This window comes from Nipponia nippon, unplaced genomic scaffold (assembly GCF_047370975.1).
Source record: "Nipponia nippon isolate SJK-2023a ecotype South Korea unplaced genomic scaffold, ASM4737097v1 scaffold_5, whole genome shotgun sequence".
Lineage (NCBI taxonomy): Eukaryota > Metazoa > Chordata > Aves > Pelecaniformes > Threskiornithidae > Nipponia > Nipponia nippon.
This window is the reverse complement of record NW_028262369.1, coordinates 15,154,566-15,218,249: the sequence shown is the minus strand read 5'-3', so window position 1 is coordinate 15,218,249 and position 63,684 is coordinate 15,154,566. Positions and strand designations below refer to the sequence as shown.

General features: G+C 48.7%; 3 protein-coding genes across 14 annotated transcripts; 1 reads left to right on the top strand and 2 right to left on the bottom strand.

Annotated features, from left to right (window-relative positions):
• The first annotated feature begins 17,351 nt into the window (after positions 1-17,351).
• Positions 17,352-31,783, top strand: DHRS7B (dehydrogenase/reductase 7B). 7 transcript variants are annotated; one of them, XM_087731112.1, is made up of 8 exons: positions 17,398-17,837; positions 20,610-20,861; positions 24,666-24,841; positions 26,488-26,603; positions 27,311-27,521; positions 28,217-28,309; positions 29,788-29,940; positions 30,278-31,783. In XM_087731112.1, the coding sequence occupies exons 3-8, from the start codon at positions 24,691-24,693 to the stop codon at positions 30,481-30,483; spliced, it is 930 nt and encodes a 309-aa protein (XP_087587238.1). In that variant the 5' UTR covers positions 17,398-17,837; positions 20,610-20,861; positions 24,666-24,690; the 3' UTR covers positions 30,484-31,783. The 7 variants fall into 7 exon arrangements, with proteins under 7 accessions (XP_087587243.1, XP_087587241.1, XP_087587238.1 ...); XM_087731113.1 differs by having other exon boundaries at positions 17,415-17,431; XM_087731117.1 differs by lacking the exon at positions 20,610-20,861 and having other exon boundaries at positions 17,352-17,431.
• On the bottom strand, positions 30,312-44,205 carry TMEM11 (transmembrane protein 11). Its single transcript, XM_087731118.1, has 3 exons — positions 43,854-44,205; positions 32,273-35,783; positions 30,312-30,445 (listed from the first exon to the last, which is right to left on the bottom strand). The coding sequence occupies exons 1-2, from the start codon at positions 43,916-43,918 to the stop codon at positions 35,267-35,269; spliced, it is 582 nt and encodes a 193-aa protein (XP_087587244.1). The 5' UTR covers positions 43,919-44,205; the 3' UTR covers positions 30,312-30,445; positions 32,273-35,266.
• A 2,386-nt stretch (positions 44,206-46,591) lies between these two features.
• Positions 46,592-59,205, bottom strand: NATD1 (N-acetyltransferase domain containing 1). 6 transcript variants are annotated; one of them, XR_015699146.1, is made up of 4 exons: positions 58,940-59,205; positions 50,895-51,013; positions 47,832-50,088; positions 46,592-47,675 (listed from the first exon to the last, which is right to left on the bottom strand). XR_015699146.1 is itself a non-coding variant. In XM_087733973.1 (4 exons), the coding sequence occupies exons 1-3, from the start codon at positions 59,034-59,036 to the stop codon at positions 49,972-49,974; spliced, it is 333 nt and encodes a 110-aa protein (XP_087590099.1). In that variant the 5' UTR covers positions 59,037-59,205; the 3' UTR covers positions 46,592-49,032; position 49,971. The 6 variants fall into 6 exon arrangements, 2 of the variants coding, with proteins under 2 accessions (XP_087590099.1, XP_087590097.1); XR_015699144.1 differs by having other exon boundaries at positions 46,592-48,354; positions 48,619-50,088; XR_015699147.1 differs by having other exon boundaries at positions 48,619-50,088.
• Between the last annotated feature and the right edge of the window lie 4,479 nt (positions 59,206-63,684).

Genomic DNA, 63,684 nt, shown 5'->3' with positions numbered 1-63,684 from the left:
GTTAGCCTCCCTCTGAAATCCTACTTCCATGCAGTTTAGGGATTATGGCTCCAGCAATAAAACTAGAATTGCCCCACAGGAGAAAAAAAAAGATGCCAAGAGATAGGAAAGGGCCCAGTTATCCCACTGTGTACACAACTGGTAGAGGTTGCTAGTTGCACTGCTAGAGAAGCAGTTTCAGAAGATTATGTGCAAAATCTGGAGTGATGCTATGCCCCCTCTTTGACCCTACATAATCATTAGACCTATTAAGTCATCATAGCGAGCGTGCAACCTACGCCTCTTCTTGAAAAGGTAACAAGAACTGGTGCTGCATATACTTCCCACATGTTAACCCGTCGCCCTCAGTGACATCTTTACCCACGACTGTGCAGCACAACGCTTCCAACCGCAGTCACTTCAGCGTTGCAGCTCTGACACCACCTACTCACCCTAACGCATCTGAGAGACTATGAGCCATAATGGGGCTTGTAAGCCCTCGTCCTTTCTGTGTGAGAAGACCCCTGCACACGCGTGACGCCTTCCTGATGCTAATGAATACAGCTTAATGACCCCAGTGTTGAGCATTTCCCACATTAAGGAACGGCTGGATGTCTTGCTAAGACAGTCATTCCCTGCAGTCCGAATGGCTCTTTTATAAACATAAGAAACAGTATGAACCAATTAAGCTATGCCGTCTCCCATGCTTGGGACAAGCTCCCTGATGACACCTACGTAGCTTCCTCTTTCCTTCCTTTGAACCCCTGATTAGAACTCTTTGCTTGCAGTGCGCACAAAGAAGCTGAGGCTCACTAAACTACTTACATATCAATACCAATGTCTACCTGATGATTAGTAGGTTGTTTCCCTGAACTCTGCTGCTCTCAAAGTCTCCCTCTTATCTTGTCCTAGCTCCTAAGCTGTTTGGAGCAGGGACTCAGTTTTTTGTTTGGTTGTTTGGTTTTTTGCATTTGTCCAGTGAAGATTAGTGGGGGTTACTAGGTGTTATAATAAATGGTAATAACTGAGCTAAAGTGAAACCTTCATAGATCTGAGAACGCTCTCCCAATGTTAAAAAACAGCCTCATGGGTTTGGCAATGATCCTTTTCTACTTCCATTAAGTCAATGTTAATATTCCTTATTGACTTCAGGTGTAACAGAACTGTACTCTAAATGCTGCACACTTGTCCTGTCTTCACAAAGACAATACCAAAGAAACTTCTTACATGCCATGATCGGCCACACTCTTTCATATCACTCCAATTTTAACACCAAATCTACAGCAGACACATTCAAGAGTGTCTCACCTAAGAAATGTCATAAACTGTTTTTAATAACCTTGATCTTAACATCTACCAGATCTTTAGCAATGAAAAACCATCAGGAAAATATAGATCTTTTACATTTACTTATCAAACAACTCTTATCTTCTCAAAAGAAATGTACATAAGTCATGATGGCGTTCTGACATCATCCACTAAAATTAAGAAGTAATAAAAATGATTTCTCATATATCTTTCTCATCCAGGTACAAAAGGGCCATCAAAGGAAGCTACCGATTAGTTTTAATTCAGAAGCCAGTCTTCAAGCAGACCCTGGTCTCCCTGACAATCTGCCTTTTCTCTGTAGCCTTAAAATCAGCTAGTCATCCACGCCTAGTTTCCATCCCCATGAATCAAAACAGGACATTAGCTGTGATCATTTGGAAACAAGATATATGTTGTAAAAGCACATTGACTGGTGCTTAACAACATGTGATATTATCTCTATGTGTCACTGTGTGTCTCTGTCATCCTTCAATGTCATCCCAGCAAAAGCAGTGTAAATTCCTTTCTTCCTAAATATGCTGCAAGAGCTCTGGTTTGTATGGTCCTATAAAATGCAAAATACTTTTCTAAAGAAAAGTTGCAAAACATGCATGAGGCTACGTGCTGAGATGCTGAGGTGAGGCAAATCAAGTAATATACCAGACAGCAGGGATATCACCTATATTTGGGAAACTAAAACTTTATGGCCAAGCATTCACTAATCCTACCCATAGCCTGCTTTGCCAATAGCAAACCAGAGTGAGGTGTGGTGTCTTTGTTCTACCACTGTCGCGCTTTCTTAGCCCATGTCACCGCCAAAGGCATTCAGTCTTTTCCTAGGTTCTCTGAGAGAAGATTCACCACCTCCTTCCTTTCTCTAAAGTTTCTCAGTACGGGCTTCCAGAGGGAATCTGGAAACTCATTGCTAGACACTGCTGTTAAAGTAGTATTTTTGAATTTGGCTTTCTTGTGGCACTCGAGGCATCTCAGCTTCAGAATATGGCCCATTTCATTCATTATTAGCCAGAGTCAAGTTCCAAGGGTCCAGGTGCCCTGGTGTCTGTAGCAGGGCAAAAGTATAAACACATTGACCTTCAGGAGAACTAACCGTTGTTTCCAAAAGCAGTAGGCATAGAGAACCACCCTCTACCCTGTGAAAGCCACCTAAACATCCCTCAGAACAGATGGAAGTTAAAGATGACCAGCGTTGAGTTCAAGGTGGATAGAACTCAATGGGATGGGTGATTAATGCCCTAACAGCATTTAGTATTTATTCTGTGCAATCTGAGTATCTTCCAGTTAGACAAAACCCCCGATATTACTAGAGTCTAAATACAAGTAGAGAGTTATTCTTATTCTACAACAACCTGCTGTTACTAATCTTGGGCTTTTCTCCATGGCTACCACATCAAAACAGGAGATAAAGATAAAAGAGAGAATTTCTGCCGGTGAAATTTAAGTCCATCTCCCTGAAAAAATAGGATACCAAAAAGACAATACATATGTTCAGTGCCCTGCGGATTCTGAAATTTTCACAGAGATTTCTGTGCCACTCTTTCTTGCAGAGTCCTCATGTTTACTCGATGTAGGGTGTGGTGGTGTTTGTCTTATGCAGAAATAACAAGAATTGTGAGTTTATAAACACAATTGTTTTCTTTTAAGAAACACCTGTGTTTGTTACTCTTTCCCTCTCAAAGAAGTATTTCCTTTGGAAAAATACTAATTTTTCTCTCTGGCCATTTCAAGAACAATTACAACATTTAACTATTCCTGCTCCCTGAGGTTTCATGGCCCACCACTTGAAGACCTGCTGAGGACGTGAGAAGCATTCTTTGAGATACAACGAACCCACATGCAGGACACCCGTCCTTGACCACACCTGCTATCAATGGGGGCTGAGGCCTGCTGTCATCTCCCAAAGGCAGGAACGCAGAAATTTAAAGATTGACTCTTAGGGGACATTTCCAAGGTTTGGACATTACCTTTCAAACTTAAAGTTCCTCCAAGGTTTTCCTGGCATTTATTCTCCATAAAGAAGTCTCTTTAAGCCAGAAATCCAATCTGAGGTTCTTGTTGTCAATGAATAATTTTGGAACCAGAGTAAAAATCCACTCTAAAATAGTCTAGAAAAGAATGGCTTTTGAGATTTTTTGAGGCCAGCTCCTGAGTTGGGGAGCTTGAGGCAAGCTCTAGAAGGGGGCACTGTCATTAAACCTTTTGCTTTCCATCTTGTGAAGACACCAGAATCTTTCCTGTGAAATATAAAAACTTCATACTCTACAAACACTTCTTGATTGTTCCAGCCCACACAGTAAAGGTGACACAGCAGCACAGAGCAGCAGTCAAAACAAAATAGTGGGAAATAGTGACAACGTTTTGCCACGTAGTAATTGTCAAATCAGGGCCTGCTTGCTAGACACACACACATACACACACACGCACACACGAGAGTTCACAAGTTTGCTGTAGTTTAATTTACTCTTGGGCATAGCTTGGGAATATTTCTAGAATAAAACCTCTTGGTGCAGCGGATAGCTTGGGAAAGGATTTGCCTCTGGGAACAGGAAAGAGTTTCAATCCCTCCTGCGTCTCTTGGAGGAATTTTTAATTTTAAAGCATTGATGATTATGCTAATTAGTGCTTACCCCCAAATGACAATGGAATATAAATGTTGATAGTAGCTAAAACATACTGCAAATGTGCAGCAAACGCTTCCTCCAGAGAGTCATTTACGTTACATGATAGCTCAGCTGGGAAGAAGCAGCGTTCTTCACTTGGAAAAGCAAAGTAAATGTATCCTTGATCCATGTCATCCCAAGGTGGCGCCTCTAGACTTCGCTGGATAGCCACGAATCAACTGTTACTTTATCACTTGGGCATGCATTAAAATGTCCAATTTAGTTCTCAGGTAAACGTGAACCTTTCCCTTAGCTCAGATGTATGAGCAACATCAAGGATTTAGCTAGGATACCTCACACAAACTTGGATTACAAGTGAAGCTGTCTTATGTTTGAACCTACAAGAAGCTGAAGACCCTGGCTCCAAAAGTGGATTTGAAGGGGGTTATTCAGGAGCTTGCATTGCTTGCTGGTTTGAAACTCAAGGACTGAATAGCTTGCAAAGTTCTTCATTCTGCACATGCTTGGTAGAACTGAGAAAAGAACTCAGGAATATGTTGCCATAAAGTAGTACTCCTTAAGTGTCATCCTGCTTCTGGCAGAGCAATCAAAGCAGACTCCCAAGTAGGCAGTCCTTCATATAAAGACAAGAGAAGCATGGCTTGGGTATTCGGTGGTAGATGCTGGACTTTAGCACTCACTCCTTTTTGGCTTCCCCTGGACCCAGGTCTCCAGTTATGAATGCCATTTCATCTTCTAGTAAGAGACACAGAGAAGTTAGCCTGTGTGCATGTGGCTAAAATGTTAGATCCAGTTATGGCATATTGTTCTTGTCACAAAGAGTCTATTTGCTCCTGCAAGCACAAGGACTCTCCATGCTAATAACCAATACATAATACATGAAGATTCCTCAGTACCTCTCCTGCATTTTTTCAGGCACTCTAAAAAAGACAAGTTCTTCCACAGTCTAACAGGAGAGAACTTACAGGACAACTCCGCTTACCGAAACCCACATGGAAAAATTTTTGAAACCCTAAACAGAACACTTTTAACATTTTAAAATTACTCTATTTTTAGATCTTTAGTGGTTTTTTTTTTTTTTCCCTAGCTCAAGCCTTTTTTCATTGAAGCATTATGAACTTCCATCCAATAGTACTACCATTACTTAATCCAAAGCCTTTAAAGCACTTCAGGTTGTATGTCTGACCGCAGGGCTTAAACCTCTGGAGGTATCATAGGTAGAATCTGTTGCATGATTCTGCCTGAAGCTGATTGCCTTTAGTTCCCAATAAAGTTCATCCGAGATACTTCAGCCACCTCACAGTCTAGGGAGAACACTGTGGACCTGCTCATTTATGTCAGGGACAAAGTACTGACCTTGCTACAAAAATGAATTGGTTGTACAGTCCCAGCTACAGCAGCTTCTCTAAAACAAAGGTTTTGTTTTCAGCCTAATCCATTGGTAATGGCACCTCATAGGTGCCAGATTAGAGGTTTCCACATGGCTCAGTCCTAGTGTAGGGGACAGAGCGGCTTCTTGATTCCACAATATTCAGTGACAAAGGGTTAGTTCAGCTGCACAGGTCCTGCCAGAAGGATGCTTGTTAGTCTAAGGAGTACAAAGATAAGTGGATTTCAATGGATCGAGCTGACTTAGAACTTTGTAATTGCCTCCTGAAGTTTTCCCTTGGCATCATGGACCCCTGTATAGCGAATTTAAATCTACTGACAATAAGCTTCCTTGTTTTTCTGATCTTTTGCAGACCTCTTCAAAGTAGTGCACAGAATTCCAAGGATTCATGGCCCATAGGTTGAAAAGAGTCCTAGAAAAACAGAATGCCTGTGCTTATTTTTCTGAAGATCATTTGTTGGATTTCCCATCAGCACTGTCATAGGATGAAATCTTAGCCCCAGTTGAACTCAACAGGAATTTTGCCACTGACTTAAATGGAGCTAAAATGTCACTCCTGCTATTTGTCAAGTCAATTACATCCAGACAATACTTTAACATCTGGCTTCAACTGAACACACAGGAAAGTTCACTCCCTTAGTCTCTGAAGACAACACAAGACATTGGCTATCTCAATAAAAATGAGAAATTTGTTCTTTGCAAGCTGCTTGTAATAAAGAGTGTATCCGTCCAGTGACACTGTCGGAACCAAATCCACGTTCTTTAGCATATAGTTATTGGCAATAGCATCAACAGATTCTCTGTCATTTTCTGGGAAGAATGTCAAAGGCACCCATCGACTGTTGAAAGTCATTCTGTTGTAAAAACTTTGTTTAGAACAACAGATCTGTCCTCATCTGTGGTTTCCCACAGACGAGGGGGGTTTTCACCCAAGCAATCTTCTGTTTCCCAAGCCACTGGAAGGTCCCTTGTTAGGTTAGGTAGTAGCTGTTCTATCTAAACCCCTCTCTGAGTATGGTGATCAAAGGTAAGGCTGAAGGATAACTGATGTGAGCTTGTTTCCCTCTCTAAAAACCCAGCTGAGACAAGGCATTATTTTATTGCAAAATATTCAGGCTAGGTCAACCACAAGTGGGGTACATCTTTTCATGTCAGAAAAAAATAAAGCTATAGAGTTATTTGATCAGTGGTGACTTAAAAAATCTATTCAAATGGGAAGAATCATCGGATGATGTCTGTCTGGAAGAAAAGGGACATACAAAGAGAGGGGCTTTTATGCTTAAGGTAGACAAGGGTGTGCACACTGTTGTTCCCTGCTCCAAGTACTGGTGAGTTACCATCCTGCACACCTGTGCAAAACCAGCTTCCTTCCATCTTGCTCCATCCCCTGGGAAGCAAAACCAAAATCAGTCTCCAGTATCTGATGAGCCTTAATTCCCAGCACTTAAATAATTAGCTTCTCAAATGTACGAAAACAACTCTCATTTTCTGGATTAATGAAGGAAGCTGGGTTCCAGTGAGCAAAGCTATTATGGAGCTGCTAATGCACGGTTTGATTTCATCGCCTGCCACTAAACACAGAGCGATGTGGGCTCCTGGGAGAGCAAGAATACAAGGAGACCAGTGCTGGAGGGTTAAAGTGGAAGGCAGGGCAGTGGGGAAACCCTAGCAATACTTCATGGTTTTATGCAGAGGGAGAGCTGGTTTTATTTGTGTGTCTGCTGAGCGGCATCTGGGTTTGTGAAGATGCCATAAAACCCCAAAGAAGGCTAAAGCTCAGGGAGGTCCCAAGGGGTGGAAAGTTTGCTTTAATCACAGACCAGGCAAAGGCAGTTTCTGAAGCAGGGTAACAGAAATGTAACACACAAAGAAGCCTAAACCTCCGGAAGCCATGCAGCAGCTTCTGCCCAGGTTCTGTAGCTCGAGCAGTAGAGGATGGCAAAGAGCTGTAGTGCGATGTCTTTCACGGTTGGAAGGCTACAATGGTACTGGAGCATACTTGTCCTCCCTGCTCATTCGGCTATCAGTTGATGGGAAACTGGTTGCAAAGAGTCAATCTTTTTCTTGCCTCATCTTGGCAGGTACAGGCATATAAACTCTTCAAAACAAACTTCCTTCTTTTATATCTAGGCACAGGACTGGTGATTTCATTTTTCCTAACTGGATGGAGAAGGGACTGAGAAAATGTCAGAAAAGACTGCAAAGGCTGCTTTGCTCTGTCCTGGGAGATTTCAACCTAGGCCATATTACATGAACAACTCAACAGTATTAGGACTGTTCCCTTCCCCTCTCTGCCTCACTATTTTGCTGCCTTGCCCCAGACTCTGCTGTTTCACATAGGCAGAACCAAAAGCCCACGCTGAACCTCTCTATGTGGTACATGGAATGGGGAACAGAGAACAACTAGGAAATCAGGGCCTTTGAGATGGAACTACAGCTATTCAACGAATGCAAAGTCATGCAACTTTTCAAACACCGGGAGATGGCAAGGCCTAGAGTGTTGATTTCCTTAGATTTTTCAGCCATCAGAAAACCCTTCAGTATGTGTCATTCTCCACCACCCATTAGTACATCCAAATTAGTGGACTTGCAGTTCTGGATGTGGATTTGGGACTAAATAGCTTCTTACAGTGAAATTAGAAAACTCCAGTACTGTCAATATGCCCTCAAGCACGTAACATCTGTCACACCCTGCAAAACAAAAGAAAAGAAAACAAAACAAAACTTTTGACCTCTGTAAGAAAAGCCTGAAATTGTAATGGAAGCCCTGGGTTAATAGAGAAACCTTGGTGCAGACATGCCGCAGAAGTTGTGAGATTAACGAGGAAATCAATGGAACTGGGATGGTTTATGCAGCAAAGTTTCTGCTTCATAGCCCGACTTTCAGAGACAGGGATCAAGGACACTAGGGACCTGCAGATGCTTAAGAACCTCAGCACCTTCCCAAGTCAGGGACAGTTTTCTAGAGGTGGCCATTCAAAATTAAGCCTCTTTGAAAACGCAGAGATGCTGCTTCTTGTGCCAGGGCTTGTTGGACCACTGACTTCAGAGGAGTTACACCTCGTGTAATTTAGCTGAAGCAATCAGGAAACAATTACGTACAGTGGAGAGTTAAAAGACGATAATTAAACTGTACAAATAAATAACTAAAGTGATTAAAAAAGTCCACCGAAAGCCTACTTTTGGAGCACTATTTAATGTAAATGTATCACTTAGTGGACAATGCAACAATCATCTGTTCAGCTTCTATTCATTATCAAAAACAATACAAAAAGATTGGCAGGGAATAGCCATGTGCCACAGGGAGCCCTTTAGGAAATACCATGGAATCTGGATTGGCTTTTGTCTGTTCTTCTATTGTGTTCTGACAATGCTTCCCTAATGAATGTCGGTTGTCCTTTTCTTTTTCCCCCAAAACAAATCAGTAGTAATCTTGGCCTTTCAAAATGAACATGAATGCTTCATGTTATGAAGACTTCCACACATTATGTATATCAGTTTCACCAAGGTCTAAGAGGCTGAAGATGTGTGGTCGCAGGCTCCCTGGGAAATCCCACTGTAGGTGATGAGGCAAAATCCTTTAATTTGGACAAAAATCCATTAAGTTTTAAAGAAATCATCACCTATCTTTGAAACTTCAAATGCTTACTGAATTCAGTACTTCAGTGAGTTGTATACTCAGTAAATTCATCTTTTGTTCCTCAATTTGAAACGACACTAACCTCATTCTAAGAAATAAGCTACTTTTCAATAGGGAGTATTTGTACTGATCATGCCCAGCATTATCTTGGGAGTTATCTGCAGGAAACTGCAAGCTGAAGGGAATCCCCATTAGGGATCTGGGGAGGTAAACATACCAAGCAGACACCTATGCTAGAAGAGGCTAAGACAATATCAAGCACTAAAATACTGTCATTATGCTTCAGACCTGACGATCCACTGGCATTCACATCTCTTAGAGTTACTGGTTTGGAATATCTGAAAGTTCAAACTTGACGGCGTAGCAGGTACCCATAGGGGTACCCTTTTCTTACCTGGGTCCTTGGCTCACTCCTACATTGCTGCTGCAACTTACAGCTCCTGCAGCGTTGCTGGTTCAACTCTTTGCAGACCCGCAGTGTAAGCCAAATCACTGAAACAGTCTGAGTTAAGAAAAAAGGGCAACAATGATAGACAAAAGAGAAAAGAGGGGGGTGGATAAGTAGGCTTTGCTGCTGAGAAAAAGGCATGTGGAATGTCATACAGATTTGACTTCTCAAGGTTGTCTCTGAGGTTGTTTTATTTTGTATTAAACAAAATCTTAGGCTCTGCAGCAAATTTCTGCAGCCAGAGATTATTTTTATCAAATCTAGTGACGATAGAGTATGTGGGTTTCTGGTTAACACTATCTAAATTTGAGATAGAAATGCACACTTCATAAAATCTCGCCACTAGCTCAGTCTTCCAAATAAAATAGACAGAGATGGCATCAACCCCCCTAGGGCTTATGCTTGCAAAATCCCCACCAAGTTAGCTGCATAGCTTGGCTTGCAATTTGGGAGTTTTACTCACAGCATGTATTCAGAATGCCACTGAAGGTGGGACTCGAGGGGAGGGCTGCCAGCCCATACTGGGACTATTTATGATATTACTATTTCCAGCTTCTTCCTGTCTTTCAGCTGGAGATCATTACTGTTGAAGCAGAGGCTGCAAAATGGGTGGCATCTTCTCCGTGGCCACCACAGTTCAGTGCTTGGAATAGTAATGCAGCCTGAAATAGTTGGCCGTTTAGATTAATACGCTGGGCTGTGAATGGCGATGCACAGTGGAGCCTGCCACCTCGGGTACTGGACAGAGACGTCTGACAGCGGGTGGGGGCAGCGACATCGAAAATCAGTCTGCCTGGAACTGCTAGAGCTCTTTGGGAGACACCATTAGTATTGCAGCTACCGCGGTACTTTAGTTCAAGATAGACGACTCCTAGTACCTACTAGGCAGAGCTGCCATGCGGAGTCGTGAAAATGGGTGGTTATAATACCCTAGAGCATGAATCCTGAATGCTGCCCTTTGACTAAATATTTTCACCACTGGGCAGAGGTTGGGCAGGGAGGGACAACTACTCAGCTGCTGGTAAACAGCTGTTCATTTTCCAAGACCATTGCCATCATTTGCACTAATTGACACTTTTCTAATAGCAATCTCTGTTAAAAGACAAAAGATCTCAAGTATCATTTTAGAAGGAAAAAAAAACTGATTATATTAACACACAGTATATTAAAGGCATCATCCTAATATTGGGATACACTGAGAAGAAACCAGCATAATTAATCCCCTTTGTTTAATAAACTCCCCCTAAAATATCCCCCAAAATGTATTCAGTAAAATTCTCTTCCTCCCTGCTCTGGTAAAGAATTTTTTTTTGTTAGTCCCTTGAGGGGTTGCTTAAGTCAGGTCTCACTGTAATTACATACCTCACAGCAGTGCGGGGAGACTTAATTAAGAGAGTCACTGTAGGTGTGTTGCCAGACAGATACAACCTAGTCCTGTTGGAGGAGGCACTAGGATCCAGCTCCAGTGGGCATGTTAAGGAAGGCAACTAAAGTTTGCAGAGGGTTTCGAGATCCTCCTGCAAAACGCAGTGTGGACACACCTAGCAGCCTTTATTCAAAGCCCCTCAACTCCATCATCAGTGAGCCTGTGGTTTTAGAAATCTCTCTGTACTCACCAGGAGACGCTCTGCCACACTGCAAGATTTCATATTCTCCCTCCCCCCCCCCCCCTTCAAAAAGTGTGACTCACCAGTTTCAAACGGTGACATTTCATTCCCAAACTATTCCGGGAGCAGCTGGCTCCATAACACATGAAGATGTGGGGAAAAGAGAGGAGGGAGGGAAGAGCCAGACTGCAAAGCAAAACCACTCATGCTGTCCCCCTCACAGGTATGTTGCTTTTCAATTTCAGAACCACATAATTTGGGACAGGCTGGCAAATTCCACCGAAGGAAAACAATAAAACAAGCAGATTTCAGGAAAAATATCTGCACGCACCAGTGATGCAATTCCCTCTCAGCCAGGAGGGACGGGGAGAGTGGTTTGCTCTCCAGATCTAATAGATGTGAGGAAATGCACTGTCCCCACTTCTCACTCTTCTTACGAGTCTGAACCCTGCAGTTCTGGGCTGCTCCTTCAAACGGTTTCTCTGTGATGCAGACCCAGGGTTTAGTCATCAGCAATATCTTACTAATGATGAACAAATGTATGTGCAGTGGGAAGATGACAACAGTGGAATGACAAAGAAATCACTGTCAGCTCCCGGTCCCGAGACGAGTTTTGTGTCACACTGCAGTTTAGCATAGCTCGTGTCCCTGCTGTGGGGACGTCACTGCCATAAGCATAACATCCAGCATGTGAGGACAGGGCTGCTGCGGGCACTGGCCTTGTGGGCTTGTCAGCACACACATGAAATTGCTGTCATTGGAACAGTGCCAGAGGCAGAAGCACAATCTCCCCTGGCCTCAGACTATAAATCTGTGCATGGCTGATTGGCGTCATAGCAGCAATCCAGCCCCATTCATTAATGTTGGTAAAATTCCACGGGGAGGGAGCTGTAAGTGATGTAACCTCGCAGCCTCCCGGATGGGAGTGTCTGGATGCACGTTTGCAGTGTGCGAGGTCAGCCTGGCACGAAGGCATGGGCACCGCAGGCTGCAGGGAGCCCTGCGAGCACGCAAATGTGAACAAACGTCATCGCTGCAGGCGAGTGCCAGAGGGGCGAGAGCCTCGGGGCGGACTCAGAGGGGGCCAGCACAGGATGGTTATCGTCTGCGTGCGCCAGGTTGGGTTGCTGGGGGCAGGCAGCCCGATTTGCCCTGCACGCGCCGTCACGGATGATGACAGCACACCACCACACACCCTGCTGTGCCTCACACTGTACGAGCTCATAACCGATCCCCGTGCATGTCTGCACAGGAAATGTTTGATTACAATTTCATTCATCTCTTCTGCTGCCTTTGTAACAGGGAAGGCTGTTCTGGCAGCTTTCTCTACCCAGCAGCAGCTTGGGACCTTGCACTGGCAGATTCAAGCCCGTTCCCATTCCTTACCTGGGGAAGCCTTACCGAAATCAGTGCTCATTCAAGGAAGAGGAGGCTGGCTCGCTGCTTGATACTGGCATGCAGCAGCAATGACCTTGGCTAGGTAACCGTCTCCTGAATACAAAGATGGATATAAACGCAGCAATTCTCTTTTTCAAAAAAAAAAAAAAAACAACCAATCTTCTGCTAAGGTAGGGAAAGGCAGTGGTTTGTTAAATAAATGCGTCTGTCAGAGCTGGATTTCTTTTCCCAGCTTCCCTAAATGCCCTTCACCAGCAGAGAGGGGGAGGGGACCTGGTCTTTGAAGCCTTTTCCTTATGGGAATAGAAAACACGGAAAGAATTCAATTCTCTGCCACAGCCCAGCAGCACTGATACACGCTTCAAAAACCAAAGCCCAGAAGACAAGCTGGCTGGTGGGCGCGGGTGGCTCGGAGCATGTATTACCACCAGATTAGCCTTGCTCAATATCCAGCATCTTTAAGTGTCCCCCGTAGTGTTAAAGCACAGAAAGAAGAGGGGAAGGAATGGAGACTGGGGAAGAGAAATTGGGAAATTCTGGGCAGAACAGAACTGCCGTTATTCCAATCTTTGATCAAAAGCACCATCTAGTGAAGAAAAGGATCACTGCAGCTGGCATTGCTCTCGGGCAGCTGCATCGACGACAAATGGAATTTGACTTTCTAAAAAAAACAAATATCACCATATGCACAGCCCGCGCTGTATCTGAGTGAACAAGAACACGTCCAAAAATTGCTACCCTCTGTGTAAATATTTCTCCGTTGGAAATGTGTTGTCCTCCTCCCATCACCTCCCACCAGAGAAACTCAGCCACCCTGAAACCCGCAGGGAAGGAGGCACCACAGGAAGAGAATGATTTCCATGTTATAATTTGGGAGTTAAGGAAAAGAAAAGGTAAGTGACCGGTCCAAGGTCATGCAGGAAGCCAGAGGCAGATCCGGGAATAGAGATCAGCCACCCTGGACCCAGGGATGCCTGAACAATAGCACAGCCTCTCCCTCTGGTGTCATTTAACTCTTTCCTAACCCACCAAAAAGCAGAAAAGGGGGAAGCTATACAGTTCTCTGCATACGTGCCTGCTGCCTTACAGCTCTTGGGGGCCCAGCCCTTAGACCTTAGCTGCTTTTACTACTCTAAAACAAAGAGGGAAGGCAGCAGGGAAAGATGGGGCTGGATAGCCTGCGATCTGCAAAGCTGCAGGTAGGAGATATTTCTGTACACCGGGCCTGAGCTGTCTGCTCAGCAATTAAAGCAATGGAAATGGTACCTCAGCTTTGCCATGTCTCTATTTCTGTGTGTGACAAAACATCACTCTCTCCCCTGGAGGCGTTCAACTCAGTTAAAACGGTTGTGGTGTATGTTTGAGGATCTTTAGCTGCAGGAGGAGAGGATATTGCTCCCTCTTCCCCGGCTTTTGGGTTAGCTGCAAAGATCAGGGATTTGCAGCACGGTAATACATCAGAAATGCAGTCTCGCTAAGTCTACACTGTTTTCATACTGAGCCTGGAAATGCTGCAGTGCAGGGTCTGGAGAAGACAGTAATTATAAATAACTGGAACCAAACCTCATAGAAACTAACTTTGAAAAAAGACTCGGGCAGTGCAAAAACCTGTGAGTGCAGTGAACTGAACCTAGGGCAAAATTGTCCCAGAGAGAAGAGCTGAGAGACTAGTGACCAGGTGTCCAGCAAGAGTTCTCCGAAAGGTGTTTGATGTCCTTGGGTCAGAGCCCAGTTCCAAACCAGAACTCTCACTGGCACAAAAATCAAGACCATCTTCTTGGGTCCGCTGCCTGGAAGGGACACAGGTGACTGATCTGCACAGAGCTGCAGGGGCAAAGAATGGAAAAGCCCCAAGAAGCCCTTCTTTCTCTGTTTTCTACCTTAGGTCTCTGTTTCTTCCCCTAATGCCCTAGTCTGTTTTCATTCATGCTGGTAAACCCAAACTATGCATGGGTAAACCCAATCTATGCAAGGAGGGAGGGGAGGAGGAGAGTCTGCACTCTTGCATCAGAGGCTGAGACAAGAAAATCTTTAATCATGCCACAGCCCTTTGAACATTTACATTTTCTAGCCAAAGGCACTGTGAAATTGGGAGCTTTCAGTTCAAACTAGTTCAAGGATGTTTTCCCCGGGGAAGGTTTTTGTTACCCTGTAGGGATTTCTGCACAGATCTTTGCTCTTAGGGTAAGCAACTAAAGCTTTTCTTAAGAGAGAAACTACATCTTATACTCCTTGAAAAAAGGTGACAAATAAGAGCCTGAAAGAACTAGAGCACAAAATTGTTGCCCTAGAGAATAGGGTTAAAAGGCTGTAGATCTGCATTCAGTGATGCTTGCAGTAAAGCAGATGTCACCAAGCACAAGTGCAAATAGTTCCTTGAGTTTGGAGGTATTTTTCCCCTCAAAAAAGAGCTCCTACACTTCAGGAGGGCAGCAATAGAACAGCAGGATGTTTGTCAAGGAAGTGTAAAAATGCTAAAAGGATTCCAGCCCTTTGCAGTTCTGGCCTGACACAGTGAGAAAGAAAAGAGGAGACTGAGTGCTAATGAAAACAATAGGCGTAGTTTTAGAAGACTGTATCAACATTTACCAGTCAGGCCTGTATGGTCTCCAAAACAAAAGTCCTAGATTCAGGATAGACTCCCCTCTAACGTTTCTGCGAACAAAGGCACGTCAACATAAGTCAGTCACTTAACTGCCATCCAATGTGCAATGTGTGAATCAGCAGGTTTAAATCAATGGTGAATTTGTTCCTAATTACAGCAGGTTAACCTAAGAAAATAGAATCCCAATCAGATTCAGCCTTAGTTCAATGAATTTCCTTCTCTAATTGCAGCTCCAGTCTAGCCCTTTCCTATATGACTCACTACTCATACAATCACTGCAGGGCACTTGGTTTCAATCAACTTTGCCAGCACCTGCCAGTCTGGTGACAGACTATTCCCTGCTAAAATAAATAAGCTGGCAGATACCAGGTAAATGACCACGGGAGCTTGGACAGGGCTCTCGGGCAACTACTGTCCTGTAAGAAAGAGAATGCATTAGCCTGCAGCTCATCCTGCCCCGATTTGGTGGGAAAGAGGGCCTGAAATGGCTTCTTCCAGCTCTGATTTTCAGAAGACTGAACTGACTACAGCTTCCAGTAAGGTTGCCATGACACAAATTACCTTCTTCTGGTTTTTGTTTTTCAGTATCATTTGCATAAATAAAGTTATTGATTCTTTCCTTTCATTTTGCATTGGTCCTGAAGCCAGAAAAGTGCATTACCATCAGACCTTTCAGAATGTAATTTTTTAGGAAGATCTTGAATTCTTTTCTCCTTTTTCCTGAAATATTGATCCCTTACTAGTGGCAAACTTACTGAAATGAATTCACAGCTTCAGTGTATTTTCCTTATTAGAAGAGAGGAGCAGAACACTGTTATCATAAAAACCTCTGACAAAACTGTCTTTCAAATAGCTGTGATAAAAAGCTATCTTTTATCTTGCTGCTGTTCACAAGGAACGACATCTGGGATTAACTGCCTTTGTCTCTGGGTAACACTACAGTATTTCTGACTGCCTCTGTAAATGTATCTTCTGCTCACACATACCGTAACAAATAGGTGGAAAAGCTCTCGGTGCTGGGATGAAGCCATGCACCCTTTCCTTCCTCAGGGCAAAAGCTCCTTACACCACTGAATCCATTTGGGCTTTTGGTATCACTGGGGCCTTGGGTTTCCAAAGGCCTGGTCAGATTTGTGCTACAGCAGCCCGGCAAGGCTCTGTTGCCCCTTACCAGTGCCATTACCTCAACGAGGAAATTTAAAGCTATAGAACCTGTAGCACATTAGAATCATAGAATCATTTAGGTTGGAAAAGACCCTTAAGACCATCGAGTCCAACCGTTAACCTGGCACTGCCAAGTCCACCACTAAACCATGTCCTCAAGCACCACGGCTACCCGTCCTTTAAATACCTCCAGGGATGGGGACTCAACCACTTCCCTGGGCAGCCTGTTCCAATGCCTGACTACCCTATCGGTGAAGAAGTTTTTCCTAGTATGCCTAACATTCAGGGCCCATTTCATCACAGGCAAACTGAAATGTTTCCATACAACTGCTGCAGTCTGTGAGCAGCACCGCACAGAGCTCATTTAAAAATGGAGAAATCAGACTTCCTCTGATCATGGAAGGGACTCTGCAGAAACACCTCTTTTTCTCCTTCTACAGGAATTCACCATCCATTGCTCCTCATAGTCACATATTGCACACAGTCCCGTCACATGCAGCTGCCCCATCTTCACCTTTCATGCAGAGATATCAAAGAAGAGAAGAGAATTTAGGTCAGTGTCATCAGCAACGTGCACATAAAATAACGACCGTTGGAAATGGGAAGTCTTCCAAGCTCGTCAGGGATCCTCTTTGGAAGTCAAATTGGTAATTATGGAAGACTCTCCTGAAACGAGCCACAGACACAGCCCGCCCAGCTTAGGAACAGCCACACTTCTGTGTCTGGGACCTGATGGTAAAAATCAGCCCCAACTGCAGGCGTTTGGTGACGCCAAACTGCGCCCACTGCCACCTTCCCCGCTCTGCCCCCGCCGGGCCTCCCCTGGCCGCGGGGACAGCAGCCTGGGCGCTCCCGCCCCATCCGCCCAGCCCCACCGCGCAGCTCGGCCGGAGGCGACCCTGGCAGGAGACACGGGGTAAGGAGTGCCCATACGAAGGGCGGGAGCCCGGCGCTCACGGTGACAAGCCCCGGCCTTAGCGCTGCGGGCCGGCAAGGCACGACCCTCCTCGGCCGGGCGGGAAGGCCGGGGGAACTCCGGGCCCAGGGCGCCGCTCCCCGGCCGGGCGACACCTGCGGGAGGACCGGCGAGGGCAGGCAGGCCGCCCTCCGGCGGCGGCTTCCGCTTCGCGTTGCGGAGGACCTGCCTCTCATTGGGCGCTCTGGCGGAAGGCCCGCCTCTCCCTCGGCGGCGCCTCAGGCGCATGCGCGCTGCCGGCACTTCCGGCGGTGGCCATGGTGACGGCGGTAGCCAGGTAGGGCCCGGCCGCCCCCGCCGCTCTTCCCCCGGGCCTCCCGCTCCCCTCAGCCCCGGCCCCGGCCGCCTCCGTCCCTGTCCGGCGGGGAGGCGGCTCCCTTCTGCCGGCGGCCCCCTCAGGGGCTGCTGGCACCCCGCCGTGGCCCTGCCCACCGCCGCCCGCCCGCGATCTCCCCGGGGGAACCCACGGGGAGATGCCGGGGGGCTGCGAGTGCGGGCCCGAGAGATGAAAGTCTGGCGAGTGTGAGAGGCTGGGGGAAAGTGCCCCGGGTCTGGGTGCGGGGAAGCCCTGGGCTCCCGAGTACATAGTTCATCGCTGTGACAGCCATTAAACACATAGTTATATATAAACCAGGGCGGGGAGAGACATTAAGCCAACTCTTCATTTTCTCGCTATGTTTTAGGTGAGTCTTGATTTGGTAAATGTCTGCAAAATACTTTCTCTGGCACAGCAAATATTTTAATTTTCTAATCGTGCCCCTTTGATTTACCTTTTTTGTGTCCCAAACACCAACAGAGGATTTTCGAGTGGGAGGGTTGGAAATGAAGCTTGGAAATGAAGCTTGTAACTGAATAAAAGTGGCAGGAAGATTTATGAGAAGATGATTTCTCAAGTCCAGTCTGATTTTTGGGTGCTGGAAACATATTTTTTCCCTCTTCCTGTACCATGGGGTGAGGTGGTTTTTTTGCATAACAATTATGTAAAAACATAAGCAGGATGCCATTGAATGTACTACTGAAATACAACAGATGGTTTTCCTGGGTGTTGCTTCAAGCAATGCTTGTGAGATGGTAGCTTGTTCAAATTGCACTAGAAAAAGTGAATTCAAAATATTACAACTGATACTTACCCACCCCCCAGCGAAGCTCAAACATTTGTTCATTGTTGCCAGCTACTTAGAATGAGACCTACCAGCTACCAGTGCGTCGCGCTTCTGTGGCGCTCCTGATAACACCAGTTGCCATCCTTTCTTTAGAGAATTCCAGTTGGGTTATTGTATTCCTTCTCCTGAACCCCTTCTCTGCTTTCTGTTTGAAATGGCTGTGTTGTAGTGAGGAGCTCTGGCCAGTTCCTGCATCCTTTCTTAGGAGTTTTACCGGTTTCTGATGACTTCTGTGTACTTTTTACATTATTTTCTGCTCGTAAAGTTTGGAATGAAAGCTGATTACGTAAGCACGTAAGTGCAGACTGGCATTTCAGTAATTCATTTGTTTGAATTAATTTAATCACTGTTTTTTCTCATTGGGTTTTGAATGAGTTTTCTTAAGTTTAACTTACAGTTTATGGGGATCTTGTGCATCAGAGAAATTGTCAGCAAATTTCCCATAGGCTTATATTAAACCACTGATTTAACAGACAATGCTATATGACTTTTTTTTTTTCCTGGCTTAGATGTCTATAAGTCTGATTTCAGTTTCTTTCCAAAGCAGTTAGGTCAGTAAAACTGCTTAGCTGATATAAAATGCAAGTAATGCTCACTTTTCTCCCTGTCATACGTGGCTTATAAGGGATTTAGTGAATTTGCTCCGCTGGAGGGAATGCCCATTTCCCCAGTACATATCAGGTTTTGATACGGAGTGTGATGAGAAACTTATCTGTCCATTCAGTTGTCCTCAAAGTTCTCAAGAATCCTAAGTAAAGACAGAAAAAAGTCCTTTTTGTTTTAATTAGCGTGGTACCCATTTTAGAGTGTGCACTGTAAAATCAGTGTATGCCCCAAAACTAATTACAGTAATAGAGAACTGTATAGAGAACTGTAATAGAGAACCATTGCAACCGATTCACAAGTTGCCTTTTTTTTTTTTTTTTAAGTATTGATCTTTATGGATGCTGTGGATTCAATACTAGAAATTACTTATTTAGTACTAGAAATAATCAGAGGGTCATCATAAGTTTTGAATTCACCTCTATCTTTTTAATCTGGGGGTTAAATTACCCCCACATTTCAAAGGTCACAGACTGTATTCCTGAGGTTTGTTTTTAGAGGCAGTTCTTGGCTGTGCTAGCATTGGACAGAGCGCGTTTGCCTGGACTGCTGCCACTTCCAAATTTAAGTCAGGTCTCTCCTGTTAAAAGACCAGAGGGAGACACCATCTCACAGAGTCACTGGCAAGTGAGTTCTTTTCAAAGGTAGGATATTGTGCTTTCTTCAGACTAAAGTCAGTAGCTAATCAAGCTTAGAGCTGCTGTGCTCCTGGACGAGGGCTTCCATAGGAAAAAAATTATTTTTTTCCTTCCTTTTATCCCCCCACCTTTTAAATGACACCTTTTGATTTCTGAAAATAGCCTCCCAGTTGCTGCCATTTGTCATGTAAAGGACAATGTGATTCTAGGTGGCTGAAGCTAAAGGAGAATAGGTGTTGTTTAGGAAAACTATCATGGTTTTCGTTTCTTTTAGGACTTGATCTCATCTTTGCTGCCTTTAGTGCACTCTTGACCTTATTAACTAAGATCCTTGTTCCTTTGGAAATCGTAGTCCTGGCTTTTATAGGATAACGTCCAATTCTTGTTTTAAGGGGAAAGTTTTTTTTTAACTGGATATATGTGATTTATTTTATGGTAAGCCTTTAAAAAAGTTTCCAATCACTTGTATTTGCTTACATTATCGGTGTTCTTATTTCTGCTCTCTAATAACTTGCATGTTCCAGCCCTGCTTTTTGGGATGGAGAACGGAGAATGACAGGACTTCATTTGAACCAATTATGAGCAGTGGTTTCTCTCCTGCCGATAACCTGGTGATAATAAACAGATAATAAACATAATCTGTTAAGAATTAATAACAGATTTTTTCAACGTGAATACCCAAATTTTTGAACAAAGGTGATAGTGGGGTCTCAGACCTCTGAGCAGGAGGTCTGAGGATATCCAGCTCATCTCGAATTAGGTGTGGAAACCCATGTGTTCCCCACCCTCCCCCACGTTTTTAATGTGACATGGCGTTATCTGCCCTGGGATACCTTTAGCTACTTCAAAGTGTTATCTATCTTAAGTTGGGTTTTATGCTTTTTATCTTCTTCTCCCAACCTTTGTCTTGCAACTTAGCATTTTTGTTGATATGAATCAAGTCTTTTTTATCTATGATCTCTTTCATTCTCCTTCAGATTGCAGCAGTTCTTTCCTCTGGCTTTTGCAGCAAATAACCCTAATACTGAACAGAATATAACTTCTCCTTCAGGTTGCAGCGATTCTTTCCTTTGGTCTTTCCACCAAATAACCCTGAAAACTGAAGAGAACGTAACTGCCACCCTGTTGTGTCAGTAGCCTGGCACTGGGCTCCAGAAGATGGATACTGTTGAACATACTGCAGTGTGGCTCTATGGCTTGAGCCGATTTCCACGTTCGCTTGTTCCACTGATATTTATTTTATCAATGATTTTTTTCAGCATGTTCAATACGACAAGCTACAATAAGGACTCACGCGTTTGTGGTATGAGCTAGCCTATGAAATCAAAGCAAAACTTGTTGCTGTAGGTCTACAGTGCTACAGAAATTCTTTCTTCCTTCCAAAATAATTTAGTTCGGCTAGGTTGTCCTCCTTCTCAAGTCTGACTGAACGGAGATTTTCTTTGTTCTGGGGCTTGGGGAGGAGTGGCTGCAGAGCTGCCTGGCAGAAAAGGACCTGGGGGTGTTGGTTGACAGCCACCTGAACATGAGCCAGCAGTGTGCTCAGGTGGCCAAGAGGGCCAATGGCCTCCTGGCTTGTATCAGGAATAGTGTGGCCAGCAGGACCAGGGAGGTGACAGTGCCCCTGTACTCGGCACTGGTGAGGCCGCACCTCGAGTACTGTGTTCAGTTTTGGGCCCCTCACTGCAAGAAGGACATCGAGGTGCTGGAGCATGTCCAGAGGAGGGCAACGAAGCTGGTGAAGGGTCTGGAGCACAAGTCTTATGAGGAGCGGCTGAGGGAGCTGGGGTTGTTTAGTCTGGAGAAGAGGAGGCTGAGGGGAGACCTTACTGCTCTCTACAACTACCTGAAAGGAGGCTGTAGCAAGGTGGGGGTCCATCTCTTCTCCCTAGTAACAAACGACAGGACGAGAGGAAACGGCCTCAAGCTGCGCCAGGGGAAGTTTAGGTTGGATATTAGGAAAAACTTCTTCACCGAAAGGGTAGTCAGGCATTGGAACAGGCTGCCCAGGGAAGTGGCTGAGTCTCCATCCCTGGAGGTATTTAAAGGACGGGTAGCCGTGGTGCTTGAGGACATGGTTTAGTGGTGGACTTGGCAGTACTAGGTTAACGGTTGGACTCGATGATCTTAAGGGTCTTTTCCAACCTTAACGATTCTATGATTCTGTGATTCTTTTTAAGGGGCCATTTGAGTACCTTCCTTGGAAGAAGGTACTGCAACTGTACACCCTAATAAAAAAGGGATCCACATCTCTGATCGGCTAGTCCTTCTCTCTCTTGCTCTCCCTCCTTCGTCTGGTCTTTCTTTTCCCCATCCTGTATTTCCCCTCCCCATATATCAGAGAGGGTTATCTGTTGATTCCAGCTCTATCCTGGAAGCTGCAAAAGTGGGTTGCTGCTGCTGACTGGGTTCATGGCCTGCTGCAGCCTTCGGGCAGAGATTGGGTAATTTGCCCAGTTCCTGTATATAATAGGGGGGTGGGGAAGAGAAAGAAAACCCATAAAAGGCAAGTAAAGATTTTTTCAAATGAAAAAGGATTAAAGGCAGACCTTCTTTCTTTAGAAAGTAGATGAATAAGTGATACGATTAAGGAATAAGTTAAGAAGGCTGGTTCATATTGATGAGCAATGGATGCTACCTGACCAAAACATGGTTAGCTTTTAGTTGGTAAGATGGGGGCTCTTTTCCACCAGCCCTGTGGCAGAGTTCAGTCCTTGCAAATTCAACCTTTATTTTTGTCAAAGAACGTGAAGGAACTGTGCTGTAATCAAACATGGGACTTCCTCCCATCTCCTAGTGTGGTTTAGTTAGAAAAGGTGTCAGAAAAGCCCCATCTTCCCAGTTACCTTTTCATCTGCTTTACACAGTCAGCTGCATTTTACTGAAATCAGAAGCAAAGCTGGGCAGGACCAGATTTTTAAAATGCCTCAGCTTCAATCTGGGCCCATAAAGGACATGCCACTCCACCTGTCAGCTCCCACTTTGGAAATAACAAAAGGTCCTAAATGGGAGCTGAAGATTTTTTTGATTCCAAAATGTCCTGTAAGCCCTGCTGCTCAATGTCAGAACAGCACCTGTTGTCCCTGCCCACATCTTGTCTTCTGAACCTCAAGAGACCTTTGAGAGAAAAAAAAAAAAAAGGAACAACATAAAGAGGGCAGCTGCTTTAAATGGCTAGCTGAACGTGAACCAGTAAGGAGAACCTCCTGCTTATCCAGCCTAAAGGTCAGTGGCCTTGTGTCTAAACAGCTCTTTCCCAGGAATTATTTTAGGGGCAATATACACTCTTACGTTCAATCAGCTCTACCAGTCCTCTGCTGTAAATCAGTACAAAATACGCTCTCTATGCGCACTCAGCACAAGGAGGGGGAAGAATAAGACGCTGGTCTGAGCAGCTGGGTGCTGTGCTCATGCACTGCTTTGCAACGGAATGAGTTTAATCCTCCTTTTGGGTTTCTGATTTCCCACTTTGGGCATACTCCCTACGCCCAGGGGAGCTTGTGGCCTGGATGTCTAGCTGCATTATGCACAGTGTGTTACACAATGAAGTACTTTGTAGATACATGAGTTAGCTCATGAACGGGAAGCTCCATAGTACCTTGAGAAGAGCTGTGTACTAACTTGATGACTTTATTTTTAGACCTTGTCAAGCTTATTTAGAGCTAGCTCAGCTATCTTTATGTGCTATTTTATTGTGTTTTAGCTATACCTCTAGAAATACTTATTTTATACAGTTTGCTACTGGTTCAGCGAGCTAGTCTGTTCACTGACCACCTACTTGAGGAATTCTGTCCAAGCCCGTGATGGAAATCTGGAAGAGCCTGACACTTTCCACATTAGCTCTGTTCCATGGCATGTAGAGCCTCTGTTACCCCTTCAGCTCCATACAAGCTCAGTCCTACTTAATGACACTGAATTCTGGCTTGGCGTTATTAGTTACCTCTTGTTTTCTGCTCCTCATGCTGTCCTTTTGTTTGAAGTAGTCTATGAGTTGTGTGCCCAGACCTTTCCAGTATCTGCCTGGTAAAGGCCTGTCTTGCAGGTCAAACTGCAAGAGTTTAAACTCTATCTGCACAACAGGGAAGCTGTGCTCCTCTTTGGTTTTGACTTCATGTGTGCCCCAAAAGTTGTAGAGATTCCAGGAAGGGGTTGTAACTGACTTTACTGTGACATCAAGCATAAAAGCTTGGGGGTATATACAGTGGGAAAATTAGTGACCTTTTTTACAGCAGAAGTATCACTTACTCTTTGGCCATGTAGTAAGCTGTAGCATAAACTACTCCCTTGAAGGCAGTGGCTTAGCAAGGAGATTAGAACTATGCATTGGTATCAGAATCCAATTCCAGGATGAGCTTGGGTTTCATTCACAGGTTTAATTTCAGTATATTAGAACAGAGGTTCATGCTGTTAAACTGCACAATTAATGTTGGCATAAAAGTAAAGAGCATTAATGTAGGCTTTAGCCTACTAGATTAGACATGTGGTTCATTTAAATCAGATAACTTGCCTCTACTAACGGGTGGTGAAAGACACTGGAGATGGAAGCACAGATTTCAGTGCATAAAGCAAATAACATGCTCCGAGAGAAAACTTACTCTGCGTCTCCAGAAGATGGACTGGCTTATGTCCATCTGGGATAATACACAGTCACTGGTCTCTAGCACGTAGCTACTGCGGTACTGGCTGTTCTAGAGAAATCCAAGAGGTTTTATTGCAATCAGAAGAATGCAGAGACATACCCCAGCCCTGAGGAGCTTCCATTCTAAATACACTTTGTCTAAGAGAGTGAATCTAGAGCAAAATGGAAAAGCATGTGGGAAGAGCATCTCCGAACCCAAGTTTGTTACAAGACAGCTGACAAGATCCAGCACCAAGTGTCCTGCTGGGATGTTCAGATTAGCATTTAAATGCTTAAAATTGGGTACTGATGTGAACTTTTGAAAGTCTAAATGAAGAGATGAGGAAATCTGTTGAAGATACCTCTGTGTGGGATTTGGTTTATTGGTGGTCTAAGGCAGGGTTAAGAAAAAGGATTTCCCTAGCTTTCAAGCCTCTGCTAATTTTCTCGATGGTGAAATGGTCTGTTTCCTTCATCTTGTGGCTCTAGGAAGACTGTTCATAAAGGAAAACTCATGGATCTCACAAGCACAGTCATCATCCCGCTGCTTTTTGGCAGCTTGGGGATCTTCGCCCTTTTCCGGCTATTGCAGTGGATGCGGATGCGAGCTTACCTCCAGGAAGCAGTGGTTGTGATCACAGGGGCTACCTCTGGCCTGGGAAAAGGTAGGTACCGACAGAAGGGCACCAAAGGCAGGACAAGCCGAGGGTTGTGGAAGGGCCACTGATTGGAATAAAGCAGTAATGAACAGAAAGTTCCTATTGCTCTGAATTTTGAGGGACATAGCTTGCACAGCCATATCAGTTCTAACTATAGCCAGCGCGAATTTTGATGCAAGAAAGTCTCCAAATTTGTTGAGGAAAATTTTAATCTGCTGTATAAACTGGAGCTCATCAAAGCAAGGAACAAGTTATGCTGTTCTTGTACTGTCAGGGGTGTTTTCTCTAAATCCTGAAAAAGCCAGAAAGTCAAATTGTTTCTCCAAAAGTTCCCAGACTACATTCATGTTTGTGTTATTTCCAGATACCCTGCTACACTTTCTACTCCTTCTCCCTGCCCCTCTCCCCCAGGTTAAGGTACTTTTCTCTTGTGGTACAAACCCATCCATTCTAAATTCAAACTCTTGGCAATATTAACACCAGTGAGTATTTTTTTCTAAATAAAATCACAGTATTTTTTTTTCCAAATAAAATTTATTCTTTGTTTGAGTGGATAGGTTCTCTAATTCTGCTTTCTCTTCAAGAAGCTTTTAAAGCAAGTATAGAAGACAAGGTGCTCTCTGCTATCGAGGCCTTTCACTAGAATGAGTACATTTCTAGAACAACAGAGCTTAAATTGATGCTGTCTTTGCATGTGAGCTTGTCCTTAAGGATAGGAGTGTTCAGTAACTGAATGGCCAAAGGAGATGAAATGGTCCTCTCTGCCTGTCAGAACCAAAGAGCTGGGAGTGGTAAAAGAATTTGTATTTCACATCAAGAAGAGAGAGAACTAGTATCTCAGGAGAGACCTTCCAGCTGTGATAGGCCGGGCAGATGAAGTACTGTGTGGTGTTGGGTGTATAGATTTCCACCACTGTACAGTGAAGTTTCCCCCCTTATTGACTCATTGGCAAGATCTTACACTATTCCCCTCACTCCCAGTTATTAATATACTACACCACCTCTAATTGCTGTGTGCTCTTAAACACCCTTCGTTACCACCCACTGTAATCTCTTGCACAAATAAGCAATTTGTCTCACTGGATCACAGAGGGGTGGGGTAGAAGAACACGCGGTTGCCTCAGCAGCTGGTAGCACTGAAAGGCAGACAATAGCATGGCATCCATACTTCAGCCTTTTCTTGATGAAGAGGATCACCCTGATGAAGCCATTAGCTCCAAGGCTTCCAAAACCCTTGGAGTGTTCACTAAAACTGAAACTCCTAAGACCGGGCCCTGCTGCATTAGACGACGTACACAAGGTAACCGCAGTGCCTCTTAAGGAGGGCATATAGTCAAAAATTAAGAGGCACAGGCAGGTTCAGCCAGCTGATGGGGGTGGATGCATAAACAGCACAGTAACTGCATAACCAGCCCAGTAACTGTGAACACACCAGCTGCCTCACCGCTGTCACACGTCTGTCAAAGTCACAGGAAAATGGCATCTTGCTGTGACTTCACTGTAAATCAGCCTGTTACTCAGGAGTAATAAAGCCACCTTAGATCCTTGCCAGCTAAAAGAAGTTTTAGCCTATCACCAGGTATGATGTGGATCTGCTGTTTGACTCTGGCATTGAAATGTCTACTTTTCTCTCTTCCTTGCTTCCCCCAAAGAATGTGCAAAAGCCTTCCATGCAGCTGGCTGCAAGCTGGTGCTCTGTGGCAGAGACAGCGAGAAACTCAAAGACCTGGTGCAGGAGCTTTCTACCATGACCAATCACCAAAAGAATGTAAGTATGGGAGAAGGAGAGGCTTGTTGTCTCATGAAGCAGGGATTTCTGTTCACGTTATTACAGAAGTTACAGAATTGCTTGTGGGTTGTTCTGTTGAGCAATAGGAAAAATGCAACTCTGTGGTTAAGGGTAGATATTGTTATAGGAGTACATTGAGCTGACATGTCATATCTTGTAAAAACCCTACAAAAATAAGCCAGCTGAAAGACTCCTTGCCTTGTAATGGAAGTGAAAGCATGCGAGTGCAGAGTGCCCAGACCCTGTGCATCTGTATGTCATATACTGAATCTGGAAAAGTGACTTTCCTTCTGTTGGCTTTTATTTTTGATGTCTAGTTCTGCTGACAGTGGCTAAGAAGGGTATTGCTGGGTTCCGCAGAAGACACATGGGTTAAGTTTTTTACTTTTTCGGATGCATTTTCTTAATAAGACAATAGGAAACTTTAGTACTTGAGAAAGATCTCACTTGCCCCTTTCCTAGGCTCTGGTATAAGGAACAGGCTACAGGAGCAGAGAAAAACGAGAGCACAACCTGCTTCTGTCACGTATTCCTACCAAATGGAACCGCTGCACTGTAATTGCACAAGGTTTAGATGGCCCTGCTTCTGTGTTTCCAGAGCTGGGAAATCCCATCATGAGCATGAACATAACAGCACATTCAGCACAGCCTGAACTGCTCTTTTGCCAACTTTTGTTTATTCACAGACACACAAACCTCACACTGTGGTATTTGACCTCTCGGACACTAAAACTGTCCTAAATGCTGCTGAAGAGATCCTGAAATACTTGGGTCACGTGGACATACTGATCAACAATGCAGGCATCAGTTTCCGAGGCACAATTGTGGACACAGGACTGGATGTGGATAAGAAAGTGATGGAAACAAATTATTTTGGTCCTATAGCCCTCACCAAAGGTACCTGTGATCCGGATTACAGGGGGACAATGAATTTGGCTGATACCTTCCACAGGCCAACACAACTAAGCACAGCTTAACTTCTGTTTGTAATTGTATTTGGTACAGTACAGTATAAGAGGGGAGGAAAGTTTTGTTTTATGGGCAGGCCTAAAGGAAATGCTTGGGCATGGCTGCATGTGAAGTACCTGATTAGAGATACCATCTTGTTTAAAAAACCTCCTGACCCTAGTTTGGCAGGAACTTATAAGGAGAGATATGGTTAGCCTGTCTGCGCTGATAAAACCCTAGAGAATGCAGTACGGGTTCTAGGTGAAGCTGTAGCTTTCCTGGGAAGCTGCTTTGGTTACACAGAAAGTTCAGCCTGGTGTGGGTCAGCTGCAGGAACTGGAAAGATGTACTGGTGGCAGAAAAGAGCAAGTCCTGCTGACCATGCCTGTGGTGGGAGATTATAGCAACTGTAACAGCCTTTGTGCAGCCTCGTTGGCACAAGGAGCCTCCTCATAGGTGAATGTCCCAGCCAGACTGCAGCCTCAGTTAGAGGCATCTTAAGCACTGTCCCTTGCCCAACCCCTACGCTGAACAAGGATCTTGTAATTCACTTAGGCGTCTTTGAATGCTCTGAAAGCATCGATTCTTGACAGCAGTAATGGCAGGACTGTTATTCTGAATGAGTCTTTTCTGTCTTTTGCTAGCACTTCTCCCCTCCATGATCAAGAGGAGACAAGGCCACATTGTGGCCATCAGTAGTGTTCAAGGCAAAATAAGCATTCCTTTCAGATCCGCATGTAAGTACCTCCACAGAAGATGGGGAAGACATATTTGGGGCACCGGACTGAATGAATACTTGGCTACTGCTTCCACATTTAGCTCTCTGTAGAGCTGGCTGCATGCAGGGAAGGCAGAGCTGTGCATCGTTCTTAGTGTGGTCACAAATCACTGACAGCTGTTGAGGAAGGCACTCTCAAATACAAAATTTTAGCCCTGTCCTAAAGTTGTTAAGGGATGGGGAAGGAGAATATGTTTTCAATCTCTTGAAAACAGCTTGATATTCCTATCTTAACACTTGAGAGTCTCTATAAACTTTCTGATTAATTCCATAATTTTATTGCATTTTATCCTTGCTGTTTGCCTGGTTAATCTCCTATAAGAAAGTAGGAACTTTTTGTTTTAGTAAGTTATGAAGTGCCATAGTACAACCAATGCCAAAATAAAAGCCTAAACAGTTATCTTGATCCAGCAAGCTCTTTATGCTAAATCAGTTATGACAAGAAATAATGTTGGTGAGATTACTGGAAAAGGCCTTATAAAAGATGGAGGAACTAAAAGGAGAGGGTTTGGCATACAAGCACCTGTAAATCACTGAAAATAACTATAAAAATGGAAAAGTACAGTGGTGATGGCATAAGAGTGGTAGGGCATGATGCTGAGTGAGGAACGTCTGGGCCACCTGGTGTTGCAGATGATGTGGGTACAATTGCACCAAGAATTGTGTTCTGAAGAGCTTCCTGAGCGCTTGCACAGTGATCAGAGTCGTGTGGGCCTGGCAGGATGGAGCTCAGCTCTTGCCTAGGTCCTCAGACGGGGTATGCAGCCTGCGCTCAGCTCTGTGCTGCTGGTATCAACCCTGCTGCCGCGTTGAGGTGATGGCAGTCATGGCGGTAGTGACCAAGTATATATGGAAAGGGAGCGAGCAAATGGAGTCGCTCAGCCGTTTAACAGGGGGAAGTCCTGCCTGAGGCCACACTTCTCTACTGCTGTCTGCTTGTGTGATCAGGTTTTGACTTGTGCTCAGCCAGGCTCTGAACTGGCTCTGCAAGTCCATAACGCTCAGCGCATGCAGGCCAGCAGGGTGCTTGGCAGCGAATGTCAGCTCTGCCCTCCTGTACTGGCATCGCATTCCCCCAGCCCCAGCCTGTCTTATCAAATGCTTCCCAAGCCAGGCTTCGCGTCTCCTTTATCGCGAGTAGGAGGCAGCTTAGGTTCGCTCCGTAGTGCTTTGGCAGGGCTGTGATATTAAGCTCAGGATCCTAGCCAGTTTCCAACTTGAGTATTTACATTTTGCCTTCCTAAATTGCCTCTCACTCCCACTACCTGTTGCTGCCATTCACTAAAAAAAAAAAAAAACCCAACCTAGAAGTTGGAGAACAGCTGCTGGGTTCTTGCTGAGAAGTGGCTGCATTGCAGTGAAAAACCCGTTCAGGGGAGTGAATTTTCCTGCAGCCTTGCTCCTTCTCCTTAATGCAGTCCTTTTCCTGTTTTTCAGATGCTGCCTCTAAGCATGCTACCCAGGCCTTCTTTGATTGTCTACGAGCAGAGGTAGAGCAGTATGACATTGATGTGACGGTTGTAAGCCCCGGATACATTCAGACAAACCTCTCTCTCAATGCTGTAACAGCAGATGGATCTCGCTATGGAGGTGAGATATGATTTTGTGCCCTATATCTAAAGCATCTCCACCTCACTGAGTTACTCCAAGATGTGCTTGCAGTATATGGCCTCTAGTGGGGACATAGGTTAGCCCTGAAGTATCAAAAGACAACTCTGGATGCAGGGTAGGAACAGTAACCCCCAAATTTAGCCTTCCTAGACAGCAACTACTGCCTTCTAGCCCAACCATGAATTATACCTGCCTGTGCTCCCATACACAACTGGTGTAAAAACCAAAACCATACAAGCAGCCATGTACCTAGGAAAGGTACTTCAGCGTGGGCTTACCTGCTGGCGTTGGTGCTTACTCGGCTTTCCTTTGGCAGTTATGGACAAGAACACCGCTGAAGGACAGACAGCCGCAGAGGTCGCTCAGGTGGTTCTCAATGCAGTGGGACAGAAGAAGAAGGAAGTACTTGTAGCTGGCCTAACCCCCTCCCTGGCTGTCTACCTGCGAAACCTCTTCCCCAGGCTCTTCTTCACCTTGATGGCAGCTAGAGCAAAAAAGGAGAGAAAAGGAAAGGACTCTTAGAGCTCAGCTCATTCGAGCAGTAACTGTAGGCAGAGGCTAACCCCCTGCAGATTGGCTGGGACATCAGTGGAGGTGCTCCTGCAGGAAAAACCTTTCTCAAAATGCTGCAATTTAGCATTGCATGGAGAGTGGGAAGCGGTTTCCCCCACATCAGGTCAGGCCCACTTGCTGGAAGACAGCATCTAAACCTCACCTGAAGAAGGGTGCTTGGACAAAGGGGGAGAGCTGAGGCTGCAGGGGAGGGGAACTGAAGGGAACACACTTTGCAGCAGGGGAGGCCTATGTGCTGAAAGACAGCACCTTACCTCACCTCACTCCAGGCATGCTAAGCTTTACTGGCCTGCTACAAATAAAACCCACCTGTTTTGCCTTCACACAAGCAGATCTTGGCTTTCCCCACCCCGTGGCCCCTGTGAAATACAGTCCTCGGCTGGGAGCTCTCGTGATCAGTGTCTCCTTCCCACGCCCCATCTGATCTAGAACATGTTGCTTGAAGTGGGAAACTTCACAGAGCCTCTGCTTGTTAACGCGCCAAATCATCTGACACGTTAAGCTAAAGTCAAGTCTAGTGCTCCTTTTAAAGAAGCAACTGATGTAAAATTTAAGTTTTATTTGGCAGTTATTTTATCTGTCTGAATCATGCCTTACTGATGTACAGGGACATTTAACTCTGTGCTACCCGACAGTACAGTATTAACCCCTAATGCAGGGGAAGCACTGAACAGATAGAAAATAGCACCACCAGGTATGCTGTTGTGTGTAAATACTGCGCAGCTGGCAGCAGCGCGCCTGGTCCACCTGAAGGCCTAGAGCACGGAGTAGGTGCAATTCTGTAGATGCCAGGCAGACTGTCTCCTGGCAAGCAGAGGAGAATCTGTGTGTGTAGAGAGGACAGTATAAGAGACAGACCCTTAGTTCTCATCTGTTTTAAAGCAATCACGGATGCCAATTAGGATCACATCCAGTGGGGGAGCGATACCCGCCTGTTCACATATCACAGGCTTCAGGGAGTCTGACAGCCTGAGGAAGTGCCATATTCCATTCTTCAGCCCTTCTCCTCATGTGAGGGATACCAGCACCACTAGGAAAAAGGAGTGGCTGCACAGAGATGGTTCAGTAAGGACAGAAATAATCTTTTTTTTGACTTATAACTGAAATAAAGCCTACTAGTGGGAACCAAGGTCCAGACCCCTGCTGCCGCCTCCATGCACTTACCAGCATTCTCCATGTGTACTGCCTTGTATGTCCTGCCTGTGAGTGCACATCTGATGACAAATAAATTACATTGCTATGAAATTAATCCTTTGTTCTACTTCATCTCCTCACAGCAGGTAACATTAGAGGAAGAGAAAGCAGGAGGGTTTTGTTTTTCTTTTCTTACATTCCTGCAAGGTGCTATTTTACCAGTAGTAGTTGCGGAACAACATACTTCATTCCAGCCCTCTTTACATCATCTGCTAGCTCACAGTACACATAGTGTGAATCCACACAGAGGACTAGTCACACTAAAACTGATACAGGTGTGCAGGCCTAGCAGGACCTTCTCCTTCAAAAAGCCTTTTCTTGACCACTACAGATTTATAAATGATCTCTGGGAATCCATCCCAGATGATGACCAGGACGTGTTTAATGATCACAATGCCGCTGCTCAGCTGGGACATCCTCTACCATTTCCGCTGTGGCTGAAGTTGCAGATTTGTTACATAAAGGCCTAGGGTTGAAGTTACAAGTTGAAGCTTTCAGGTGTATGTATCTTTTTTCCTGTTAAGATAGGAAACCAAGGCATTACCTTCTCTCCCTCTCCACAAGGAGAGTTTCTGTAAGCGTTACTTGTGCTTTTCCCTTCGTGTTTTGCATGTTCAGGTCCTCCACTTCTTGGCAAAATACAGTACTCCCGCCAGTCTTGTCCAGCTGCTCCGTCTTCTGGTGTTTCAGGTCATGGCTCCCCAGGAAGGACCAAGGGGCCGCTTTGCATTTCTGTGTTATCTTCCAGGGTGCTGAGGGCTGTGACACATCAGGCCTGAGGAAAAAAAAATTACGTGGGGAGTTACCGTAGTTACTGTTTGAACTACCGCTCCAAGGCAGAGGTTACTGACAGCAGGCACATTCCCCTTTGACAGTAAATTCCCTCTCTGTGATGAGAGGAATGTAGCACACTCCATTTCAGAGCACCTCCGTAACAGTCGGGATGGGCAGCAAAGCGTGCGGGGCTTTTGAAAGACAGGCTTGTTCCCAGCCGCTGTAACCCACGGCTACCGGCACGGGGGAGGCAGAGACTGACCCCGAAGTCCTGCATACAGCAACCATCCATGCAATGTGGTGAAACACACGACCCTTGAGACCCCTCTCATTCTCCCAGGCCACCTTGCATCGTTACAGCACTGACTGACTAATAGCCAGGATATCACCAAGCATTTTAGCTACATTATCACTAATATTTCTTGGAAAACAAGCCCCCATCTATGTCCTCTCCACCTCAGAATGGAGTGAAGGGTGTGTTTTTAAAACAGACCTACCTGTTGTGACAGCTAAGCTGATTTTTCACCTTTCCTCCTGCAATAAGAGACCAGAGGAAACTTGCTCATTTTTAACTCCAGAGTCTGACGCAAGCCACGCGTTTCTACCAAGGGTTAGTCCTTCTGCCATAGTCATCATTCCAGGCAAAGGAAAGCTTAACACAAAAAACATGCCCAGGACCACAGAGGTTTGGTGAAGAAAAGGAGCTAATAGCCCTGACAATTATTCTGCAGTATTAAAAAAGAGCAGGAATGTCTTTTGTGTGGCTAGCATAAGGATGTTTCAGGGCCTTCTGCAGCAATAAAGTACGTATTAGCTATGGGAGATCTGCCACTAGTTTAAAATTCATCCAGTAGACGGGACTTTAGGAACAAACAACGCCAGGACTCGGAAGGCAGCCAGCCCAGCCGTCTTGGCCTAACCGCAGAAAGATGAAGTACTTGCATTTCTTCCCCTCCTGTCTGCCAAGGCAACTGCACATTGTTGCTATAAATAGAGACGCTCTGGATCCCAGCTTCTTTTAACCTTGGAGGGAGACAGCTCAGCCACTGTACCAGCAGAAGAGGCAAAGGGCTGTTGCCACCTAGAAATGTCTCGATGCCACAGGAGTTTCCTCCAGCCCATGTGCCTGCTCAGCTACAGCTGCCTGCGCGGGTGGTAAAAGCACTCGCTCAGAACTGCTGGCAAACCCCGTTTGCCCAGCCCGCAGACGGCTGGGATGCACGCCCTGCTAACACAAAAGCTGCATCAGCAGAAAAGCACAAGTTGGAACCGCGGCCAGAAAAGGCTGCTGCAGTCTGGAGGCGAGGGGGAGTTCTTGGTGCCTGCTGTTGCAATTTGGAAAGATAAAGATAGAACTACTGAATTTGGTTTCTGACCTCATGAGACTCCTTTCCAAGGTCAGTGCTTCATCTGTGGAGGTCAGACTGCAACTACCACTGAAGCAAGCAGTACACCTGTGTGCAGGCAGCTTTTATTACAGGGCTTTACTCTTGTATTCAGATCCTAACACTTGAAGCTGTGCCAAGCCGGCCTTGTAAATGCAAGCCACGCCTATTTTCCATCTGGTAGGAGGAGATTAAAGAAAGCAAGCCCCTATCTTTTAAAAGTCACTGGCAGATCTTGCAAAACAGTAAATACTTGCCATTCTAAGAACAAGATTTTGACAGTTTTGAGCTAAAAAGATGAATTAATGCACAAGACTGAATTCTAAAATTTCAGATAACACAGTTACAAGATACAATCACGTGGATGCCTTGCAGCAGTAGCAGGCAGCTCCAGAAGCATGTTCCAAGCAAGAGCAGTGGAATTGCATAGGGTCAGGGCACAGCCAGAGCATCAGCAGCGGTAACAAAGCACAAAGGTAAGACAGCTGGGCTCCCACCTCAGCAGTCCTCAGCTGCATGTGCTACAACACATGTCAGTGGAGATGTATCCACACTGGAAAGAACTTGTACAGGAACTGAGCAGAATGTGTTTGTAACTGGAAACTTAAGAGCGTTATCTCCATCGTGCAGAGAAGTAATAGTTGGAGGTGGCGGGGCAGCAGAGGATTTGGACACCTTAGCCCCAACCATCAATGCTTAAGCAATTATCAAAAAGATACAAACACTGGGGTAACAAGTAAGCCCTCTTCCAAGAAACAAAACTAGTCAAGCAAGAGGGAAAGCAACACTCCACAGCTATTCCTTCAACAGATGGCTGCTGTGAAGTAACATGGGTGCTGCTGCCATGTGCAATGGACAAGAGGAATATCAGGTCTGTGTATGAGCATGCATAAATAATTATCACCACTGGAGTTCTCATAGCAAAGCCTCCATCCCCTGGAAGCACACTATAAAAGGGAACTATGATAACAGTAACCAGAGAGCAAAAGCATTTGAAATTCTCATCCTTTAATGGTCAACAATAACTTCTGGCTGGTTCTGTGTAATACAATTAAACAATATACTTAAATGTTTCAAAAAAAAAAAAAAAGAAGCTCTCACACCCCCTCTTTCTATAGCTTTCTTTCATCGACGTTCCGCTGCTGGATTGGACTCCCATGGCCTAACATACAGCTCTCAAGTCACCACACATTCACATCTTAAGTGTAACGAAGAACTGAAAAACCTTGGTGCACCAGTGATGTGTTATTTTAAAAATAACAGCTCTATTAAACCAAATCCTTCCCAGTCTCCACTGCTTCTCAAAGAGGAAAACCAAAATGTTACTGTGGGAGTCTTAATACACTTGTCTTTGTGGGTTTCTCTCTTCCCTGCTGAAGTCATACAGCATAGAGTTCATAGATCTTCTTTACACAGTACACCAGGGCAGCGAGTGCTATTGTGTTATGCAGTCTCTTTCTGTGCAGGTCGTCCTTCCTCACCAGCACCACTGGAGTGGAGGAGGTGAGCGTATGCAGGGGCAGGCGGGAAAGTTTATAGGCATCGTACTCTACTTGGTACTTGCAACAGGGATCAAATTGCCAAGAGATACCATAAAGGGTGCAGCAAGCCACGCTCAGCACACCAGCAGGCAGCGAGATGTAGTGAGAATAATCTACTGGAAGTGCCAGAGGGGTGAAGAGACAGGTGGTGCCCGCTAACACGGCGGTCTTGTGCAGGCAGTTCCCGACAGTGATCCAGCGGGCCGTCTCATCCCCAATGCGAGTGGGCTCTATCACTATGTATTTGTACTGCGCTTCCAGCGCCTGCTCCAGCTCATACTCAAACTGGTCCTGAGCGTTCTCTCCATTGTAGATCTCGTGCACGATGTAACAGTCCGTGGAGGACAAGGTGACCCTGTTAACAGGAAATACAGAATTAAAACTACAGAGCTTAAAGACGGACTTTTCACCCACCCAGCTGTGAGAACAGGCGAGAAAAATGCCTGAAGTGAGGGCAGCCCCTCAAGGTCAGTCACTGCCTCTGTTAAACAACAAGCAGCTTTTTCAAATCAAGATTCATTTCACATCAGCTAGTTATGCCTCCTGTACATGAAGTCATCCCAGAATAAGGCAACATATTTTTCCTTACCTTTTCCTAACTTGGAGGAGCTAGAACATTTTGAGAAAAAATAGGATCTTGTTAACAATCCTGAAGTGGTTCCTCACACTGAGACCCAAGCAGTTTCTCTGGAGATACTGGAAGCGTCACACCCTAGTGACCACACCCCGTCAATGAACGAACCATACAGACTTCAGGAGTTTTCACAGAAAATAAGACTAGCAACTCATCCATCAAGAGGGCAAGTTGCACTGGAAGGTTTTAAGAGAGGAAGCATCTTCAGATGAATACGTTTGCTTTCTCCCCACAGTAACTACCTCCTTGCCACTGATGCAGTTTGCTATTTAGTCCTCCGTAGTAAATCCAACAAGGATGGCCAAGAAGCATTGCTGGAAGTGAAGGTGAAAAAGGTAGCAGAACACTCAGTTTGTTACAGAACAGCTCACTCCTGAAACAGGGCACAGCAAAGCAAGAAAGGAACATTTTTTAACCCAGGCAGGCTTTAGCAGTGAAGAAAGAGCTGCTCGCTTTACCTTAGAGCAGGGTCCCTGCTGACAGGGGATTCACAAGACTTGTACATTCCCCCATCTGAATAGCAGCTTTCAGCTACCTGAAGTCACATCAGTTTCCACCTTCCCTCCACCCTCTTCACACACATCACCTTGGCTGCAGCTACATTAATGTGACAGACAGCTAAGAAATAGGATTATGACTCTTTACCCACGCTGAGGAAGGGTAAACACCCAGCCATTAGAACAAGGCAAAAATCCTCCCTGCTAAGCAGAAGAAATAACTATTTCTGACCTGCTTGTGCTTCACCAGAGCAAAACTGAGCACGTAGCCTCTGAAGGATAAAAATATCTAGCAGATTTCCTTTAGCAGAAGGAGAACAAATGGCACACATATTTGACCTAATCACAGCAGACAAAATCCCAACAGCATTTAGACCCTCCCGATACTGGGAGGCAAGACACTGCTGAGATGGAGAACGAAACTAGCACTTCTTGCTCCATTAGTACAGTGGTACTTATGTGCATGCACTGGAAAATAAGGGAGAAAAATACACATTCGCAAGCTGCTGTGTTACCAGACATTACCCTTAATGCGCAGCTCCATTCATGCTGCAAAGGGTATCGTGCAGTGGCCATCTGTAATCAAGAATATTGTTAAATTACAAGCTGTTGCCAGAAGTAGCTGCTTTTGTGAACAGCAGCAAACGTATCAAACAGCAGGACCCAAGACGCACCGGCCTCTCTCAAAGCAGAGTAATAAGCAGTTTCATTAAAAGTCTGGCTGGAATTTATATAAACTACAAGGAGAACTCAACTCAACAAGCTAGTTATTGAGTTCTCTGCAGTCCATTTCCCCCTTGGCCTGTTCACGGGTAGAAAGAAAAATAAAAATCCACCTGAATGCTGTGTATGCCAGGGGCTTCTTTAAGGCCATCATCTTGTAGGACATTGTTTGGAAAATTATGATTAACCCTTTCAGAACAGGATGCAGTGGGTTCTGACATTCTGTAGTGAATTGGCAAGTATTTAAAGAAAAACTTCAAAACACAGCACTTACTTAGATAAAAATTTTAGAGTACTACATCTCTAATGTAACTGAGAGTATCAGCTAACATTAAGGAGTTTCCAACAAAGAACTAGTTAACCAGGTGTTACCCTGAGACATTAAGGACACAGCTGGTAATGGTTTCTGCCAAGGATTTTTTTTCTTGATGACAACTGTTCCAAGTGCAACTTCTGCCAAATCAAAAATTCCAGTTTCATTACAGAAGACATGCTGAGATTTAAGGTAACTCTGTAAAACAACACCAATGACTACGTGAAACCACTTGCTAAGGCATAATGACTTCAGGGAAAAGCTATTGCTGAAAGGCATTTTAAAGCTGGAAGCTGACCCAGTGCTAACACAACCCTCCAGATAAAATTAGTATTTCCTACCAAGGAGCATTTTCAGTGTTTTGTAACACGTAGGAACACACAGCGTGGGTCTGCAAAACTGTCATGGTTTAACCCCAGTTGGCAACTAAGTACCAGAGAAGCAGAATCCAAATTCAACTAAGAACTCTGCAGAGGCTCAGGAATAGCACAGTAGCCTATTCACCCTTGGATCTCCCTGCCATCAGTGGGAAAACAAGGGTGAAGCAAGCCCATTTCTTCTCTGCCTGTACAAGAACCATGAGGAACTGGGCTTCTAACTCTAGGAATTAAGTCAAGTAACGACATTAGATAGGATTTCTCCAGGCTCAGCATCAGGACAGGTGGCACTAACCTATCAGCCTCACTTCTCCTTGCTCAAATCTTGCCTGTTCTTCCCTCTGAATATCCCTTCTTTCCTTTCACTGTAACGTACACGAACAGAGCCATACCACAAGCAAGGGCCACCTGTCAAAGAGAGCAGGAATCCGACAGACTTCGGCGAGAGGCAGTACTGTCCATCTCTTCTGGAATCTTTTGGCTTGCCAGGCTCTGGAGCTTTTTAACAATAAAGTCAAGAAAAGCAGAATCCTCCTAAGCCAAAACAAGCAGATCTTAAAATATGTTCTGTTGAAAAAATCACTGGGAAATAAACTGCACAAAGGCTTCATCCCTGATAGAGTCTGGCCCTTTAACTATGCTGTTTCTCCAAATTAGTCCTCTAATATGGGAATAAAGCTGTATCACAGTGCTGAAGCTGCAAATGGCAAAATGGGCAATCCAAAAACAAAGAACAAAGAATGAAAACTTAGCTGCTCAAACAACAGGACACATGAAGAGTCAGCAACGCAAGCAGAAAGTCTCCATTTCTGTAACAGAGGAAGTGGGGTTTATCACGTATTATTTTCACACAAGAACTGTCTGCCCCTGGAGGATGGAAAGCTGAAAACTGGTTTGTTTTCAGATGATATAGGTAGACACAGATGAGATACGTGGGCTTGAGAAGGTTTTAGACCTTGTTGGCATGCAGAGTAGGACCGAGGACCTCAGTCCGCAGAGGCAATCTCTCCTGACACAGCCTTTCAATTGAACACAGCAGCTGCACATGAACAAATCCAGTCAAAGCAATTGGATTTGCTCAAACACTGGGGGCTATGGAGTTTCCTTTTTGGAGCTCGTCCCCCGCCCCCCCAGCAACGACAAACAAAAATGCAGAGCTATGCAATCGACTCCAAGCTGGCATCCACTGGTTATGAAGTGCAGTGATTTGATATAAATTCCATTTTACTTAAAAGAATAGTAACTAACCAGTGTCAGAGAGGATCTAGTTCCAGAAACCATAAAATGCTGCCACATATTCAGAAGCCCAGCTTGCTATTTACTAGACAGACCAGAACCTAAAAGCAGTTGTTAATATTCAATCAAATGCTTTTCCAGGACCTGCCTCCCCACCCCAAAAAAGAGGGCTATGTTAAAAAGTTGTACAGCTGTTCTACAAGAATAGTTCTGGACCTTATTTCCAAATAGTTTTTTCTATTGCAGCTTCACACATTCTATTCTTGAGAAATTAATTTAAATATCTCATTCCTGGTACCAACTGCATGCATAGATGGGGGAATGTGACAGTACTCAACTGTTCAGCATAGAAAGATGAAAATAATTTAAAATCACTGATGTAAAATTTTGGTATTGCCAAAGTTATAAACAAGGAATCAGTTGTTAACAGAGCTACCACCAGCAGGAGGGGCAGAAGTGTCTTAGCTATAGGGCAAGCTTCAAATTACATTTGGATTATCTTCCTAACATGGGAATATCAGAGAGCACCAGGAGAGGGGTGCTGCAGCTGGCTGAACAATAGCAACTCCAGCAGTTTCCCAGTTACAGCCCTCAAAGCAGCTCCGTTTCTGTGCCTCCAACTTGGAAGCAGTCTCCTAGCTGCCTCTTGAAAACAGCAGCTTGTCTGTTAAATAAGTTGCAACTGGATAGTCTTTATGGATGAAGAAATAAATACCCTTCTAAGGAGGAGACACAATGCCACTCGATGTAAAAAGAGCTTAAGTTTTGCCAGGTGCCAACTGGCAAAAAGAGAAACAAATGAACACAGTGCTGAAAACAGGGCAGATGACAACATCCTGGAAGAAACCCCAGCATCCTTCTACCACTGTCCACTCGCAGGGGAGAATGACTGAGCCTCACGAGTTTGTTGCTGTCAGCCTAATGGTGTTCCTCGATCTGCCAGATAGACTTCTGGCGAGAGTTTCAAGTCGTCCAACTATCTCAGTTCTGCAAAATGTTCAGAATCAATTAGAAACAATCTCAATCTGCACAAAGCACAGGTACAGTTCTGTGCAAAAAAAAAAGGTTCTTTTTAAACCCCTCCCATAACACATAGCTCAAGTTTGTTGGGTTTTGTTGTTGTTGTTGTTTTTTAAAAGAAGAATGTTCCTGGACAACAGTATTGCTCAGAGCACCAAACATACATTCAGATTAACTGTAAATGAAGACCAGCCTGATTAGTAGTTCAAAAAATAAGAAAGGAGAGGCTTACAGCAGTGTGATAATGCCGGTCACAAGCAGCACACACACACATAAAATCTAGTTTAGCAATGCAACAGAGGGACTTTATGCTGGCTGGGCAAGTGAACTGCAGAAAAAGGACATTACCGATAGCCAAAGCACAGCCAGTACTGGGGTCATTATTAGCATCTCAGACAAGCTTGAGTAAGTCAAAGTCAAAGCATGACGAATTCAAAAACTAAACTCCCCTCACCCCACATAAATCCTTCTTGAAATTTAATTTAATTTCAAGATTAAGGAATGAGCTGTGGTCTGGCTTTAATTCTCAGTGGAAATACTCCACCTCAAAGTCATATTCAACAGTATATTTTCCTACTCAGGAGAGCTCCAGGATATGGCATACAGAAAGTACAAACACATCCGAGCTTAAGCACCTGAAGAATTGTTTCTCTGCTGAACGTCCACACAATATAACAGTCTCATGCGATCAGCCACAGCTGTCAGGCCTATGGCTTCTTAAAGGCCATTCTCAACAGGTTGCCAATGCATGCATTAAAGCAGAGGAAGAACGGGAAAATCGTAGCAATAAAGCAAGACTTTTGTTCAAAAGATACACCTTAATTACAGATAGGAAAGAGGACAGGAGAACACAGGCGAGATCTTCAAGCAGCTTCGGCAAAGGAAGACAATACTAAGGAAAACATCACCAGACCATAACAAAAAGCTCCAGCCACCAGAGCAAAAAGAGGTGTCAGTTTTGAGTCAACTAATGATTAGCCAGGCTAATGGAAATAGGTCAATCATTGCTGTAAGCAAACAGAGTACCAGAAATCTGAGCAGTGCAGGTAGTGAAAGGAGAGATCTCTTTAAGGGTGCAGAGAAGCCAATACAAGCAGTGGTGATGACATTAAAGCTGTCCTTTCTGGAGTCTATTAGAACATCTTCCAGGAGAACAAATGGCATTCTGTCTTGTGTTCTGGCGGTCATCGTGCTGAATTTTATACAAAAACACTAAGTACAATTCAGTGTCTGTTCTGTATAAAAAAGTTATTTTGGTCTACAGATTAACAATTCCCTTTAGACAGTCTCCATTAAAGAGTCTATCCAGAATGAAGAAAAACAAATATTTAGTTGGTTCTCGTCAGTGTTTTGGGTTATTTTGTTTAACCTTATTATTTCACCACCAGAGCCCAGCTGGAGTTCACAGCCAACATCCTTTGAAATTAACATCCTTACATTTAGTCCTACTGAGGAAAGCACTTTTTGACCAATTTCAGACTTCCTTATATCAATAAAGTCATTTATTGATACAGTCTCCACAGATAGAGTTGCTGAACCTTTTTTTTTTTTAAATGAAAGCTGGTCTAGTCTAATAGCAGACAGTATTTTATTCACTACTGAGTTTCCTCACACCACCTCCCAACACACAGATGCCTTTTAGACTTGCTGGCTGACAACTATAAAAACTCCTTGAAGCAGCTCATTTATGAGGAAAGCTGGATTAGCATATTCAGTTCAAAGGAATGTGTCTTTGGACAAGAATCCTGCCCAGTCTAAGAAAACTGTATTCACCGTATAAAAAGCATATGTCATCATTTGATGACATCAGGTCTGTCAGCACTGCCTTTTACACAACTTGCGTTGCCAGCAGTCAAACAAGATCAGTAGGTGTGATTTAGGATTAGCCACTGATGGAGAGAGGCAGAGGCCCAGTCACGCGTATCTCCAGCTCTGCAATTGCAAGGAAGAAGTAGTACCTAGCTGACATCACCTGATACCTACGAGAAGTATGATCTTCCGTCACGTTCATATAGGATGACACCTACAAGAACGACCGTATTTTGATAGGGATTGTGAAACGCTGGTCAGTGGTGTATCTGTTGTTCTGCTATGTCGCTTCTGTGCTTTCTTATACTTAGCTATATACTTCTCATTGCCAAAGGAAAAATACTACGTGCAGCAGGTTCACGAAGTAACTCATGTTTATGAATAAGTATTTTTGATCATAAGATCAAGAGTAATCATAGCTTAAAAAAATCACCTCAAACTACAATTAGATTATTGTATAGTTCACAATCTAGACTAAGTTACAAGGTAACAATTCACTTTTAAGTCTGCGTCCGTTTTCACCCTGGTAGAATAATTTTCATTGAAGTTATTAAGTGCTCTTTTCCATATTTTTTTTTCTTCACTTCTGCTGGGAGGACAGATCTACCACATGAAAACTCCACACCTCGCGTGCTTAGCGCTGGTGCAGGCGCCAGCAGTGGTTCAGACAGCTTCGCCACTATGCCACTGAGCTCTGAGGTATTCTTGGTTGTTTATACGAACTACACTGATGCAGTAATTCCATTGGCTCTTCCAGTTCAATTACTTTTAAATTCCCTGAACAGAGACAGCATTCCTGCAATTCACATTAGCGCCAGAATTTTAAGGGCTACTTGTGGCTATCCTTGGCTATGTAAATTCAACACCATCAAAAAGAATACTGTCGAATTACAGCAAGGGAACAAAATGAAGCAAAAGCCACAGCAAAAATGAAGAGAGATACCAGAGTCTCTAGGTAAGGCAGCAGGACAAAAGAAAACTCCTCACAATAAAAATGCAGCAGCTTTTTCAGCAGCTGCTGGTTACATCAGTCAGCCCTGGGGCAAAACAGGGAAAATGCCAACGTAAGGAAATACAGGGTTTAACTAGACATTTTAAGTAGGTACAGAACTGTGCATACAGACTTTAAAGTAGCTCAACAAGATTTTCCTCTGTTTCTTTTTGCTGTATTAAAGTTACGATTCCCAAAGTTCTACAGCTACTCTGAGGGTAGTTCCAGCACGTCCTAGCTGCTCCTCCGCCCTGACAGAGGCAAAGCGGGAGCCTTACGGAGCCCTGCGAGCGCCGAGCCGGCAACGGCCGCCCGCCCCGGCCCCGCGGACCGCGGCGGCTCCGCGCTGAACCCCCAAGCGGCCGGGACCGCCGCGGCCGCCCGCAGAAGGAGGTCATCCTGGAGGACTCGTCGCTGCCCTTACCGCCTTTAAAAATAGCCGTGAAGGAGCCTCCCCAGGGCTGGCCCTCCTCCACCCCGGCCCCGAGCGCCGCATCCCCGCGGCGGGAAGGGCTGCGGCCGCCGCCACCGCCACCCTGCGGGCCGCGCTGACCTTCCCCGGCCCCGGCCCCCCTCCGCGGCCCCATCCCCGCGCCCGCCCACAGCGGGAGCCCGCCGGCCCCGCCGAGCCCCTCCGCCCCGGCCCCACCTCAGCGGGGCCGCGTCCCCCACCCGCCCTGCCTGGCCACGCTCCCCTCAGCGGGGCCCCCGCCCTTGCCGCGGGGTCGCGGGGAGCCCCAGGCGGCTGCGGCCCACCTCCTCCCGCTCCCTGCCCGCCCGAGGCGCCTCGGCTGCCCCGCACTCTCCACCCCAGCCTCAGCTCACCTCTCCCGGCCGCCACCGCTGTTGGTGCTGCCGGGGCCAGCGCGCCTCCTTCCCCACGCCGCCATCTTGGAGACACTCGGCTCGCAAATGTCTCCGCCAACGGACCCCGGGCCCGCCGCGACGCCCGACGGGAAATGTAGTTCGCGGGGGCCGCCGGAACCACTCAGCGGGCGGGGGGCGAGCCCACCTGCGGACTACAAGTCCCACAGTGCCCCGCGCCACCGCCCGGCCGCGGGCGCCCCTGGGACGCGTAGTTCCCTTGTTGGGTGTGGGGGTGGCGGGGCCGGACGGGGCCCAGGGCGGGAGGCCGGACGGGGCCTCCAGTCACTGGTGGTCGGCTGCGGCGGGCAGAGCCGCCCCGCGGCCCTTGCTCGGCCCTTGTTGCCGGCTTCTTCCGCGGGGAGCGGGCCGGCCGTGGGAGGAGCGCCGCAGCGGGTCCCGGCCTGCCCCGCGGCCCCGCCATGAGGGGGGGTGCGGCCGGGGATGCGGCCTCCGCCGCGGGCGAGGCAGCCTGGCGCGGGCCGTGGAAGCGGCTGTAGGCAGGAGGGGGGTCGGCTCTCGGTGGGGTTCAGCAGCCCTCCAGAGCCTGAGCGTGGCCGTGTTTTCCTGCTCGAAAAGAAGCACACGAGTTCTGTTCGCAGGCAGAGGAGGAACGGCGGAGCCCCGCCGAGCAGCGCCTGCCCCGGGAGGAGAGGCTGGCCTTTGCTGGGGCAAATTCAGCCCCTGTAATCCATTCCGAAAGAGGAGCGGGGAATGGGGAGGCTCCACCACTGCTGCACCTCTGAGGACGAATAACAGTTTATAGCCAAACTCTTCACTAGGAAACAAAACTCAGGTTTGCCACTGTGGCAGGTTTCCCGGCTCCCGTCCATCCAGCAGCAGCCGGTGCTGGAGGTTTTGCGGGGGTGTCCCAGGACCCACCCTGGCCTCAGCCTCTGGCCCCGGGGCCACCCCCCCGCACAGCAGGGCCACCCAAGGGGACCCCCGCCGGGGTCCCTGCGCCTCTCCGGGGCCCTCTGTAGCTCCCAGTCCTGACTCCTCCCAGGAGAGGAGCTTTTCCTCAGGAATTGGTTTTCCCTTAACAAACAGCGGCTCCCTGCTCCGCTGCCTCCCCTCTCCCCGAGGTACACTGCGCTGCCAGCTGTCCTCAGCACGACCAACCCTCCTCCAGCCTGACAGTCCGCTTCAGAAGAGAGCGGCGCTGTCTTTGCATCTGCCATTCCTAGAAAATGCCTCTTTTTGACAACGTTATTTCCAAGTGATGTAACTAAAGAGGACAAACCCACGGCTTCCTCCACCTTCCCAGCACTGCGAGGCTGCACTTGCAGGCTGCAGGGCCCTCCCGCACCCCTGCTTTCTCAGCTGTAATTTGGGGGTCGGCTGTTTCGGTGGAGGTAAATGGTGCGTTTGCATGAACAAGAGGCAGCTGGGAAGCGTGCCCGGTTTGGCAGAGCGCGCAGCCGAGCAGCGGCATCGCTGGGGCAGGCCGGAGCATCGGACTCTGGAATGTGGAATGTAAACAGAGCGTGTTACCAGCAACAGCCCGGCTTCGTGCTATAACCCAAACCTACCGTGCTGTCTCTTGGGAGGAGCAAAACCCACGCTCCTGCCTGCTCGAATTGCAGCCCAGGGGCCACTTGTCACTTGTCACATTGGATCAAATCATAACTGTAAATAAGCTGTGGCCCTTCTCCCCACTACCCGCCCGAGCCCTGGCATTTTCAGCTATTGAAACTCCGGCCTCAGCCTCCGTAGCTTGCACCCGGCTTTAGGAAGCGACGTAAACCCGTTGTGCAGGGAGCCCAGGCTGTGCTCCCAGGGCTGAGGAGTGCTGGCCCCAGGAGGGAAGTGCCTTGTGTTCCTCTGAGTCACCTGCTCGCCCGCCTTGCTCTGGACAAGGACAGCAAGGAACAACTCCACTGCCTGGCTATTTGAATGTTTTCATGACTTAATGTTTTCAAACATCTTAAACTGATGAACACAAACGTTGAGTGCCTGCTCACCCGAAGCTGCATTTCAATAGCTTCACCCCACGCCTCCCTGTTCATTTGCAATGGGAGCATGCTGGGCTCACCTGGGATCTGGCTCGGAGGTGCTCCGTGACAGGAGAAGGGTGATGCTGGTAGCATCCAGGTTAGGTGATGAAGAGACATGAGTGGCTGGCGGCAAGTCGGAGGGAGCTGTGGCCAACACTAGCCCTGGGACCAAGACTCATTTGTCCTGAACCTAGTGAGGGTCTTACAGACCCTCCTTCATCCTCACCACCTGGATGGGGTTCTTCTTGCACAAGATCCTCTTCCTCATGAGAGAGAGAAGTAGCATTTTCTCCATTTTTTGGAGGGGAAGGCTAGGCAGTAGGAGAGTAGCTGCTGAGTACACCAATGTGCAGATCTGCCAACTTCTGCCTTTTCCCTCACCTTCTCCAAGACACTGACAGATGCATGGTGGTTACTGTCCAAGAGATTTGGGGTTAGATTTGTTAGAGGACGTGTTTTTTGGGGATGAGAAAAATATTGTTTACATTTATGTAGAAAATGAATACGCAGCAACAAGACAGCAAAAATCATAGCCTGGACACGGACTGGAGAGCAGAGTTGTTTGACAGGACCTGTGAAACAGGCTCTCTGCTGAAGTGACCCAGCCCAGCAGTGACAGAGCTGGGGATGCCCGAGGTCCCCTGGTTCCGTGGGCACCTCCTCCTGCCTCCCACCAAGCACAGCACAGCGAACCACTGGGGGTCAGTTAAACCACACTTTTTATTGTATTGTATTCCATGCAATATGTTCATGTTTTATAGTATGACAGAGGGAGGGATAAAGATAAATGTTAGACATAAACAAAAGCAGAAAGGTCATTTGTAACAGGTCCTGAGAAGGAAAGGCACATTGTAACCACCGAATTCAACAGAATGGAAACCTTGGACAGAGGAAGACAATGCTGGAAAGCGGAGAAGGGATAGGGGTGTTTCAAGTTGGGTGCTGTGGAAGCAGGTTTGACAGCAATCTGCATTTCCCCACCCACCAAGGTCTGTAGTTCAAATGGGTTTGGGGACCTCAATATTCAACCAAACCACTTCCACACTCCCGTCGCCAGAGAGAGTCCAGGATCCCCAACTCCTCCAGGCTTAGTCAGCACCAAGGGGCAGTGCAGGACACAAAGCTCCTTCCTGCAGAGACCAGCTGGGAAAGGGCAGCTGGTGGAAGGGCTGCCCAGCGCTGAGGGACCCCGAGCCATCCCCCACCCAGCAGTGCCAGATCACAGGAGCACTGTGGACCACGGCATCACTGGTGACCTGTGGGTATTGCTATTCGCCAACATCAAAGACCACAGGGAAGGGAAGGCCGGGGCGGAGGATGGGTACAGCAGTGAAACGGTTGGCACGGACACTGGCACACCTCTCCGTCAGGTCAGACACCGGAGGGACTGTAGCACCTCAAAGGGAAGCAGCAGCAAAACTGTGTGCGGTGCCTAATTTAAGGCAGCGATTGCCACTTGTGATCCAGCGCCAGGAAGCATGAGGTTCCTGCCAGAGCAGCACGGAGGGCTCCAGGACCGGACTTGGATGCTGGGACCCTGCCGGTGCAGCGACCACAGCACACCCTCCAGCGAGCTGCTCTCATGCAGCGGATATGACGGGGTACTTCTGGGAACTGTCACACACTGGAAATGAGCACAAAACCAGGGCAGAGGCTTGCAGTGCTGGGCTCACGCTATTGCTCCCACAAGGCAACCAGGCACACATCTCTTCCAAGCACCCAGCCCCACTGTGACAAAGATATGACGGTGTCTTGGCTTGCAGGAGAGGAGACGGTTCAGCTTCACCTTGAGATCAAGAGCAGGGATGGTTCTGTCATCACTTGGCTATAACAGAGCCAGCCTTGCTCCTGTGACTAGATGTTGAGATGTGTTTTGCATGTTAAAGAGTGAACATTTAGCAGCCCAGATATCTTCTTGAGCCCCTTTTCTTTAGTTTGTTACCTGTGACCCTTTCCCAGTCCCTCTAAGCCATCCTCAAGGTTGCAGACAGGCTGAAATAGGCAGCAAGAGGGCAGAAGCAGGAGGCAGGGGCAGGGCTGAGCCCAATGCCTTTCCTGAGCAGCATGAGATGGAGATGGGTCTGCCGCTGGACACAGGTCCCTCCCCAGGCAGGTGGTGGACACGGGCAGGGGTCTCACAGCCTGCAGCATGGCAGGGCAGGGATGGAGTTGAGTTTGGGAGGTTTTACTCAAGCCTGCGGGCAGAGGGTTGCGTTATGTTGGCGGTGGGCAGCCCGCGAGCACAGGCAGGTGGCAGGGCTTCGCCTCGAGCCAGTGGCCGGGAGGAACAGCTCAGGGCCTCCCTGGCTGAGATCAGGCACAGGTTCTCCATCTCTGACCAACCCAACCAGGAGAGAAGGTTGTAGGAGCTTTTGCCTTTACACTGGGCTCTGGGAGAGGACCGAGCTGCCTCTTGGCTGGGGCTTCATTCAGTCCATGGCACAGATTGTAAACTTTAGTCCCTGCTGAGAGATAAGGTAGGTCTAGATTTAACCTCCAGGTGAAAGGCTTTTTAGTTCGTTCTGCCTGGCTGCAGCCTCCAGCAGCTGCTCAGGGCTGGCGTGCCAGCAGCACCGTCTCCCCCACTGCAGCCCAGCCCTGGGAAACCACAAAATCCTGAGAGCTCAGGGGGAGATGCTCTGGGATCTAGCTCAGGCCCTGGAAAGCCTGGGCGAGGCGGGACAGGAAGCAAGCTGGAGGCAGGCAGTGCTCTGCCATCACAGCGTTACCTCTACATCCGACTGTGCCAATGCTGAGCTGCGCTATGAGGTCATCATCTGTGGAGGTAACAGCGCGATGAGAGGGTGTTCCTGCTGCTGGCTGAGGACTCCACGATGCTGCCAGTGCCCAGGGCTTGGAGCTGCAAGGAGGCCAGTGAGCAGACAACAGGTAATGCTCTGAGCCAGGGCTTCCTTCCAAAGGCCATAAGGAGAAGTGATCAACATCCAGGCGGAGGCAGGTGGCTCTAGCGTCGAGCCCTGGAGACAGGCCAGCACCAGGTCCCGGAAGCCTTACCACCAATGCTCTCAGGACGTGATGACGGCTCAGGCCTTATGATCTGGAGCACACACGGGGGTGCAGGGCTGGAGTTGAGGAAGATGGGGGGAGCTTTCCTCTTCAGCTGCAGGAAATCACCCTGGTGCCTGCAAAAGCATGGGATGTCCCCTCATTGCTTAGGCCAGGGCTGGCCATCGGGGCTGGTGCTCATCTCCTGAGCAGGCTGTGTCCACACCAGCACAGACAACACCAATAGCAGGGAGCAGAGAAAGGAACAACGGCCCACAACCCTGCAGGGATGCCACGGCGGGGCTATGTACAGACAGCTGGGCAGGAGCTGGCATCTCCAGGGAGCAGCGCCTACAACTCAGCCACCTTTCTTCCCCTGCACGCTCACGCTGCATACGCTCTGCCGCAGCCCCCATGGCTGAAGCCTGCTCCTCACACGGCTCCTGTCTCTAGGCTCGAAGGCATCACCATCCCAGTATCTCCACAGCCAGTGCATCAAAGCCCCCGAGGCACCACCATGGCCCCCATGTTCTCAGCGGTACTCCATGTGGGCTTGGGCAAGGCTCCGTGCCCAGCAGATGCTACAGGGGATGAACCTGCCACGGGGCTGGGCCTCCTCCAGCACTTCCCTCTGCCCCACAAGGCTTAATCCACAGCATCTCGCCAGCTGCCGAGGGGAAAAGGGGGCTGGTACTCCACAACCCCCCCTAACCAACATCCCCCAGCAAGTTCACAGCTGTCACCAAGTGGAAGGGAGAGGATGAGGTGCAGAGCAAGTCATCCCCTGGTCTTGCAATGGAGTTTGGTGGAAAAATCATTCTCTTCCACCCCCTGGCTTGGGAAGAAGAGCACTGGGGGACATCATGTGTGCCCAGAGCCAGCCTGGCCCAGGGGCTGTAACCATGCTCACACGTGGGCAGAGAGGAGGAGGTCGTGCCCACACTCATGCACCACATGGATGTGCTTAAAAAACTGGGAATTGTGAGTGTGGGAGGGGGGTTTCCTGAGACCGCAGAGAAGCAAAGGCCGCATTGAACAGTCAGGGACAGGCGCGCTGGTGTCAGAGCTGTCCTGCCTTAAGGCTGCAAGTGTTCCAGGTACTGCGGCAGCGGGTTCTCCTTGACGTATTTCTGAATGTACCAGCACGTCAGGTGAGCTTTCAGGTCCTCCTCCACCACAAAGTCCAGGGCTGCCTGCAACCAACCAGAGAGGACAGATGGGTTACAACCAGCACCCCCAGCCCATGCTCTCCTCTGAAACACCCCGGGGGTCTGGACTCGCATACCCCACATGCAGCTGGGAGAAATGGCAGGTTGCCCTCACATACCCCCTGCACGAGGCAGCTGGGGGGAAAGGATGGCCATCCTGCCACAGCATCCCCAGTTGAACCAGAGGTGTGCAGGGACCCCCCAGGTAACCCTCAATGCATCCAGCCTGGTAGATGCTGCATTGTGGGTGACCCAGCCACATCATGTGAAGGCCACCTTTGTCACCCATTTGCCCTGGCTTACAGGGCTAGGGAGCAGCTGTAATCCCAAAGCATCACCCTGGAGTCCCCCCCACCACTCTGCTCGCAACTCCTCAGCTTTCCCTGCATGACTATGAGCCTCAAAAGCAGGGCCCAAGGCAAGAAAAGGGCTCATGAGGGCCTTGAAGCTTTGAGATGAGGGGGTCCAGCCCCCAGGAGAGGCACTGCATCAGCCCCTGCAAGGTGGGCGCGAGGGCTGTTTGCTGCGAAGAGGAAAAGGCTGACCCTGGGCGAGCGGCTGGACGTGCTGGCACTCACCCAGCCCCTCTCACCACCAGAAACAGGAATATCTGACCATAGATTTCCACCTGCCCCGCCAGCTGCTCCTGTCTCCCATCGGAGCAGGGATGGTTCCTGTGGGGCATGCGTGCAACACCAATGCAATGGGGCCTTGCTTCAGCCAGGGTCTCTAGCCGCAGCTGGGACAGCGACAGCTTCTGCCCAGGGGAGAAGGGGTGGCTGGGGCCGTACCTTCGCGAGGTGCTTGGCTATTCCTCTCCCTCGATAGGCGTCCGGTACTTCCGTGTGCTGCAAGTCCACGATCCGCTTCCCCACATATTCATAGAGCAGCACCGCCTTGTCGTGGCAACCTGGGGGATGTGGGAGAGGGGTAAGGCACGGGATGTCCCCAGGGAACCCCAGGCTCCCGGCCTGCCGTCGGATGGAGCCGTTCCCCAGGGAGCCCACAGTAGGGGACAGGTAGCTTTGGGACTGCTACAACAGCCCTCGCATGGCTCCACGCACCCATGGGAACGGCTGTGGCGCTGGGTGGGCTCACGCAGTGGAAAGTCTCAGCAGAGATTTTGCTTTCAGTGACACTTGGACATCCCTGTTGGTCCCCCCCCCCTGCCCCGAGGGGCAAGCAGAGGCAGATCTGCTTGGCTTTTCCAAGCCCCTGGACCTTTTCTATCCAGCCCTGAATCAAGGGCTGACATGCCAACACAACACATTTAGGGTAGGAAAGCAGCTGGTGGGGAGGGGTGGGATGTGTTGATGTGGGAGTGAGCAAAAAGAGGGGGAAGAACAGGACAAAGCTGACCCAGGTAATGGCCAATTCCTTTCTCTCTACAGCACAGTTTTTTGTCGTGGCATGTAGAACAGGACAAGGTTTCTTGGCCTGGTGTTGCAGCATTTGGACAGACACATTTTGGGGAAGATGCTGGGCGAGGTGAATCCCACAAACACAGAGGAAAGTGCACACAGGCGTGCAAGGGGGTTTGTGCACGCACATTTACGTGCACACGCACATAGAGGCTTCCTGTTGCGACACCCTGACCTTTCTCACAGCAGTTCAGTTACAGGAAAAAAGAAGTTTCAGCACACATGTAAATCAGAGGAGAGCTAATAACACCCCTCCAGCTTTGTCTGCAGAACCTGAGCTTCTGTCTTGAACACAAAAGCAAACATTTCATTTCTAGAGGGTTTCTGCATTTAAAAGTGAGTTTCAGAAATGCAAGCTTCCAATCAAAGAGACAAGCCCAATTAAAATAATGGAAACCTTTCCTTTCCCTCCAACGGTTATTGGAGGACGAAGGGCCACAAGGTTCACCTGCATTTACTATATGCTTTAACTGAGCTCAATACGCTTTATTTTATTGCATTTCAGCTGACAACTCCAGCCCAGTTCCCCTGATCCCTGTATTTGAGAGGCACTAGAAATGAGACCATTTGAATTTTGTGTTTCAAGAGAAGCAGCTCAAGTTTTTGTTCCTGCTCCTTTCAGGCAGAGATTCAATCCTCCTACATCGGATGGAAACCTTCGCATTTCCAGCCTGAGTTTATTCCTGCTGGTTTCTACCTGCTCGTTCTTGTGCCAATGCTGTTCTTGGGTGGACAGAAATAATTTCCCTCCCTGCCATCCCCCCAAGAATTTACAGGCATCCGTCCTGCCCCTCTCAGCCTGTAGTTCACCAAAAAGCCAAGCTCTTTTAGTCTCCACAGATGCCAGACTCCCCTCTCTGTCTCGGGACGGAAGGTTTGTGGTGAACCGCTGGGACAGGCAGAGGTAATGGGGTGGGGACGGGGCTGAAGGGGTGCTTGCCTCTTCCCCATTAGCAAGACCAGTGCAGATGAGATCCTATAGCCCCATTTTACAGCTGCAGATCTTTGCAGGGGAAAAAAGGGAGAACCGCAGCATTTTCCTGTGTGGATCCAGGCATCCAAACAAAGCCAAGAGCCAAGGGAGCAGCTGCAAAGCTGAGCTCTTCCCCAGCAGCACAGACCTGTCTCACTCGAGAGAAAGCCCGCCCAGGTCAGGGCACAAGCAAAGCCGGGTGCCCTCACCCTCACATCAGAAGCGACACATTCAGCTGCAGCTCTCTTAGAGGTGCTATTGGCAGAGCTGGCACCACCGAAGGCTGTAAAATGCTCTTATAATGGTAGCTTTCACATGCTCCAGACCTTCCACTCTGCTCTCCTCCCAGGCCAAAATTTTCCATAGACTCTGCCTGAAGCTTTGGTAAGTTCAAAATTAAATCCTTCTCTAAGTGATGACAGAGCAAAAGATTGTTTTTTTAAAAAAAAAAAAATATACTTTTATACATTATATTTATACATGATCCATATAGAAGTATCACCCACAAAAATATGTTTTAAACCAGAAGATGATGCAGTGTTTGAAGAATCTCAGATCTGCCCTGGACAGACTTTCCCTCGATATTTCCTGTATTGGAGTAGCACCACAAAACCCCAGCCAGGACGGGAGCTGTAGGGTGCCACTAGCACACAGATGAACACACGCAGAGCCCAAAGGATTTTACAACAGGCTCTGCAGAGAAAGCCAGTGCTGCCAACACTGTGGGAAACTGGTCCCAGTTCAGAAAAACACCCCGGTTCGGCCACTACATAAACGCATCTGTATGTGCTCACCTCAGTGATGGGACCCTGAGCCAACCAGCACATGAAATCAGGGACACTCATGCCATATGGTTTGGTGCAGGCCCTGCAGGTGACATCAATGGCTTGGGAGGAGACCACTGCTGCGTCCCCACTCCTGCGCAGCCCTGGGGCTGGGCTGGGCTATGCTGAGCATCTCCTGGTCCCTTGTCTCCAGCTCCCTGCTGCAGGATGGTGGGTGATGCAGAGCCACAAACTGAGCACCCGGGCTGCAAGAGGAGCTGACGGAGGCGGACAGCCAGAGGTGAGTGGTTATGCTTAAAGGTCACCGCAAATACACCCTGCGGCCCCTCCAGACAAGAGCATGTGAAGCCAAACCCATAAGCTGGGCACAGGTGAATGCACAGGACTGCACTGCCACCGGGGCTGGAGGTGGGAAAAAGCCCTGATCAACAAAGGAGAAACAAGCCAGGATCCAAAAGGATTTCAGTCTTGTGAGACAGCATCCTGCCCAGATTCTCCACTGTCTACTGTCAGGCTGTGCACTCACTGCAGCCCTGCCTCCACGGTGACGCCGGCTCACGGCACAGGTCCTGCAGGAACAGCCTCTCCTGGAGATCGAGATCCCTATTCCTCTACTGACAGAGACTGAAGGTGGCCATCAGCTCATAAAGGGAGGGAAAGGATCAGCTGGCAGAAAGCCTCTTTCCTTCAAAAACAGCTGCTCTGCACATCCTCTCCACACCGTCCTCACTGTGGCCCAGAGCCTCTGGGAAAAGCAGGGTGAAGCAGGCTGTACCCCCAAGCCACGACTGTTCCTGGGTTTCCCGTGAGCAGCTCCAGGCATAACCCTTGTTTTCCCACCAAAAAGCCTCCCCAGGGCCAGAGGGAGGAGATGGGGGAGCAGAGGCACATTGCTGCAGTAACAATGCTGGAAGAAGCCTTGCTGCTATGTACCTTGGGGGGCTGCCCCCGGCAAAGGAAACACTGCAAAACCGGGGGAGCTGGAAGCAGCGCTGACCCCTTGCAGTAGCAGCCCAGCCCCAGCTTGTCTCAATCCCCCCTAAGAGAGGGCATGCAAGCAGAAACCACACCAAAACATGGCAGAAGAGGGATGCCACAAGCCGGCCTCCCGCCTGTCTCGCCCCCTTAGACTTCGGGGCAGGGATTTTATCGGCCTGCACAGACAGAGCTTGGCAAAACAGGCTCAGGTCTCAGCCGGCCTGAGCAGTGCCCCGTGAGCCTGATCACGATATTTGACTTGCAGACACTCCCCTGTGCAGCGCCTTGGCTTTGAGGCCACTGTGAGCAAGGAAGTCTGAGTCAATGCAAATCAGCACAGCAAGAAAGAGGAGCAAGAAGAGGCTGCGCAATGAAAATGGCAGCAATGGCAGCACAGCTGGTCCCCAGCCCTCCCTCCCTCCCTTGAATCACAGGGTGCACAGGGAAGGGGAAGCTTTTCCAGGAGGTGGGAGAGAGATCAGGTCTAAACTTGCTCTCCATGGAGGGTTTCCACCGGGAACAGCAGCACAGAGCTTCCACCCAAGCAGGGCGGACTGCGTTGGGCAGCAGACGAGGCCCCTGTGCCACAGGCTCAGCCACACAGCCAGACACGAGTCCCCAGGCTGGGCAGATCGTGAGCCTTGGAGGAACAAGCACCGAGCCCAGCCCCAGCCCTGAGCTGGGGAAGACACAAGCACCCTGCTCCAGCCCATCCTTCGCTGGTCCCCTCTCCTGGGGCGTGCACGGTACCTGCCCGGTGAGGGAATGCTGCAGCACTGGCAGCACAGCAGGACCCGTCCCCCCAGCCTGAGGCCTTCTCCCTGTCCATCTGTTCTGGCCCCAGCGTACAATACACCATTGTGTGCCTGAGACCAGAGCAGGGCAGGGGCCCGGCTGCTGCCTGCGGGCCAATTTCTGCGCTCACCAGCCTTTGGAGGCAGCCCCGGAGCTCCAGCCTCCTTGGGCCACTGCTGCAAAGCCATTCCCCAAGAGCAAGGGGGTAAGAGAGCAGACACCAGCCCCATTTCCTGCTCTCAGACCCACAAAAGCCCAGAGGCAGCTCAGCTCTTCTGGCTGCTGAGCCAAAAGGTGGCTGCCGAAAGCTGCATGTGGGGCGAGCCAAGAGGACGAGATGTCCTGAGGAGCGCGTGCATCCCGGGCTGGGGCTCGCTGCACGCCGCGGGCTGGCCTTGCTCCCTGGGAGCCACTGGCACGTTACTACGGAGAGAAAACACAACAGAGCACAACAGACAGCGCCAAGCGGAGACGGCGCAACCGTCACCAAGGGGCCTCGCTTGCAGGAGCGGCAGTGGGGGGGCACTCTGGTTTGAAGCAGTTTCCTGTTTAGGAGCTCTCTCAAGGCGACTGTGGTACGGGAGAAGAGTGGGGACATCTTGATGCAGTGGCCAGATCCCTTTGTCCCCACTGCAAACACGGCAGCTTTCCCTTCCTGGAAGCATCCGCCCTGGCAGGGAAGAAAGCACCAAGGCACGACCTGCTCCCGTTTTCCTCATACGCCCGAGCCTGGACTCCTGACAAGGAGCTCCCAAGACTCAGATCAGCAGCAGGCAAAGCAGGAGCTTCCAGCCACTGGATCCTGCCCAAACCCAGCTGAGGAGGAGCAGGAGGTTTGGGAAGCACAGCTTTCTGCACCCACGCATTGAATGAACGGGAGCGTGGGCGTGCAAGAAGCTCGTGCATCCCTGAGGGACTGGAGCCAGCCAGTGCTTGCGGTGAGCCCATCTCCCGACTGGACAGCCTGATGTGTTTGATGGGTATCAAGAAGTCAAAGAGGCTACTGCTAAAAGTGCTGTTCCCCTGCCCCAGGCAGCTGTGCCAGCAGCTGGACTGACTGGCCAACTACTTTGGGGTGGGGGTCTCTTTGGGTTTCTTGTTTTGACCAGAAGTTTTCTCTTGGATCCAAAAAAACCCCCAACTATTCCTGACAAAACCAGCCTATATGATTCCCACGGAAGTTTTGAGCTTTGACAAATTGATGTTTTCTAACACAGTCACTGCATCAGGAGGTTTCTGGCTAGCTCGTGCTGTTAGTCACATCTTAACCAATTACAAATCCAGTTGGGCTTCTTTCTACCCTCCTCTCAGAGGGATATCGAAGCTCGGGGAGGTCTGGTTATAATCAGCTTTACTTTCAGCTTCTCAGTGCTTCTGTATTTGGGATGCAAGGAAAAGGGAATGTGTTAAAGTGAAGCAGCTGTTTCTATCAGAGTTTTAGGAGGTATGTGCAGCAATGACGGCTCAGAGAAGGGAAAGACAGAGCAACCCAGAGAACGCCAAATGCAATTCATCTTTCTTGCATACAAGGAGGGAGTCCCAACAGGAGGTTACATGGGGGCACAGAGGCAAACACAGGCCGATGCTGAAAACAAACACTTTCACAACTAGTTCACAGCTTTTACAGTGTCTCAGGCCTCTTGCTACAGGAATTTCCATAAGAATATCACCACAGAAAGTTTTCTACCCAACATCATGCTACCGTAAAGCACCAAGCCATCAGCCCATAGACCAGCTATTACTGGAGATGAGCAAAGCCTGGCTCCTTGGTCCACAAGGTCGATGCACCTGTGTTTTCCCAGAGCATCACCCACACTCAACATCTAGCTGAAATGAGGACCGAGACACCAGATACAAGCTGACCCTGGAGCCCACTGGCGAGCTGCTGGTTCGCCCCACAGGCTGCTGTTCACCTCTGCCACAGCGCAGTAACACAGGACAAAAGTGCTCTGAGGGACATGTGGGTCACACTGAAGCTAAAAATCTGTGCCTGACCCTTTTCTTGTCATTCCCCTGTGTGCAGCAGGGAAAACCTGCCAGAGCATTCAGCATCACTGATGCTCATTGCACCAGAAGCGGGAGCGATGAAGAGAGTGGTGCAGGAAATAAACAAACACCCCGCCACGCACTCCCACAGAGATGGTTATCTTCTGCCCGCCTTCCAGGGCTTGGCTGTTATCAACAAAAGCCTAACAAGAAGAAGCAGAGATGGATCACCCGCCCTGCGTGGATGTTAGTCAGCCCAGCGGCAGGAATACCATCACGCCAGGACGCTGTGCAGCTTGGCTTCCTTACGTGGCCAGTGCTGAACTCACAAAAAAAGGGTTCAGTTTCCCTGAATACCCAGAAAAAACCCAACCCTGACCACGGGAATCCACCTACAACCCTGGGGAAGGCCGTGGCTTCCCCAAACTGCGATGGTCCCCTCCTGAAGCAGGAGGATTTGTGTTGATTTACACATGACTCCCACCATGGGTCCCACAGTTGATTCTCTCAAAGTTTGTCCTCTCCAGACCCGACTCATCCCCACTCAACCACCAAACGCTACTCGGCCCATGGTGTGGCTGGCAGAGGTTTTATTCGGCAAACCACAATAAAAGGATTACATTTCCCTAATAACTGTTGGTCCTTAGCTCTCTCCTCTTTTTCATGCACATACAAACTTTGCCAACAGTGACAACACTGTGTTACAGCTCTCGTGATGGCAGTGGGGACCCGTCACCTGGGACCTCGTTTGATCTCTCTCTGTTTGAAATAAGCAGTTGCTGAAATTGTTTTCTCCGCACCCAGCACACACGTCTCCTCCTTGCTTGCTCCACCACTGCTGAGCCTCCAGCCTGCACTTTGTAATTAGTGGTTGAAATGAAAATGGGGTGGGGGGGGAAAAAGAGTCTAAAATAAAATCCAGACTATTCCTGTTGTTTTATTAAGAATGCCTCCTACAGTCTGTATAATTTCTGAACTACCCATTTTTTTTAAAAAAAGGCAACTACCCTGCAATTTCTGTAGGGCAGTGAGACGGCCTGTTTTCCCCAGAGTGGTTCTCGGCATGACAAACAGACAGGGAAGAGACATTGGGATCGTTTAATATTTAGGATTAACCATTAAGAGGATGGCTGGAAAGGAATCGGCGTGCCATAAAGAAATGTCAGTAGCACCTACTTTTCTATTTGCTCTGCCTGATACATGACAGATCTGTTGGTGGGTCACCGCGTCACCAGATCTCTGCAGCCCCGGTCCCACGGATGCTCCTGGCAGCCTGGCTCCATGCTGTGGATCCTACTGAACTGGGTAGGATCCCACAGCGCCAGGACCTCCACAGGCTGCTCACATCCCCAGGGGTCTTCCCTGTAGGAATCCCACCAGAAAAGCCACCGAGCAGCTCAAATGCTGAGGAACGTGTTCCCACACCAACCCGGTGTGGCACCTCCACATCGTCCAAAGGCACCTGCTCGGGGGGGGGGGGGGGCGCCCAGCTAGTCCCACCAAAAACCTGCCCAGGCCAGCATGGGGCTCCACACCCCAACACCAACCAAGGGAGCCAAAAGACCCCCAGATCTCCTGGGCCCAGCTTTTAGGGGGGCTGAATGGATGTGGGGCACCAGCAGGAACAAGGAGCACTGGGGAAGGTGGGGGGGGGGCGCTCAGAAGGGTATTGGGGGGCGCAGTGGGGGGACACGGTGGCAAGGTGGGGTGTACAAGGGAAGGTGCCGTGGGACACGGCAGCACTGGGGGCACGGAGAGAGGAGGACTATGAGGGGGGAAGGGGGAGAAAATGGGGGGGAGGAGGGGGGGCTGTAGGTACTGGGGGCCCCGGGGAGGTAGAAGTGGGCACAGAGGGGAGCAGGGAGGGTACCGGGGAGCCCTGGGCCCCCGTCCCTTACCGTTCAGCCGCACGGTGAACTGCCGCCGCTTCCGATCGTGCTCCACCTGGATGGGGCAACCCTGCTCCAGGAGGCCGAGCGGTGCCGAATGCGCCATGGCCGGACCGGGCCGAGCAGGGCCGGGCCGCAGGCGACAGGGAGCCCCGGCAGCGCCGGGTCCCGCCCCGGAACGCCGAGGGCGGCGGCGGGGGAGCGGCGGGGCCGGGCCGGGCCGTGGCGGCGGGAGCCGCGGGGCTGCCACCGGCGCGCGGCCGCAGGAAACCAGCTGTGCGCCACGTGCCCGCGCCCCAGCCAATGGCCGCGCCGCTGTTTTGTTTTGGTACAGACGTCCGGCTCTTAAAGGGACAGCGCACCGCCGAGCCGGCCATGGCGCGGTCCGTCCTGGTGCTCTGGGCTGGTGCGGCCGTGGTGTATTGGTCCTGTACTGGTGGTCTGGAAAAGGACCTCGGGGTGCTGGTTGACAGCCGGCTGAGAATGAGCCAGCAGTGTGCTCAGGTGGCCAAGAGGGCCAATGGCCTCCTGGCTTGTATCAGGAATAGTGTGGCCAGCAGGACCAGGGAGGTGACAGTGCCCCTGTACTCGGCACTGGTGAGGCCGCACCTCGAGTACTGTGTTCAGTTTTGGGCCCCTCACTGCAAGAAGGACATCGAGGTGCTGGAGCGTGTCCAGAGAAGGGCAACGAAGCTGGTGAAGGGTCTGGAGCACAAGTCTTATGAGGAGCGGCTGAGGGAGCTGGGGTTGTTTAGCCTGGAGAAGAGGAGGCTGAGGGGAGACCTCATTGCTCTCTACAACTACCTGAAAGGAGGCTGTAACGAGGTGGGGGTCGGCCTCTTCTCCCACGTAACAAGCTAACGAGCGATAGGACGAGAGGAAACAGCCTCAAGGTGCGCCAGGGGAGGTTTAGGTTGGATATTAGGTAAAACTTCTTCACCGAAAGGGTAGTCAGGCATTGGAACAGGCTGCCCAGGGAAGTGGTTGAGTCCCCATCCCTGGAGGTATTTAAAAGAAGGGTAGACGTGGTGCTTGAGGACATGGTTTAGTGGTGGACTTGGCAGTACTAGGTTAACGGTTGGACTCGATGATCTTAAGGGTCTTTTCCAACCTTAACGATTCTATGATTCTATGATTCTACTGGTCCTGCACTACGTACTCTGTACTGGCTTACTGGTATTGTGCTGGGGCCCGGCACTGGTACTGCCCCACTGTGCCATCTGCTCTACTTACTGTACTGGATACCCTGCCCGTGTACTGGGTTCTCTGCCCCAGTGTACTGGTGCTGCCCTGTTACTGCCCTGTTTTACTGGTACTGAACCAGCACACAGGGCTGGTGCACTGGTGCAATGCCAGTGCCCTGCGCTGACACTGCCGGGTGCAGTGGAAGCCCCAGGTCACGGCCCTGTGCGATGCTCTGCCCCCCCAGGAGCAGGCCCTTTCCCAGGGCAGGGGGGTCTGGCAGTGCCCCACTGCAGGGCGATGCCACGTCCCATTGCCCTGCAGCACAGAAAACCCCAGAAAGTACCAGGAGGCTTGTCAAGGTGATGCCACACTGCTGTGTGAACAGCCAGCTTCAAGATGCTCATCCCAGCAGTCCCAAAAGCAAAGGAAGCCTTGTGCATCGGCTGTCACAGGACACCACGGAAGCCTGGGGGGGACACATGCCATAATCACTGTTTGTGGGACAGTTGCACTAAGTGCACCCTCAAAAACAGAAGCACTTGAGCTTCCACACATCACATTGGGTACATCAGAATCTGCTCAATAACTTCGGTGTGTCCACCACATGCAAAACTGGGGGAGAAAATAGGGGGGTTTGTCTCCATGCCCGTGGAGCTGTAGCAGTAACACCTCAATATATTTGAACCAAAAGCTCTCGGAGGTAGGAGCTGAGCCTGTCCGAGGCGTCTGCACACCAGCTACGCAGTGGGGCAGGCTGGTGGCTGCCTGTGCAACAGGAAAAGCAACAACACCTAGAATTAATCTGGAACTCATAATAGTTCACTGGCACCTACTCTGCACCTAAATACCATCTCGTGTAGCTTGGCCTTTGTTTACTCATCCCTTTGGCTCCTGCTCCCTGAGCTTAGAGTCCATCAGCTGATTAATTCATCAGGTCACTTGATTTATTTGGTTTGTGCTGCTCCATCGGTGGGTACCGGTGCCAGGTGCTGGTGTTCTGCCCATCGGGGTCATGCTCTCCGGCTCCCATTGAGCACGAGCACCTGCAGCACCCACTGGCCCGCAGAAATAGGTGTCTGCTAGGGGAGAGGGCTTTGTTACCCTCCTCCTTCATGAAAGACTGGAAAATGTCAGCGGTGAGAGGCTGTCCTTCTTCTCATCCCATCCCTGGCAGCCTTTGGTCCACCTGTGCTCCCACACCATATGGAGGATAAAGACAGAAAAACACCTGGAGCAGGGGAATGCAGGGGAAGGCAAACAGGCTGCAAACAGCTGGTCCAAGTACAGTTGCAGTTTTGCAGGGAGGAAAATGAGTGGCACAAGCCCAAGGCCAAGGGGGAGCCTGGGGCAGGTGAAGAGAGGGGCCCAATCCTGCACCCAGCTTGGAGCTGTGAGGCAGCACTGGTGCCCTCCGGCACAGCGATGCCTGGGGGAAAGTCAGTCACTTTGCTGGGAATCCTTAGGAGAGAGGGGAAAGGAGAAGCAGGTTTTGCACAAAGGCAAGGGGCTCCCCGCTGCTCTCGATGATCCTCCCGATCACTGTGCCGGGGACACTGGGGACGCCCCGTCCTGCCGTGGGTGGATTTCCAAACCAAGCCTGATGCAGCCCCGCAGCGAGGGGCCAGCACTGAAGAGTCGAGTGCTGAGCGCCAGCAGCAAAGGTCCCAGCGTGTCCGATGAGATCTGGCCCCGGGACGCACCGGTGCCTCCCTCCCTCCCTCTCCCTCCATCGGGCTTTCCTTCCAGAGACTGCAAACCTGCAGGTTTACCTACAGCACCCTAGAAACGTGGAGCGGCCTTACAGGGGTGCCAAAAATCCAGCACCCTTGTTGAAAGTTCTGGGAGCACTCAGGCTCCGCCGGGACACTTTGTTGTGCCTTTGCCTGTGATGATTCCCTCTGCCTTGGGCCAGCAATTACAGCTGCCTCTGATCTTTCAGATACATTTCTCCAGCAAAGAGTCTGCTGGTCCAATGACAGCAGCTCGGGCAGACAGAGGAGGTGCAGGCAAAGGACCCATGCTGGCAGGCACGGAGAGCTTGCAGAAGAAAAGGAGAGGAGCTCTCAGGAGCCTCCCATACCCTGCCACTGAAGCGAAGGTGACCATATGCTGCCTCTGGTCCCTTCCTTGCAGCCCACAGAGGTCCATGGGCTCCTTCCCTAGCCCCACACCTTCCCACCCTGTTGGATTTTGATTCCGAGCGTACCCAAATTTCCATTTGTGCTTCTGCAGTGCTCCTGCACTGGAAGGCCTTAGAGCAGGTGACAAACCCCTGCTTGTGAAGTGCCTGGCGATTCAAGATGGGTGAATATAAGCCAGTGACTGTTTCATCCACCCCTATAATTGCAGCCGGGGCCAGCAGCGATCTCCAGACGTGCCTGGGGATGCAGGTGGAGGAATGGCGTAGCGTGCAATGTGCTTGGGGACAGCAGGGTCGTGCCCTGCGCTTGCAACGACACCCCAGGTGCCACCAGCGCCGAGGGCGGGTGTCGAAGCCGGTCCCACCGGTTCTCGCAGGTCCACGTCCAGCTGCGTGTTTGCAAAAGTGCTAACGATGCTCTGCCCTGCAGCGGCACCCCCTGAATCTCGCACCCGAGCACCGGCCCAGCCCAAACCCACTCGGATCAGCCGGGCCGGAGTTCAAACCCAGTTGTTGCTTCAGAGATTTGTATGGCTAAACGCCAGAAAGGTCCACTCTGCTCCCACCTCCTGCTTGCCCAGCCCAGGCAGTGACATCTGCAGCTCTTGCATCAGAGCTAATAACCCTGTGGTTGAACTGGAGCAGAGTTTTTTTAGAAAGACTCCTCGCCTGTGTTGAAAGACTTGAAAGGTGGTGAATCTACTATGTGTCTTGGGAAGGTGATTGCTCTCCCTATTAAAAACCTGTAATTTATTTCCCATTTGAACTTTTCTAGCTTCAATTTGCAGCTGCCGGATCTTATGCCATCGCTGCTGCATTCCAGGTCCGTTTGAGGCACCAGTCCTCTGCACAGATGCAGACCCCAGTCTGCCCAGCTCCTTCGCTCCTGCGGTGATGCCCTTGAGCTGTTTCGTTTTGAGGCAGGTTTTCCAGCCCTCAGTCTGATCCAAAATGCTCTGCAAAATGCGAAGCTGAGAACAGGCTGTGACAGACCAGCTGTGATTTCACCATGGCTGGCTGCAGTTGCCACCCCTCCAACCCCTCCTTTGGATCTGTATGGATCACGCTAGGAATTTCAGCCAGAAAATGGCACTTGTAATCTCCTTTTTGCTTGTTCAACTGCATTGCTCGTGTCCTGTTCAGCCGCTACATTCTGCAGCCCAGCTCGGGTGTTTGGGAGAGCATCCTCGCCCCGGGATGTGCCATGGCACATTGCTGGGCTAGGAGGGATTGATTCCACAGTGACTCAGAGAGGAATAAGTCCCCATCGGTTTTGCAGCCAGACCCACTGGTGGGACTGGTGTGCAGAAGCGGGGACCCACGGCAGATGTGATGACCTGGGCCGGTCTCAGCTGCACAGCACCAGACTCCCAGTCCAGCACCAACCTTGCCCCCACGCTCCGTGCCCCTGTGGGCGAGGCATGGCGCA

Bases quoted from the DNA above. Each gene is read 5' to 3' on its own strand.
- DHRS7B (XM_087731117.1), top strand. From the start codon at position 17,412: ATGGTGACGGCGGTAGCCAG. The intron at 17,432-24,665 runs GTAGGGCCCGGC...TTGTGGCTCTAG, and splicing joins ATGGTGACGGCGGTAGCCAG to GAAGACTGTTCATAAAGGAA. The intron at 28,310-29,787 runs GTAAGTACCTCC...CCTGTTTTTCAG, and splicing joins CATTCCTTTCAGATCCGCAT to ATGCTGCCTCTAAGCATGCT.
- TMEM11 (XM_087731118.1), bottom strand. From the start codon at position 43,918: ATGGCGGCGTGGGGAAGGAGGCGCGCTGGCCCCGGCAGCACCAACAGC. The intron at 35,784-43,853 runs GTGAGCTGAGGC...TCCTGTTAACAG, and splicing joins AGCGGTGGCGGCCGGGAGAG to GGTCACCTTGTCCTCCACGG.
- NATD1 (XM_087733971.1), bottom strand. From the start codon at position 59,036: ATGGCGCATTCGGCACCGCTCGGCCTCCTGGAGCAGGGTTGCCCCATC. The intron at 51,014-58,939 runs GTAAGGGACGGG...CACATCCCCCAG, and splicing joins GTTCACCGTGCGGCTGAACG to GTTGCCACGACAAGGCGGTG. The intron at 50,089-50,894 runs GTACGGCCCCAG...GGTTGGTTGCAG, and splicing joins TAGCCAAGCACCTCGCGAAG to GCAGCCCTGGACTTTGTGGT.